The sequence below is a fragment of the Crinia signifera genome, chromosome 1, assembly GCF_055691185.1.
Source record: "Crinia signifera chromosome 1, ASM5569118v1, whole genome shotgun sequence".
Classification (NCBI taxonomy): Eukaryota; Metazoa; Chordata; class Amphibia; order Anura; family Myobatrachidae; genus Crinia; species Crinia signifera.
In genome coordinates, this window is record NC_139217.1 from 12,619,188 (window position 1) to 12,691,276 (window position 72,089).

General features: G+C 54.5%; 1 protein-coding gene across 2 annotated transcripts; it reads right to left on the reverse strand.

Annotated features, from left to right (window-relative positions):
• Positions 1–4,486: 4,486 nt before the first annotated feature.
• LOC146064167 (programmed cell death protein 4-like) lies at positions 4,487–49,516 on the reverse strand. 2 transcript variants are annotated; one of them, XM_083177401.1, is made up of 11 exons: positions 49,400–49,516; positions 44,849–45,146; positions 41,051–41,148; positions 31,411–31,524; positions 18,932–19,153; positions 13,163–13,260; positions 12,787–12,901; positions 12,597–12,704; positions 7,102–7,212; positions 6,888–7,027; positions 4,487–4,629 (listed from the first exon to the last, which is right to left on the reverse strand). In XM_083177401.1, exons 2-11 carry the CDS (start codon positions 45,108–45,110, stop codon positions 4,578–4,580), a joined length of 1,320 nt encoding a protein of 439 aa, XP_083033527.1. In that variant the 5' UTR covers positions 45,111–45,146; positions 49,400–49,516; the 3' UTR covers positions 4,487–4,577. The 2 variants fall into 2 exon arrangements, with proteins under 2 accessions (XP_083033527.1, XP_083033609.1); XM_083177483.1 differs by having other exon boundaries at positions 49,379–49,505.
• Between the last annotated feature and the right edge of the window lie 22,573 nt (positions 49,517–72,089).

Below are 72,089 nucleotides of genomic sequence, written 5' to 3' on the forward strand. Positions count from 1 at the left end.
CTGCCCCCTGATACTTATGTCAGTGCCCTCTGCTGATGCAGCTATGGTTATGTGCCCTGTACTTGTCCTCTATTGTATATAGCTGTCAGTCACTGTCTCCTGGGTTATATAATCTGTAATAGGGTGCTGCGGATCCCTTGTTCTCTGCCCCCTGATACTTATGTCAGTGCCCTCTGCTGATGCAGCTATGGTTATGTGCCCTGTACTTGTCCTCTATTGTATACAGCTGTAAATCACTGTCTCCTGAGTTATATACTCTGTAATAGGGCGCTGCAGATCCCATGTTTTCTGCCCCCTGATACTTATGTCAGTGCCACCTGCTGATACAGCTATGGTTATGTGCCCTGTACTTGTCCTCTATGGGTATACACCTGTCAGTCACTGTCTCCTGGGTTATATACTGTGTAATAGGGTGCTGCGGATCCCTTGTTCTCTGCCCCCTGATACTTATGTCAGTGCCCTCTGCTGATGCAGCTATGGTTATGTGCCCTTTACTTGTCCTCTATTGTATACAGCTGTAAGTCACTGTCACTTGGGTTATATACTCTGTAATAGGGTGCTGCGGATCCCTTGTTCTCTGCCCCCTGATACTTATGTCAGTGTCCTCTGCTGATGCAGCTATGGTTATGTGCCCTGTACTTGTCCTCTATTGTATTCAGCTGTCAGTCACTGTCTCCTGGGTTATAGACTCTGTAATAGGGCGCTGTGGATTCATTGTTCTCTGCCCCCTGATACTTACGTCAGTGTCCTCTGCTGATGCAGCTATGGTTATGTGCCCTGTACTTGTCCTCTATTGTATTCAGCTGTCAGTCACTGTCTCCTGGGTTATATACTCTGTAATAGGGTGCTGTGGATCCCTTGTTCTCTGCCCCGATACTTATGTCAGTGTCCCCTGCTGATGCAGCTATGGTTATGTGCCCTATACTTGTCCTGTATTGTATACAGCTGTAAGTCACTGTCTCCTGGGTTATGTACTGTGTAATAAGGTGCTGCAGGTCCCTTGTTCTCTGCCCCCTGATACTTATGTCAGTGTCCTCTGCTGATGCAGCTATGGTTATGTGCCCTGTACTTGTCCTCTATTGTATACACCTGTCAGTCACTGTCTCCTGGGTTATATACTGTGTAATAGGGTGCTGCGGATCCCTTGTTCTCTGCCCCTGATACTTATGTCAGTGTCCTCTGCTGATGCAGCTATGGTTATGTGCCCTGTACTTGTCCTCTATTGCATACACCTGTCAGTCACTGTCTCCTGGGTTATATACTGAGTAATAGGGTGCTGCGGATCCCTTGTTGTCTGCCCCCTGATACTTATGTCAGTGCCGCCTGCTGATACAGCTATGGTTATGTGCCCTGTACTTGTCCTCTATTGTATACAGCTGTAAGTCACTGTCTCCTGGGTTATATACTCTGTAATAGGGCGCTGCGGATCCCTTGTTCTCTGCCCCCTGATACTTATGTCAGTGTCCTCTGCTGATGCAGCTATGGTTATGTGCCCTGTACTTGTCCTCTATTGTATTCAGCTGTCAGTCACTGTCTCCTGGGTTATATAATCTGTAATAGGGCGCTGCGGATCCCTTATTCTCTGCCCCCTGATACTTATGTCAGTGTCGCCTGCTGATGCAGCTGTGGTTATGTGCCCTGTACTTGTCCTCTATTGTATTCAGCTGTAAGTCTCTGTCTCCTGGGGTATATACTGTGTAGTAGGGCGCTGTGGATCCCTTGTTCTCTGCCCCCTGATACTTATGTCAGTGTCCTTTGCTGATGCAGCTATGGTTATGTGCCCTGTACTTGTCCTCTATTGTATTCATCTGTAAGTCACTGTCTCCTGGGTTATATAATCTGTAATAGGGTGCTGCGGATCCCTTGTTCTCTGCCCCCTGATACTTATGTCAGTGTCCTTTGCTGATGCATCTATGGTTATGTACCCTGTACTTGTCCTATATTGTATTTAGCTGTAAGTCACTGTCTCCTGGGTTATATACTCTGTAATAGGGCGCTGTGGATTCCTTGTTCTCTGCCCCCTGATACTTATGTCAGTGCCCTCTGCTGATGCAGCTATGGTTATGTGCCCTGTACTTGTCCTCTATTGTATATAGCTGTCAGTCACTGTCTCCTGGGTTATATAATCTGTAATAGGGTGCTGCGGATCCCTTGTTCTCTGCCCCCTGATACTTATGTCAGTGTCCTCTGCTGATGCAGCTATGGTTATGTGCCCTGTACGTGTCCTCTATTGTATTCAGCTGTAAGTCATTGTCTCCTGGGTTATATACTCTGTAATAGGGCGCTGCGGATCCCTTGTTCTCTGCCCCCTGATACTTATGTCAGTTCTGCCTGCTGATGCAGCTATGGTTATGTGCCCTGTACTTGTCCTCTGTTGTATTCAGCTGTAAGTCACTGTCTCCTGGGTTATATACTGTGTAATAGGGCGCTGCGGATCCCTTGTTCTCTGCCCCCTGATACTTATGTCAGTGTCCTCTGCTGATGCAGCTATGGTTATGTGCCCTGTACTTGTCCTCTATTGTATTCAGCTGTAAGTCACTGTCTCCTGGGTTATATACTCTGTAATAGGATGCTGCGGATCCCTTGTTCTCTGCCCCCTGATACTTATGTCAGTGTCCTCTGCTGATGCAGCTATGGTTATGTGCCATGTACTTGTCCTCTATTGTATTCAGCTGTCAGTCACTGTCTCCTGGGTTATATACTGTGTAATAGGGTGCTGCAGATCCCTTGTTCTCTGTCCCGTGATACGTATGTCGGTGTCCCCTGCTGATGCAGCTATGGTTATGTGCCCTGTATTTGTCCTCTATTGTATACAGCCTGACGTCACTGTCTCCTGGGTTATATACTGTGTAATAGGGCGCTGCGGATCCCTTGTTCTCTGCCCCTGATACTTATGTCAGTGTCCCCTGCTGATGCAGCTGTGGTTATGTGCCCTGTACTTGTCCTCTATTGTATACAGCAGTAAGTCACTGTCTGCAGGGAAGGAGGGATACGTGGCACAGTGCTCTGCAGGGATGGAGGGATACGTGGCACAGTGCTCTGCAGCCAAGGACGGATACGTGGCACAGTGCTCTGCAGGCAAGGACGGATACGTGGCACAGTGCTCTGCAGGCAAGGACGGATACGTGGCACAGTGCTCTGCAGGCAAGGACGGATACGTGGCACAGTGCTCTGCAGGCGAGGACGGATACGTGGCACAGTGCTCTGCAGGCAAGGATGGATACGTGGCATAGTGCTCTGCAGGGAAGGACGGATACGTGGCACAGTACTCTGCAGGGAAGGATGGGTGCATGGCACAGTCCTCTGCAGGGAAGGATGGATACGTGGCACAGTGCTCTGGTAAGCATGGCTACTTGGCACAGTGCTCTGCAGGGAAGGACGGATATGTGGCACAGTGCTCTGCAGGGAAGGACAGATATGTGGCACAGTGCTCTGCAGGGCAGGATGGCTACGTGGCACAGTGCTCTGCAGGGAAGGATGGCTACGTGGCACAGTGCTCTGCAGGGCAGGATGGATATGTGGCACAGTGCTCTGCAGGTAAGGACGGCTACGTGGCACAGTGCTCTGCAGGGAAGGACGGATACGGGGCACAGTGCTCTGCAGGGAAGGACGGATACGTGGCACAGTGCTCTGCAGGGAAGGACGGATACGTGGCACAGTGCTCTGCAGGCAAGGACGGATACGTGGCATAGTGCTCTGCAGAGAAGGACGGATACGTGGCACAGTACTCTGCAGGGAAGGATGGGTACATGGCACAGTCCTCTGCAGGGAAGGATGGATACGTGGCACAGTGCTCTGCAGGGAAGGACGGATACGTGGCACAGTGCTCTGCAGGCAAGGACGGATACGTGGCATAGTGCTCTGCAGAGAAGGACGGATACGTGGCACAGTACTCTGCAGGGAAGGATGGGTACATGGCACAGTCCTCTGCAGGGAAGGATGGATACGTGGCACAGTGCTCTGGTAAGCATGGCTACGTGGCACAGTGCTCTGCAGGGAAGGACGGATATGTGGCATAGTGCTCTGCAGAGAAGGACGGATACGTGGCACAGTACTCTGCAGGGCAGGATGGCTACGTGGCACAGTGCTCTGCAGGGAAGGACGGATACGTGGCACAGTGCTCTGCAGGGAAGGACGGATACGTGGCACAGTGCTCTGCAGGGAAGGACGGCTACGTGGCACAGTGCTCTGCAGGGAAGGACGGCTACGTGGCACAGTGCTCTGCAGGGAAGGACGGATATGTTGCAAAGTGCTCTGCAGGGCAGGATGGATACGTGGCACAGTGCTCTGCAGGGAAGGACAGCTACGTGGCACAGTGCTCTGCAGGGAAGGACGGCTACGTGGCACAGTGCTCTGCAGGGAAGGACGGCTACGTGGCACAGTGCTCTGCAGGGAAGGACGGCTACGTGGCACAGTGCTCTGCAGGGAAGGACGGCTACGTGGCACAGTGCTCTGCAGAACTCATTAATACACCAATCAGTTCCAATAGGTTTTATCCCTTTATTTTGGTGTAATAGAGCATGTTCCTGTGAGACTGCCGCCAATCTCTGGCATGTGTCACTGGTTACAGAGTCTTGTCACTGTTTAATAAGTCCCCCGTCTCCCTCACTTACAAAGCGCTTGCGGCCTCTGCAAGAGAAAAGGAATATACAGCATAGGTTATATAACCAGACAGAGGACACAGACTCCTCCCCTCCCCCTGAGCTCCTCCCTCACACACTGAGCTCCTCCCCCTCACATACATCTGTGATACAGGAAGGAGGCCTGTCCTAAGCTCCTCCCCCTCATATCTGTGATACAGGAATGGGGCCTGTCCTAAGCTCCTCCCCCTCATATCTGTAATACAGGAAGGAGGCCTGTCCTAAGCTCCTCCCCCTCATATCTGTGATACAGAAATGGGGCCTGTCCTAAGCTCCTCCCCCTCATATCTGTGATACAGGAATGGGGCCTGTCCTAAGCTCCTCCCCCTCATATCTGTGATACAGGAAGGGGGCCTGTCCTAAGCTCCTCCCCCTCATATCTGTGATACAAGAATGGGGCCTGTCCTAAGCTCCTCCCCCTCATATCTGTGATACAGGAATGGGGCCTGTCCTAAGCTCCTCCCCCTCATATCTGTGATACAGGAAGGGGGCCTGTCCTAAGCTCCTCCCCCTCATATCTGTGATACAGGAATGGGGCCTGTCCTAAGCTCCTCCCCCTCATATCTGTGATACAGGAAGGAGGCCTGTCCTAAGCTCCTCCCCCTCATATGTGATACAGGAAGGAGGCCTGTCCTAAGCTCCTCCCCCTCATATGTGATACAGGAAGGAGGCCTGTCCTAAGCTCCTCCCCCTCATATCTGTGATACAGGAATGGGGCCTGTCCTATGCTCCTCCCCTCACATACATGTGATACAGGAATGGGGTCTGTCCTAAGCTCCTCCCCTCACATACTTGTGATACAGGAATGGGGTCTGTCCTAAGCTCCTCCCCTCACATACTTGTGATACAGGAATGGGGCCTGTCCTAAGTTCCTCCCCTCACATACATGTGATACAGGAATGGGGCCTGTCCTAAGCTCCTCCCCTCACATACATGTGATACAGGAAGGAGGCCTGTCCTAAGCTCCTCCCCTCACATACATGTGATACAGGAAGGAGGCCTGACCTAAGCTCCTCCCCTCACATACATGTGATACAGGAAGGAGGCCTGTCCTATGCTCCTCCCCTCACATACATGTGATACAGGAAGGAGGCCTGTCCTATGCTCCTCCCCTCACATACATGTGATACAGGAATGGGGCCTGTCCTAAGCTCCTCCCCTCACATACTTGTGATACAGGAATGGGGCCTGTCCTAAGCTCCTCCCCTCACATACTTGTGATACAGGAATGGGGCCTGTCCTAAGCTCCTCCCCTCACATACATGTGATACAGGAATGGGGCCTGTCCTAAGGTCCTCCGCTCACATACATGTGATACAGGTCCTAAGCTCCTCCCCTCACATACTTGTGATACAGGAATGGGGCCTGTCCCAAGCTCCTCCCCTCACATACAGGTGATACAGTAATGGGGCCTGTCCTAAGCTCCTCCCCTCACATACATGTGATACAGGAAGGAGGCCTGTCCTAAGCTCCTCCCCCCACATACATGTGATACAGGAATGGGGTCTGTCCTAAGCCCCTCCCCTCACATACATGTGATACAGGAATGGGGCCTGACCTAAGCCCCTCCCCTCACTTACATGTGATACAGGAATGGGGCCTGTCCTAAGCTCCTCCCCTCACATAGATGTGATACAGGAATGGGGCCTGTCCTAAGCTCCTCCCCTCACTTACATGTGATACAGGAATGGGGCCTGTCCTAAGCTCCTCCCCTCACATACATGTGATACAGGAAGGAGGCCTGCCCTAAGCCCCTCCCCTCACATACATGTGATACAGGAATGGGGCCTGCCCTAAGCTCCTCCCCTCACATACATGTGATACAGGAATGGGGTCTGTCCTAAGCCCCCCCCCCCCCCCCCCCCACATACATGTGATACAGGAATGGGGTCTGTCCTAAGCCCCTCCCCTCACATACATGTGATACAGGAATGGGGCCTGACCTAAGCCCCTCCCCTCACTTACATGTGATACAGGAATGGGGCCTGTCCTAAGCTCCTCCCCTCACATAGATGTGATACAGGAATGGGGCCTGTCCTAAGCTCCTCCCCTCACTTACATGTGATACAGGAATGGGGCCTGTCCTAAGCTCCTCCCCTCACATACATGTGATACAGGAATGGGGCCTGTCCTAAGCTCCTCCCCTCACATACATGTGATACAGGAATGGGGCCTGACCTAAACCCCTCCCTCTGACACACATAACACATACAAGCTCCAGGGCTGTGACATGCCCCCGTCACCCACCTGGATGGGCACTGGTCTCGCAGCTGCTGGGTAATGACCCCTTCCTGGTAACACAGATCCACCAGCTTCTCCATCACGCTATGTGCCAGCGGGACATCTAGGGTGAGATCCGGGAGCTCGGAGTAGACGCGCTGGAAGCCCTGTGTGACACAGACAGTAAGTACCAGGCGTGGCGGGCACACGCAGTGTAACAGGACAGGACACGCCACCTCACCCGATTCATCTGGTCCAGCGTTATTAATCCACTTTCCCATAATGCCTTCAGTAACTTCACCGCCATCAGGACCCGTCCCTCAGCCGAGCCTTCCAACACCAGCACCACGGCCTGGGAACAGAGACACTGATACAGGGGGTCTCCCTGACAGGGACACATAGACAGGGAATACACCGCAGCCCATAGGGACAGGGGCCCATAGACAGGGAATACACCGCAGCCCATAGGGACTGTGTAATAGTGACAGGGGCCCATAGACAGGGAATACACCGCGGCCCATAGGGACTGTGTAATAGGGACAGGGGCCCATAGACAGGGAATACACCGCAGCCCATAGGGACTGTGTAATGGTGACAGGGAATACACCGCAGCACATAGGGACTGTGTAATAGAGACAGGGGCCCATAGACAGGGAATACACCGCAGCCCATGGGGACTGTGTAATAGTGACAGGGGCCCATAGACAGGGAATTCACCGCAGCCCATAGGGACTGTGTAATAGTGACAGGGGCCCATAGACAGGGAATACACCGCAGCCCATAGGGACTGTGTAATAGTGACAGGGGCCCATAGACAGGGAATACACCGCAGCCCATGGGGACTGTGTAATGGTGACAGGGAATACACCGCAGCACATAGGGACTGTGTAATGGTGACAGGGGCCCATAGACAGGGAATACACCGCAGCCCATAGGGACTGTGTAATAGGGACAGGGGCCCATAGACAGGGAATACACCGCAGCCCATAGGGACTGTGTAATAGGGACAGGGGCCCATAGACAGGGAATACACCGCAGCCCATAGGGACTGTGTAATAGGGACAGGGGTCCATAGACAGGGAATACACCGCAGCCCATAGGGACTGTGTAATAGTGACAGGGGCCCATAGACAGGGAATACACCGCAGCCCATGGGGACTGTGTAATGGTGACAGGGAATACACCGCAGCCCATAGGGACTGTGTAATAGGGACAGGGGCCCATAGACAGGGAATACACCGCAGCCCATAGGGACTGTGTAATAGGGACAGGGGCCCATAGACAGGGAATACACTGCAGCCCATAGACAGGGAATACACTGCAGCCCATAGGGACTGTGTAATAGGGACAGGGGCCCATAGACAGGGAATACACTGCAGCCCATAGACAGGGAATACACCGCAGCCCATAGGGACTGTGTAATAGTGACAGGGGCCCATAGACAGGGAATACACCGCAGCCCATAGGGACTGTGTAATAGGGACAGGGGCCCATAGACAGGGAATACACTGCAGCCCATAGGGACTGTGTAATGGTGACAGGGAATACACCGCAGCCCATAGGGACTGTGTAATAGGGACAGGGGCCCATAGACAGGGAATACACCGCAGCCCATAGGGACTGTGTAATAGTGACAGGGGCCCATAGACAGGGAATACACCGCAGCCCATAGGGACTGTGTAATAGGGACAGGGGCCCATAGACAGGGAATACACCGCAGCCCATAGGGACTGTGTAATGGTGACAGGGAATACACCGCAGCCCATAGGGACTGTGTAATAGGGACAGGGGCCCATAGACAGGGAATACACCGCAGCCCATAGGGACTGTGTAATAGTGACAGGGGCCCATAGACAGGGAATACACCGCAGCCCATAGGGACTGTGTAATAGGGACAGGGGCCCATAGACAGGGAATACACCGCAGCCCATAGGGACTGTGTAATAGGGACAGGGGCCCATAGACAGGGAATACACCGCAGCCCATAGGGACTGTGTAATAGGGACAGGGGCCCATAGACAGGGAATACACCGCAGCCCATAGGGACTGTGTAATAGGGACAGGGGCCCATAGACAGGGAATACACTGCAGGCCATAGGGACTGTGTAATAGGGACAGGGGCCCATAGACAGGGAATACACCGCAGTCCATAGGGACTGTGTAATGGTGACAGGGAATACACCGCAGCCCATAGGGACTGTGTAATAGGGACAGGGGCCCATAGACAGGGAATACGCCGCAGCCCATAGGGACTGTGTAATAGTGACAGGGGCCCATAGACAAGGAATACACCGCAGCCCATAGGGACTGTGTAATAGGGACAGGGGCCCATAGACAGGGAATACACCGCAGCCCATAGGGACTGTGTAATAGGGACAGGGGCCCATAGAAAGGGAATACACCGCAGCCCATAGAGACTGTGTAATAGGGACAGGGGCCCATAGACAGGGAATACACCGCAGCCCATAGGGACTGTGTAATAGGGACAGGGGCCCATAGACAGGGAATACACCGCAGCCCATAGGGACTGTGTAATAGCGACAGGGAATACACCGCAGCCCATAGGGACTGTGTAATAGGGACAGGGCCCCATAGAGAGGGAATACGCCGCAGCCCATAGGGACTGTGTAATAGGGACAGGGGCCCATAGACAGGGAATACACCGCAGCACATAGGGACTGTGTAATGGTGACAGGGGCCCATAGACAGGGAATACACCGCAGCCCATAGGGACTGTGTAATAGGGACAGGGGCCCATAGACAGGGAATACACCGCAGCCCATAGGGACTGTGTAATAGGGACAGGGACCCATAGACAGGGAATACACCGCAGCCCATAGGGACTGTGTAATAGGGACAGGGGCCCATAGACAGGGAATACACCGCAGCCCATAGGGACTGTGTAATAGGGACAGGGGCCCATAGACAGGGAATACACCGCAGCCCATAGGGACTGTGTAATAGGGACAGGGGTCCATAGACAGGGAATACACCGCAGCCCATAGGGACTGTGTAATAGTGACAGGGGCCCATAGACAGGGAATACACCGCAGCCCATGGGGACTGTGTAATGGTGACAGGGAATACACCGCAGCCCATAGGGACTGTGTAATAGGGACAGGGGCCCATAGACAGGGAATACACCGCAGCCCATAGGGACTGTGTAATAGGGACAGGGGCCCATAGACAGGGAATACACTGCAGCCCATAGACAGGGAATACACCGCAGCCCATAGGGACTGTGTAATAGTGACAGGGGCCCATAGACAGGGAATACACCGCAGCCCATAGGGACTGTGTAATAGGGACAGGGGCCCATAGACAGGGAATACACTGCAGCCCATAGGGACTGTGTAATGGTGACAGGGAATACACCGCAGCACATAGGGACTGTGTAATAGTGACAGGGGCCCATAGACAGGGAATACACCGCAGCCCATAGGGACTGTGTAATAGGGACAGGGGCCCATAGACAGGGAATACACCGCAGCCCATAGGGACTGTGTAATAGTGACAGGGGCCCATAGACAGGGAATACACCGCAGCCCATAGGGACTGTGTAATAGGGACAGGGGCCCATAGACAGGGAATACACCGCAGCCCATAGGGACTGTGTAATGGTGACAGGGAATACACCGCAGCCCATAGGGACTGTGTAATAGGGACAGGGGCCCATAGACAGGGAATACACCGCAGCCCATAGGGACTGTGTAATAGTGACAGGGGCCCATAGACAGGGAATACACCGCAGCCCATAGGGACTGTGTAATAGGGACAGGGGCCCATAGACAGGGAATACACCGCAGCCCATAGGGACTGTGTAATAGGGACAGGGGCCCATAGACAGGGAATACACCGCAGCCCATAGGGACTGTGTAATAGGGACAGGGGCCCATAGACAGGGAATACACCGCAGCCCATAGGGACTGTGTAATAGGGACAGGGGCCCATAGACAGGGAATACACTGCAGGCCATAGGGACTGTGTAATAGGGACAGGGGCCCATAGACAGGGAATACACCGCAGTCCATAGGGACTGTGTAATGGTGACAGGGAATACACCGCAGCCCATAGGGACTGTGTAATAGGGACAGGGGCCCATAGACAGGGAATACGCCGCAGCCCATAGGGACTGTGTAATAGTGACAGGGGCCCATAGACAAGGAATACACCGCAGCCCATAGGGACTGTGTAATAGGGACAGGGGCCCATAGACAGGGAATACACCGCAGCCCATAGGGACTGTGTAATAGGGACAGGGGCCCATAGACAGGGAATACACCGCAGCCAATAGGGACTGTGTAATAGTGACAGGGAATACACCGCAGCCCATAGGGACTGTGTAATAGGGACAGGGGCCAATAGACAGGGAATACACCGCAGCCCATAGGGACTGTGTAATAGGGACAGGGGCCCATAGAAAGGGAATACACCGCAGCCCATAGAGACTGTGTAATAGGGACAGGGGCCCATAGACAGGGAATACACCGCAGCCCATAGGGACTGTGTAATAGGGACAGGGGCCCATAGACAGGGAATACACCGCAGCCCATAGGGACTGTGTAATAGCGACAGGGAATACACCGCAGCCCATAGGGACTGTGTAATAGGGACAGGGCCCCATAGAGAGGGAATACGCCGCAGCCCATAGGGACTGTGTAATAGGGACAGGGGCCCATAGACAGGGAATACACCGCAGCCCATAGGGACTGTGTAATGGTGACAGGGAATACACCGCAGCCCATAGGGACTGTGTAATAGGGACAGGGGCCCATAGACAGGGAATACAACGCAGCCCATAGGGACTGTGTAATAGCGACAGGGAATACACCGCAGCCCATAGGGACTGTGTAATAGGGACAGGGGCCCATAGACAAGGAATACACCGCAGCTCATAGGGTCTGTGTAATGGTGACAGGGAATACACCGCAGCTCATAGGGACTGTGTAATGGTGAGTGGGGCCCATAGACAGGGAATACACCACAGCCCATAGGGACTGTGTAATGGTGACAGGGAATACACCGCAGCCCATAGGGACTGTGTAATAGGGACAGGGGCCCATAGACAGGGAATACACCGCAGCCCATAGGGACTGTGTAATGGTGACAGGGAATACACCGCAGCCCATAGGGACTGTGTAATAGGGACAGGGGCCCATAGACAGGGAATACACTGCAGCACATAGGGACTGTGTAATGGTGACAGGGGCCCATAGACAGGGAATACACTGCAGCCCATAGGGACTGTGTAATAGAGACAGGGGCCCATAGACATGGAATACACCGCAGCCCATAGGGACTGTGTAATAGGGACAGGGGCCCATAGACAGGGAATACACCGCAGCCCATAGGGACTGTGTAATAGGGACAGGGAATACACTGCAGCTCATAGGGACTGTGTAATGGTGACAAGGGCCCATAGACAGTGAATACACCGCAGCCCATAGGGACTGTGTAATGGTGACAGGGGCCCATAGACAGCGAATACACTGCAGCCCATAGGGACTGTGTAATAGGGACAGGGGCCCATAGACAGGGAACACACCGCAGCCCATAGGACTGTGTAATGGTGACAGGGAATACACCGCAGCTCATAGGGACTGTGTAATGGTGACAGGGGCCCATAGACAGCGAATACACCGCAGCCCTGCGACAGGACTGGACAGGATTATATTCTCTGTACAGCGCTGTGTATATTGGTGGCACCACAGGAACAGACGATACTGATGTGATTACCTCATACACCAGCTCATGATGGAAGTGAGGAACCTCGAGGTCCCGCAGGCAGCGCTCAGCCTCGGACACCTGACCGGAGAGCAGGAATTCCTGGAGGAGCAGATTCATCTGCAGGACAGACACAGAGCACATTACTGACATGGTCGCTACCTGCACCTATACCAAAGGCTAAACCGCACAAACAGGTCACCTCCTTAACGAGATGTTTGACAGGTCTCTGTCCTCCGCCGACTCCCCACACGTTATCCAGCCGGACAATCTCCCGCTTTATTCTTAGTAACACTGCAGCGCGATCCAGGGCAGCCCTGAGGCGGGAGACAAGGCAGCCTCAGATTAGGGGTTCTGGGAAGTATGGGGGGGGGTGAGGAGACTTGCACGAGGATTCCCCAGTCACCTGCACTACTCACACTGAGCGCCCCGGGCACCACTTTACCGATAAAGACAGATGGTTAAACCAAAATGACTGGCGTACTAATTAGGTCATGTGTTCTCAAACATGGATAGCCTTAAAACCTAGCCAGCTGGTGAAACATTGCCATAAGGTGAATACGCCCCACTGCTCTCACCGTGCATGCTCACAGTCCACGCGACCCTTGTATCGGTCCAGGAAATCCTGCGGCAAAGCATGATCCGCAACCGCGCGGGCGATGAACTGGCCCAGCATCTGCAAGACACATCATAAGCATATAAGGTGTCAGCATCTGGCAGGGCTCCCGTCACACCCACCTGTAGGAGCTGTCACACGGGAGACAGGAGTGCCCGGCGCCTCCACCCTCCGGTGTACCCACCTGTAGGAGCTGTGACGCGGGAGACACGAGTGCCCGGCCCCTCCACCCTCCGGTGTATCCACTGTAGGAGCTGTCACACCGGAGACACGAGTGCCCGGCCCCTCCACCCTCCGGTGTATCCACTGTAGGAGCTGTGACGCGGGAGACATGAGTGCCCGGCCCGTCCGCCCTCCGGTGTATCACCTGTAGGAGCTGTCACACCGGAGACACGAGTGCCCGGCCCCTCCACCCTCCGGTGTATCCCCCTGTAGGAGCTGTCACACGAGTGCCCGGCCCCTCCGCCCTCCTGTGTATCCCCCTGTAGGAGCTGTCACACGGGAGACATGAGTGCCCGGTCCCTCCACCCTCCGGTGTGTCCCCCTGTAGGAGCTGTGACGCGGGAGACACGAGTGCCCGGCCCCTCCACCCTCCGGTGTATCCCCCTGTAGGAGCTGTCACATGGGGGACACGAGTGCCCGGCCCGTCCGCCCTCCGGTGTATCACCTGTAGGAGCTGTCACACCGGAGACACGAGTGCCCGGCCCCTCCACCCTCCGGTGTATCCACTGTAGGAGCTGTCACACGGGAGACATGAGTGCCCGGCCCGTCCGCCCTCCGGTGTATCTCCCTGTAGGAGCTGTCACACCGGAGACACGAGTGCCCGGCCCCTCCACCCTCCGGTGTATCCCCTGTAGGAGCTGCCACACCGGAGACACGAGTGCCCGGCCCCTCCACCCTCCGGTGTGTCCCCTGTAGGAGCTGTCACACGGGAGACACGAGTGCCCGGCCCCTCCACCCTCCGGTGTGTCCCCTGTAGGAGCTGTCACACGGGAGACACGAGTGCCCGGCCCCTCCACCGTCCGGTGTATCCCCTGTAGGGGCTGTCACACGGGAGACACGAATGCCCGGCCCCTCCACCCTCCGGTGTATCCCCTGTAGGAGCTGTCACACGGGAGACACGAGTGCCCGGCCCCCCCACGCTCCGGTGTATCCCCCTGTAGGAGCTGTCACACGGGAGACACGAATGCCCGGCCCCTCCACCCTCCGGTGTATCCCCCTGTAGGAGCTGTCACACGGGAGACACGAATGTCCCGGCCCCTCCACCCTCCGGTGTATCCCCCTGTAGGAGCTGTCACACGAGTGCCTGGCCCCTCCGGTGTATCCCCCTGTAGGAGCTGTCACACGGGGGACACGAGTGCCCGGCCCATCCACCCTCCGGTGTATCCACTGTAGGAGCTGTCACACGGGAGACATGAGTGCCCGGCCCGTCCGCCCTCCGGTGTATCTCCCTGTAGGAGCTGTCACACCGGAGACACGAGTGCCCGGCCCCTCCACCCTCCGGTGTATCCCCTGTAGGAGCTGCCACACCGGAGACACGAGTGCCCGGCCCGTCCGCCCTCCGGTGTATCACCTGTAGGAGCTGTCACACCGGAGACACGAGTGCCCGGCCCCTCCACCCTCCGGTGTATCCACTGTAGGAGCTGTCACACGGGAGACATGAGTGCCCGGCCCGTCCGCCCTCCGGTGTATCTCCCTGTAGGAGCTGTCACACCGGAGACACGAGTGCCCGGCCCCTCCACCCTCCGGTGTATCCCCTGTAGGAGCTGCCACACCGGAGACACGAGTGCCCGGCCCCTCCACCCTCCGGTGTGTCCCCTGTAGGAGCTGTCACACGGGAGACACGAGTGCCCGGCCCCTCCACCCTCCGGTGTGTCCCCTGTAGGAGCTGTCACACGGGAGACACGAGTGCCCGGCCCCTCCACCGTCCGGTGTATCCCCTGTAGGGGCTGTCACACGGGAGACACGAATGCCCGGCCCCTCCACCCTCCGGTGTATCCCCTGTAGGAGCTGTCACACGGGAGACACGAGTGCCCGGCCCCCCCACCCTCCGGTGTATCCCCCTGTAGGAGCTGTCACACGGGAGACACGAATGCCCGGCCCCTCCACCCTCCGGTGTATCCCCCTGTAGGAGCTGTCACACGGGAGACACGAATGTCCCGGCCCCTCCACCCTCCGGTGTATCCCCCTGTAGGAGCTGTCACACGAGTGCCTGGCCCCTCCGGTGTATCCCCCTGTAGGAGCTGTCACACGGGGGACACGAGTGCCCGGCCCATCCACCCTCCGGTGTATCCCCCTGTAGGAGCTGTCACACGGGGGACACGAGTGCCCGGCCCCTCCACCCTCCGGTGTATCCCCCTGTAGGAGCTGTCACACGGGAGACACGAGTGCCCGGCCCCTCCACCCTCCGGTGTATCCCCCTGTAGGAGCTGTCACGCGGGAGACACGAGTACCCGGCCCCTTCACCCTCCAGTGTATCCCCCTGTAGGAGCTGTCACACGGGAGACACGAGTGCCCGGCCCCTCCACCCTCCGGTGTATACCCCTGTAGGAGCTGTCACACGGGGGACACGAGTGCCCGGCCCCTCCACCCTCCGGTGTATCCCCCTGTAGGAGCTGTCACACGGGAGACACGAGTGCCCGGCCCCTCCACCATCCAGTGTATCCCCTGTAGGAACTGTCACGCGGGAGACATGAGTACCCGGCCCCTCCACCCTCCGGTGTATCCCCCTGTAGGAGCTGTCACACGGGAGACACGAGTGCCCGGCCCCTCCACCCTCCGGTGTATCCTCCTGTAGGAGCTGTCACACGGGAGACACGAGTGCCTGGCCCCTCCACCCTCCGGTGTATCCCCCTGTAGGAGCTGTCACACGGGAGACATGAGTGCCCGGCCCCTCCACCATCCGGTGTATCCCCTGTAGGAGCTGTGACGCGGGAGACACGAGTGCCCGGCCCCTCCACCCTCCGGTGTATCCCCTGTAGGAGCTGTCACATGGGGGACACGAGTGCCCGGCCCCTCCACCCTCCGGTGTATCCCCCTGTAGGAGCTGTGACATGAGTGCCCGGCCCCTCCACCCTCCGGTGTATCCCCCTGTAGGAGCTGTCACACGGGAGACACAAGTGCCCGGCCCCTCCACCCTCCGGTGTATCCCCCTGTAGGAGCTGTGACAAGGGAGACACGAGTGCCCGGCCCCTCCACCCTCCGGTGTATCCCCTGTAGGAGCTGTCACGCGGGAGACACGAGTGCCCGGCCCCTCCACCCTCCGGTGTATCCCCTGTAGGAGCTGTCACACGGGAGACATGAGTGCCCGGCCCCTCCACCCTCCGGTGTATCCCCCTGTAGGAGCTGTCACACGGGAGACACGAGTGCCCGGCCCCTCCACCCTCCTGTGTATCCCCCTGTAGGAGCTGTCACACGGGAGACACGAGTGCCTGGCCCCTCCACCCTCCGGTGTATCCCCCTGTAGGAGCTGTCACACGGGAGACATGAGTGCCCGGCCCCTCCACCATCCGGTGTATCCCCTGTAGGAGCTGTGACGCGGGAGACACGAGTGCCCGGCCCCTTCACCCTCCGGTGTATCCCCTGTAGGAGCTGTCACATGGGGGACACGAGTGCCCGGCCCCTCCACCCTCCGGTGTATCCCCCTGTAGGAGCTGTGACATGAGTGCCCGGCCCCTCCACCCTCCGGTGTATCCCCCTGTAGGAGCTGTCACACGGGAGACACAAGTGCCCGGCCCCTCCACCCTCCGGTGTATCCCCCTGTAGGAGCTGTGACAAGGGAGACACGAGTGCCCGGCCCCTCCACCCTCCGGTGTATCCCCTGTAGGAGCTGTCACGCGGGAGACACGAGTGCCCGGCCCCTCCACCCTCCGGTGTATCCCCTGTAGGAGCTGTCACACGGGAGACACGAGTGCCCGGCCCCTCCACCCTCCGGTGTATCCCCTGTAGGAGCTGTCACACGGGAGACACGAGTGCCCGGCCCCTCCACCCTCCGGTGTATCCCCTGTAGGAGCTGTCACACGGGAGACACGAATGCCCGGCCCCTCCACCCTCCAGTGTATCCCCTGTAGGAGCTGTCACACGGGAGACGCGAGTGCCCGCCCCCTCCACCCTCTGGTGTATCCCCCTGTAGGAGCTGTCACACGGGGGACACGAGTGCCCGGCCCCTCCACCCTCCAGTGTATCCCCCTGTAGGAGCTGTGACATGAGTGCCCGGCCCCTCCACCCTCCGGTGTATCCCCCTGTAGGAGCTGTCACACGGGAGACACGAGTGCCCGGCCCCTCCACCCTCCGGTGTATCCCCCTGTAGGAGCTGTGACAAGGGAGACACAAGTGCCCGGCCCGTCCACCCTCCGGTGTATCCCCCTGTAGGAGCTGTCACACGGGAGACATGAGTGCCCGCCCCTCCACCATCCGGTGTATCCCCTGTAGGAGCTGTCACACGGGAGACACGAGTGCCCGGCCCCTCCACCCTCCGGTGTATCCCCCTGTAGGAGCTGTGACAAGGGAGACACGAGTGCCCGGCCCGTCCACCCTCCGGTGTATCCCCTGTAGGAGCTGTCACACGGGAGACACGAGTGCCTGGCCCGTCCACCCTCCGGTGTATCCCCCTGTAGGAACTGTGACAAGGGAGACACGAGTGCCCGGCCCCTCCACCCTCCGGTGTATCCCCTGTAGGAGCTGTGACGCGGGAGACACGAGTGCCCGGCCCCTCCACCCTCCGGTGTATCCCCCTGTAGGAGCTGTGACAAGGGAGACACGAGTGCCCGGCCCCTCCACCCTCCGGTGTATCCCCCTGTAGGAGCTGTCACACGAGTGCCCGGCCCCTCCACCCTCCGGTGTATCCCCCTGTAGGAGCTGTCACACGGGGGACACGAGTGCCCGGCCCATCTACCCTCCGGTGTATCCCCCTGTAGGAGCTGTCACACGGGGGACACGAGTGCCCGGCCCATCCACCCTCCGGTGTATCCCCCTGTAGGAGCTGTCACACGGGAGACACGAGTGCCCGGCCCCTCCACCCTCCGGTGTATCCCCCTGTAGGAGCTGTCACACGGGAGACACGAGTGCCCGGCCCCTCCACCCTCCGGTGTATCCCCCTGTAGGAGCTGTCACGCGGGAGACACGAGTACCCGGCCCCTCCACCCTCCGGTGTATCCCCCTGCAGGAGCTGTCACACGGGAGACACGAGTGCCCGGCCCCTCCACCCTCTGGTGTATCCCCCTGTAGGAGCGGTCACACGGGAGACACGAGTGCCCGGCCCCTCCACCATCCGGTGTATCCCCTGTAGGAACTGTCACGCGGGAGACACGAGTACCCGGCCCCTCCACCCTCCGGTGTATCCCCCTGTAGGAGCTGTCACACGGGAGACACGAGTGCCCGGCCCCTCCACCCTCCGGTGTATCCCCCTGTAGGAGCTGTGACGGGAGTACCCGGCCCCTCCACCCTCCGGTGTATCCCCTGTAGGAGCTGTCACATGGGAGACACGAGTGCCCGGCCCCTCCACCCTCCGGTGTATCCCCCTGTAGGAGCTGTGACGTGAGTGCCCGGCCCCTCCACCCTCCGGTGTATCCCCTGTGGGAGCTGTGATGCAGGAGGTGCAAAATCACCCGCCAGTGGGGGGGGCAGGCAGGCGGTCACCCGCCAGTGGGAGGGGCAGGCAGGCGGTCACCCGCCAGTGGGAGGGGCAGACAGGTGGTCACCCGCCAGTGGGAGGGGCAGGTCCTTCCAGTACCTGTGGGGCCTCTGGAGTGTCCAGGATTAGGTCAGGTAAGTCAGTCAGTAATCGGTTGAAGGCCAGCGCATTGTCCTCCTCGGACAGGACTTTATCCAGCAGGTCACACAGGAGGCGAGAGGTCAGCTCTCGGTGACTGGCCTTTCCTTCCAGAGACAGGGATACAGCCAGACGGGGGACCCCTGGCTTCTGACTCCCCAAATTCAGCTCGTTCAGAAGTGCCTGAAATACACAACAAATACAGGGAGCACTGGGGAATAGAGTGCACTGCACTGCTCTGCCATACACTCCCATACATATATACTGCACTGCTCTACCATATACTCACACACATATATACTGCACTGCTCTACCATATACTCACACACATATATACTGCACTGCCCTACCATATACTCACACACATATATACTGCACTGCTCTGCCATACACTCCCATACATATATACTGCACTGCTCTACCATATACTCACACACATATATACTGCACTGCTCTGCCATACACTCCCATACATATATACTGCACTGCCCTACCATATACTTACACACATATATACTGCACTGCTCTACCATATACTCACACACATATATACACCGCACTTGTGTACCATATACTTACACACATATATACTGCACTGCTCTACCATATACTCACACACATATATACACCGCACTTGTGTACCATATACTCACACACATATATATACCGCACTTGTGTACCATATACTTACACACATATATACTGCACTGCTCTACCATATACTCACACACATATATACACCGCACTTGTGTACCATATACACTGCACATTATATACTCAAACGGGTTTTTTCAAAGCGTGTATTTGGCAAAAAATAGGACCAACGTTTCGGGGTCTTAATCACCCCTTTGTCAAGATGCAAGTGGAGCAGTATAGGAATCATACAGTGGCACTCCACAGACAAATTTCAAAGGTGCTTCTTTATGGGGACACCTATAAAGCACCTTTGAAATTTGTCTGTGGAGTGCCACTGTATGATTCCTATACTGCTCTCTATCTATCTATCTATCTATCTATATATATATATATATATATATATATATATATATATATATTTAATTATATTCTCCCGATGATTGCAGCCTCGCTATGCTGTTCTCATATGTCACAGTACGATACCGCTCTGTGAGCGCTGCACCGCGTTAATACACCAGCAGCATTGGGACAACAGGTTTACATTATAACTGTGTTACATTAGGACCTCATCCGATTCTCTGCTTTTAACTTGTCTAGTGTTTGTATGTGTTTGTTGCTATATGTTATTGTTGTAACTATGGTGATGGTGCTGTCACACAATGTGCGCTTGGCGTGATGACGTCACTCCCCTGGGACCCGGATGTTCGGACCACGGGGGTAGACGATTTGGTGTGCACTGCGGTGGGTGTATAAAGGTATGTGATATGTTTTATTCATTGAGCCTGATGACAATGCGATTAAAGCATTGAAACGTTGCTGTCACTACAGTCTGCAAGTCTTTATTTCTGACTGAGAGTGCCGCACCTCCCCCCGTCCGTGTATATATATATATATATATATATATATATATATATATTATTCATTGAGCCTGATGACAATGCGATTAAAGCATTGAAACGTTGCTGTCACTACAGTCTGCAAGTCTTTATTTCTGACTGAGAGTGCCGCACCTCCCCCCGTCCGCATATATATATATATATATATATATATATATATATTTGAATACATACAGTGCGCAATAAGTGATAGTAGTAATAGTTAGGGATTAAATATTCCCAGAGTCTCTGATAAAAGAGTCCAGCTCCTGTGCCTCTTTTAATGCACTCAGATCCTTAATCCGGCAGCTCTGTTCTCCTGTGTCCAATACAGGTAAATAGATCTATAATCAGAATAAGAACAGGCGCTCCATAGTGCAGGTAAAAGATGTATTTTATTGGAGACAAGGTAACATGTATAGGGATAGGGTCACGTACCGAGACAGGCGGTATAGGGTACCGCAGACAAAAACAGCATGCATAAGGTGCCCAGCACCGTTCAATCCTTGGCGCAGCTTCCACCACGGACTTCACAGATCTTACTGACGTCGCTAGGCCACGCCCCAACGCGTTTCGTCATCGACTGTCGGAATATGTAGATCACTTCCTTCAAAAATATGTCCCAAAGCTGGACTCGTATATTAAGGACTCCACTGCGGTCTTACAGACTTTGGAGACCATAAGATGGGAGGATGATTATAATTGGGCAACTATCGATGTCAATGCACTGTACACTTCAATCCCTCACGAAAAGGGGTTGGAGTGTATAAGTAAGGTACTATCGAGAGATCCAGCATTGTGTAAAGAAATGGTGTCTTTTTTGGTTAAATGTCTGCAATTTGTGTTAAAATTTAACTATTTTTCATTTCTGGGACAGTACTTCATCCAGCTATGTGGGACTGCGATGGGGACGATATGTGCCCCGGGGTTCGCGAATCTCTATTTGGGGGAGTGGGAACAAGAACATCTGTATACCAATAATCCCTTTGCAACAAATGTTATCAAATATAAGCGTTATATAGACGATCTCATAGTAATATGGAAGGGCCCTGAAAGTATGTTTTTACAGTTTATCGAATATATACATGTAAACCAATATAATTTAAGTTTCACGTACAAATTTGATTCTATGACTATAGATTTTTTGGATTTAACCCTCAGGACTGTGGGCACACATGAGAACAAGAGCATTGAGACAAGCACTTTCTTCAAAGCTGTGGATAGCAACAGCTATCTGAAATATGACAGCTGTCACGCAAAAAAATGGAAGTCGAATCTTCCATATTCACAGCTGTTACGCTTGAGAAGAAACTGCAGTAATTTAGAACTGTTTGAACAACAAGCATCAATATATGTGCAACGGTTTAAAGAAAAGGGGTACCCAGAGGCGCTAATTGAAAATGCTCTGTGTAAATGTAGGGGAATAGAGCGCACAAGTTTGCTGCGGTATAAGGATAAAAAATCTTCAGAAAAAAACCTATTCTGTCCCTTCGTCACACAGTTTAGCGCGCAGACTAATGATGTGAGACGTATCTTGAATAAACATTGGTCCATTATAAAGATGGACCCCATCTTGAAAGATATAGTCCCGATGAACCCTGAAATTATTTTTAAGAGAGCGGACACCCTAAGAAATAAACTATCACCAAGTTTGTTACCCATGGTGACGGGACCCTCGGTTTCACATTTCGGTCTAGCCCCATTTGCAGGCTTTTCGAGCTGTGGGAGATGCAAAATGTGTCCCCATAGTTTGAAAGGCTGTAAAAAGGTGACAGGCCGGGGAGGAAAAGAATTCAAAGTGAAGGGACCTATTAATTGTAACACCACCCACGTTATATACCTCCTGAGTTGCCCCTGTGGGAAAAGATACGTCGGACAGACAAAGAGGACACTAAAAATTCGTATTTTAGAACATTAAAGAAATATAAAGAATAAAGTAAAAAATCATAGTGTACCTAGACATTTTCTAACATGTCAAAATGGGGAACCAGGAGGTATGAGATTTGTTGGTTTAGAGGTGGTGAATTTGGATATCAGAGGAGGTGACCGGGAAAAACAGTTACTAAAAAGGGAGTCATGGTGGATGTATCACCTGGCAACCGTGTCACCAAGTGGCCTAAACGAGGGATTGGAGATCACTCCGTTCCTAGGTTGACCTACTCTGCTAATATTGTCTTAGAAATTATTGTCCTTTTCTCTGGCTCAGTTATATTGTTTTCAATTATATTGTCTTTATCTGGTTTGGTTTTATTATTATGTTCTAGTACGCTAACAGGTTGCATATTCCGGTTAAAAAGACGGGAGTATGCGAAATAAACAGCGATATAATGTATATATCCCAGATATCTGTTAAAAAAGGCTTCTGTGTAGATTGCGAAAAAATCTCATTACGAAAAAATCTTTCTGCAAAGTCAAAATTGGATGGTGTGTACGGACGCTTTTAAGAGTGAAAGAAATTTGGGTTCTTTCACTTTAAGAATACTAATTCGATTTAAGAATATGTGTGTTAAAGTGTGCTTAATTTTTATTAACACTGTTTTATATGTATGCTTTTTTTATATGTATACCTTTCATACCATAAAAAATTTTTATGTATATTTTTCCCTTAATATGTGTATAAAACGCATGTGGACCAAACGGTTCTTATTATATCCATGTCTTAATGAATGCAATTTTTTAATGATTGTAAATTCCTTTATGAATATGTATGTAATTTTAAATGGATTATTGTTATTATATGTACGATATGTTTTGTATGTACAAAGATATGGCTTGTAAAAGGCTATGGGGCAAAGCTCTTTTGAATGCTGCTAATTTAATTACCGACACCTGTGTATACTGGTGGAGGATAAAAGAGGCAACTGACCGTCGCTAGGCCAGCCCTCTGACGAAGTCGATGACGAAACGCGTTGGGGCGTGGCCTAGCGACGTCAGTAAGATCTGTGAAGTCCGTGGTGGAAGCTGCGCCAAGGATTGAACGGTGCTGGGCACCTTATGCATGCTGTTTTTGTCTGCGGTACCCTATACCGCCTGTCTCGGTACGTGACCCTATCCCTATACATGTTACCTTGTCTCCAATAAAATACATCTTTTACCTGCACTATGGAGCGCCTGTTCTTATTCTGATTATAGATATATATATATATATATATATATATATATTATTCATTGAGCCTGATGACAATGCGATTAAAGCATTGAAACGTTGCTGTCACTACAGTCTGCAAGTCTTTATTTCTGACTGAGAGTGCCGCACCTCCCCCCGTCCGCATATATATATATATATATATATATATATATATATATATATATATATATATATATATATATATATATATATATATATATATATATATTATATATATATATATATATATATATATATATATATATATATTATATTATTTATGAGCAGAGCACACCTCTCCAGGGACAATTGTGCTGGGTTCCAATTAAGCCACTTATGGTCTACTGGACTCAGACAGATCACCAAAGTAGTTTTGGAGTTTTTCTGTATCCAATAAGAGGACTTCAATTGAGATAATCATCTGTTTGTGTGGGATCATAAACTCTCCCTTATAAATGGAAGAGAACAGCGGCGTTTTGCCTGAATATACATGGGCACATCTTGTCTGCAGGTAGGACATATAAGGGATACGTCCCTTGTAGGAGGATCACATTCCACCCAAAGTGGAGACAGAATAAATATTTCAGGAATTGTGGAGAATTCAACATTTGAAGCTTCAGGTCTGACCTACAAATCTCCCTGCTTCACAGGACGGCCTCATATCGGAACAAAAATGCAGTGTGTACGCACGTTCCATCGATATGCTGCCGTCCTTGCGACTATACTGCCAAAGCTGGAACGCCCATGTGGGTGTTCCATAGCTGCATCATCTCTCCTACAGATATAGTTACACTATAATAAGTACATTGCATTCAGAACGCACACATGAATAAATCATGTGTGGAGGTGACAGGGTTAATGTAGTTCACGGAGCCGCGACTCCGCTGCTCATGATATATCAGGCTGTCACAACATAAAGGAATTTGAGAGGCACAAGCAGACAGACAATAGCCCTTAAAATGAAGGATAATACAAGGCACAGTTGCTAATATTTCAATATGCATTACATAATGTGACACACACGGAGCACCAAACTGCTATAAAGCCGGGTATGCGACTAGTCAGTTTGCGGTAGTCACCCTGCCAAACTGCTATAAAGCCGGGTATGCGACTAGTCAGTTTGCGGTAGTCACCCTGCCAAACTGCTATAAAGCCGGGTATGCGAGTATAGTCAGTTTGCGGTAGTCACCCTGTAGTCGCATACCCGGCTTTATAGCAGTTTGGCAGGGTGACTACCGCAAACTGACTAGTCGCATACCCGGCTTTATAGCAGTTTGGCAGGGTGACTACCGCAAACTGACTAGTCGCATACCCGGCTTTATAGCAGTTTGGCAGGGTGACTACCGCAAACTGACTAGTCGCATACCCGGCTTTATAGAAATAATGAACTACAATGATATCAGAAATAAAAAGGGGAGATTTATGAGGTGAATAGTTACGGATTATACTTACGATAATTCCTTTTCTTCGGAGTACTTCATGGCAGCCATACAATGGGTTCATCCCTCTCTCCCCTTACAATTAGACAGGTAGTTTTTCCCTAGGACACGCCCCCTTCTTCCACCAGTACATAGCCAGCACCTTCCCCCATGACTCCAGTCTTTTGACTCGTCTCCGCCACCGATCCTAGGGAAAAACACAAACACGGGGGGGGGATAATAATACAGGCTGCCATGAAGTACTCCGAAGAAAAGGAATTATCGTAAGTATAATCCGTAACTTTCTTCTTCTTACTTCATGGCAGCCATACAATGGGATATACCAAAGCAGTAGGGTGGGCTACAATACCTTAAATCAAGGCCTGATGTAGAACTCTGCTCCCAAAAGATTCTTCAGCTACATCCAATGCATAATGTTTTGCAAAGGTATGTATGGACGACCATGTAGCAGCTTGGCATATGTCTTTGACCGAGACGTTAGCCTCTCTTGCCCAGGAAGTTGCCATTGCCCTAGCCGAGTGTGCCTTTATACCTTCTGGAACTTGTCGGCCAACTTTCTTGTAGGTGAAACAAATAACTTCTTTGAGCCACCTTGAGATAGTTTGTTTTGAAGGCGCAAATCCTTTCTTTGCTCCTTGTGGAATCACAAACAACGATCTCGTTTTCCTGAAGCTTGCTGTACGATCCAAATAAATTTTGATTATTCTCACCATATCCAGCGTATGAAGATCTTTTTCTCTTCTAGTGGTTGGATTTGGAAAAAAACAAGGCAAAACAATATCTTGACTCATATGAAAAGATGAGACTACCTTCGGAAAAAATGAAGGTTTGGTTCTTAGGACTACTTTGTCCGGAAATAACTTAAGGTAGGGTTCACAACATAGTAACGCATGTAACTCCCCTACACGTCTTGCCGACGTAATAGCGACCATAAACGCTACCTTCCATGTAAGAAATTTTAGCCCAGCTCTCTCACATGGTTCAAATGGGTTTGCCATGAGACCGTTTAGTACCAGATTGAGGTCCCACTGAGGAATCACTGGTCTAACTCTTGGACGGATTCTTTTGGCTGCTTGAAAAAATCTTTTTATCAGTCCTTGGTCTGCTAACTTCTTATCCAGTAGAACACTAAGGGCTGAAACTTGTACCTTCAGAGTTGCTATGGATAGGCCCTTATTAAACCCTTCACAGAGGAACTGTAGAACATGCGCCAGTCTAGCCTTGGGAAAAGGAAATCTATGTTCAGACCATCCCGCGAAGATCCTCCAGATTCTATAATATATATCAGAGGAAACTTTCTTCCTTGCTTGAAGCAGCATGTCTACTACGACTGCTGACAGGCCTTTATCTGTCAGTTTCTTCCTTTCAAATTCCATGCCGCTAAATGAAGTTTCTGTGGGTCCTGGCACATTACTGGGCCCTGCATCAGAAGATCCTGTGACACTGGAAGAAACCATGGCTCTGCCACCGCCATGCCCTCTGCCATCGGGAACCAGGCCCTCCTGGGCCAATATGGGAGAATAACTATCGCCCGAACTCTCTCCGACCTGATCTTCCACAGTACTTTGTGTATGAGTGGGAAGGGTGGGAAGATGTATACCAGGGAGAACTGCCATCTCTGGGACAGGGCGTCCACGCCTTCCGATCCTCGTGCCGGGTTTCTGGAGAAGAATCGTTGAACCTTCGTATTCTCTGGCGTCCCCATCAGATCTATTTGTGGCTGGCCGAATCTGCGAACGATTTGTCTGAAGACTGAGTCCTTCAGCTCCCATTCTCCTGGCAGAATTTGAGTCCTGCTTAGGAAGTCTGCCAGCTGATTTTCTTCCCCTGGCACGTGTAATGCCGAGATGGATCGGAGATGTTTCTCTGCCCAGCCCATGATCAACCGGATCTCTTCTAGCAGTGGGCGACTCCTTGTCCCCCCTTGCTTGTTGATATAAGCGACTGTCGCTACGTTGTCTGAGAATACTCTTAGGTGGGATTTTCCTATTTCGCCTGAGAAGAACTTCATGGCCATGAAAACTGCTCGAAGCTCCCTGAGGTTGGATGATAGATCCGATTCTTGGACGGACCAGATACCTTGGGTAGTTTTGCCTGAGCAATGTGCTCCCCACCCTGTGACGCTTGCGTCTGTTGTCAGCACTACATACTGTGGGCTTTAAAGAGACATTCTTCTGACCGCCATGTACCTGCTTTGCCACCACTGAAGTGACGACACCACTGATTGAGGGAGTGTGATGTAGCGTTCCAGAGAAACTTGGCTTCTGGTATAGGGTAGGAGATGCCACTGTAGTGTCCTCATATGCCACCTGGCCCATGGTACCACCTCCACTGTTGAAGACATCATCCCTAAGAGACTTATTGCTAGTCTCAGCGGAACCTTCCGATTCCTTTGGATTACCTCTACCAGCTCTTGAATCTTCTCGCATCTCTGGCCGGACAGGGTGACCTCGAACCGTACTGTGTCCACGATGACGCCTAGGTATTGGATGGTCTGTGTAGGACACAGATGGCTCTTGTTCCAATTGATCAGCCATCCGTGATCTTGTAGGAACTGGACTACTATTTCTGTATCTCGGACGGCTACTGCTTTTGACTTTGCTGAGATAAGTAGATCGTCCAAATAAGCCCATATTGCTATGTTCTTTCTCCTTAAGCACTCTATCATGACTACGAGTACTTTTGTAAATACCCTCGGTGAGGATGTGAGACCAAAGGGAAGGCAGGTAAACTGAAGATGTTTTCCTTTGACGCAGAACCTGAGAAATTTTCTGTCTGGTATATAGATAGGGACATGGAAAATAAGCGTCTCTTAGGTCTATAGAGACCATGTAGTCTTCCCTTCTCAGACCCATAAGGATAGTCTTGGCTGTTTCCATGTGGAACTTGCGTTTCCAGATTCTGGCGTTTAGATCTCTTAGATCCAAGATTGTTCTGAAACCTCCAGAACTTTTTGTTACCACGAACAAACGAGAGTAGAACCCTAGGCCCTGCTCTGCCTCTGGGACCGGCTCCACGGCCCCCGAATCCGCCAGATCTCTTATGCTCAGGGCCAATGCTTCCTGCTCCGCCCTTAAAATTGGAATCCTTGAAACTAAAAATTTTTCCCTTCTGGGTTTTGAAATGAACTCTAGGCGATATCCCGTGGACACCACTTCTAGAACCCAGGTGTCTTGTACCGTTTGTTCCCACATGTGGGCAAACTGCAGCAATCTTCCGGCCACCTGTAAATTGTCCACGGGACACAACTTGTCACTGTTTCTTATCCCCTCTTTTGACAGTCTGCCGAAAGAAGGCTCTGGAAATACCTGAGGTATATCTCTCCCGAAAAGGCCTCCCGGGCCTATAGGCCCTGGCTTGTCTGAAGCTTTGCCTGGGGAAATAATTGAAACCTCTTCCCCTTTTATCTTGGGGGAGTCTCACTGACTTCCCACCCGACATCCTCTGTATCATCTGGTCGAGTTTGCTGCCGAAAAGGAATTCCCCCTCGAAAGGCAGGGTTGCCAGTTTATTTTTAGAGTGGGTGTCTGCTGCCCAAGACTTGAGCCACAGGGCTCTCCTTGCCACCACTCCAGAGGTCAACGCCTTCGCTGAGTAATCCAGCACGTCTAGGGATGCCTCACATATATAATCAACGGTAAGTTGGATTTGTGCCAGACTGCTGATCATTTGCTCTCTAGCCACCCGTTCTTGTAGGTCCTCTTGTAAAGAGGCGCACCATATCCTAAGGGCTCTAGCCAAGGAGGCAATAGCCACTCCTGATTTGATAGATGTGTCGCTAGAGATGTGCAGCCTTTTTAAAGTGCTCTCCATACGCTTCTCCATAGCATCCTTAAGAGATGCCCCGTCCTCAAGAGGAATCGTAGTTTTGGTGGTGACTTCGGACACTGCCGCATCAATTTTGGGAATACTACACCACTTTAGAAATTCTGCATCCTCTATGGGGTACATCTTCTCTGTCCTTTTCACAGGCCCAATCCGTTTGTCCGCATTGGACCACTCCTTAATTAGGATCTCCTTAACCACCTTGTGCACGGGAAAACACCTCCCCTTTCTTGACCTGTCCTCAAACAGAGCGTCATACTCGGTTCTCACTGGTTGTTTATAGTTCAGTGTTTTATACAGTTCTTTAAGAACCACCTCCACCAGCTCTAAATTAAAGGACCGTTCCTCTTCCACTAGTTCACCGGCTTCTGTGCCGTCATCCCCATCATCATCATCATCAATATCCGCAGCCGCAGGCAAATCACATTCTACATCCAGACTGGTCTGTGACCTGGACCTTTTCCCCTGATATTCTTTCTTGGAGACAAAGTTATCTTTCATCCAGGCCATAAGCTCACTAATCTGGGAAACAGTCCCAATACTGGTATCAGCTCCCTTGTCACAGCTGCGGCACAAGGAATTCTCTCCAGTGAAAATCTTATCACAACCAATACATGTCTTGCTAACATGTTTCTTCTTGGCCAATTTCTTCTTAGTCCCCACAGGCACACTAGAAGATTAAATAACAATAATCACTAACTACTCTGCGTAATTTTCCATATATAAAAAAACTCAGTCCTCTGAGAGGACCTACCTGGGCAGCAACGTAGAAAGTTTTTGAGAGGCTTCCTCCTCCATGTCTCTGGTACCACGGGGCTTGCAAACAGCACAGCTAGCACGAGGAAGCGCCTGTAACACCGACCAGGCGCATTAAGAAGGCTACTTCCGCCTTAGCAGCGTCAGGCAGCGTGCGCGTCATCCCGACGCTTGGAACGCACGCCCGCCTGACTTCCTGCCCTGTGGACCGCAAGGTTGCGTCACAGTACTGCGCGGGGACAGCGTGTTTGGGTCAGAGCAGCGCGCCTGAACGCCTGATGACCCGCACACCGGGAGCCCAGCACGCGCCACACAGACGCTTCTGTCTGCCGGCGGGGATTTAACTAGGAGAAAACCTCCGGCTCCCTCCGCTTACCAGTACACGCAAGCGAGGTACATGCCGCCGGCCAGACCTCCTAATGGGAAAGGCACCGCCACCCCAACGCTGCCCAGGACTGGCAGCGTAACGCCTACCAGTAGGTAAGAAATAAAATAAATAAAACCTGTACTACACTGTCTATCTGTATAGGAGACAGGAAAAAGACTGGAGTCATGGGGGAAGGTGCTGGCTATGTACTGGTGGAAGAAGGGGGCGTGTCCTAGGGAAAAACTACCTGTCTAATTGTAAGGGGAGAGAGGGATGAACCCATTGTATGGCTGCCATGAAGTAAGAAGAAGAAATACTGAACACAGTTTATTTAATCAGTAATAGTGCAATGTTACAATGTTGTCAAAACAAGTCTAGATGGTAACTGCGGTTAAATTACCACTACTGTCCATCCCCTCTACGAACAGCCGGCCAACAGACCCCTGGCCAGGGGCTCCACACCACATCTGGCTGCTCTTCACCATTTTCAGACATTATATGTGCACATACCCTTTTATCTAACATTGTTACATGTGTTGCTTCCAATTGTTACCATCTAGACTTGTTTTGACAACATTGTAACATTGCACTATTACTGATTAAATAAACTGTGTTCAGTATATTCACCTCATAAATCTCCCCTTCTTTTTATTTCTGATATCATTTGCTGCTACACATTTACATCTAATATGCATGTTCGTCCAGCCATTACAACTTCATGAATGGAATCTATGTACTTATTATAGTGTAACTATTGTAGTTCATTAATTCTATAAAGCCGGGTATGCGACTAGTCAGTTTGCGGTAGTCACCCTGCCAAACTGCTATAAAGCCGGGTATGCGACTACAGGGTGACTACCGCAAACTGACTATACTCGCATACCCGGCTTTATAGCAGTTTGGCAGGGTGACTACCGCAAACTGACTAGTCGCATACCCGGCTTTATAGAAGTTTGGTGCTCCGTGTGTGTCACATTATGTAATGCATATTGAAATATTAGCAACTGTGCCTTGTATTATCCTTAGCCATTTTAAGGGCTATTGTCTGTCTGCTTGTGCCTCTCAAATTTAACTGCGGGACCAGACCGGCATTTCTATACAGAAGTTTAGTAGACGCATACCCCGTCACTTTTGTTTAGGTTCTGTACTCACGCCTCTTTGTTTTGGTATGCCCTTAACCCAGCCCATTATGATAATTTTGTTCATATATATCGTGTCAAAAGCCCAAATCGAGAGAGTGTGTACGCTACAGTTTCAGCTGAAAACCCCCTGAAGTCATTCTGCCGAAACGCGTCGGGTCAATTCTACTGTGAATACATTTTCTGTATGCGCACACACACACACACACACACACACACACACACACACACACTGGTATACCTACATATGGCAGCGTGCAGTGAGCATGTACTTACTATGACCTCCCCCGTGTCTCCATGCTCAAAGTATTCTCGGACCATTGGCTGGACGGTCTTCTGTAGCCCGGCCTCATCCAGCTCCAGGACCACCTTCTGGTACACGGTGTCCCCCTGGTGGAAAGGATGCACAGTTACCCCTGGGAGGAGCGGACACAGTCCCAGGGAAAGTCCTATATTCACCCACATGGCCATCTGGTCTTATTACATCACAGTAAGATGGTTATAATGCTGTGTCTGTGTATACATTCTGCACCGCATTATGGCAGGGTTCATATACTACGGAACACGCAGCTTCTGGGCCCCCTCCTCTGTATAGGTAACTAATAGGCCCCCTCCTCTGCGTAGGTAAGTAATGGGCCCCCTCCTCTGCATAGGTAACTAATGGGCCCCCTCCTCTGCATAGGTAACTAATGGGCCCCCTCCTCTGCATAGGTAACTAATGGGCCCCCTCCTCTGCATAGGTAACTAATGGGCCCCCTCCTCTGCATAGGTAACTAATGGGCCCCCTCCTCTGCATAGGTAACTAATGGGCCCCCTCCTCTGTATAGGTAACTAATGGGCCCCCTCCTCTGCATAGGTAACTAATGGGCCCCCTCCTCTGCATAGGTAACTAATGGGCCCCCTCCTCTGCATAGGTAACTAATGGGCCCCCTCCTCTATATAGGTAACTAACGGCCCCCTCCTCTGCATAGGTAACTAATGGGCCCCCTCCTCTGTATAGATAACTAATGGGCCCCCTCCTCTGCATAGGTAACTAATGGGCCCCCTCCTCTGCATAGGTAACTAATGGGCCCCCTCCTCTGCATAGGTAACTAATGGGCCCCCTCCTCTGCATAGGTAACTAATGGGCCCCCTCCTCTGCATAGGTAACTAATGGGCCCCCTCCTCTGCATAGGTAACTAATGGGCCCCCTCCTCTGCATAGGTAACTAATGGGCCCCCTCCTCTGTATAGGTAACTAATGGGCCCCCTCCTCTGTATAGGTAACTAATGGGCCCCCTCCTCTGCATAGGTAAGTAATGGGCCCCCTCCTCTGCATAGGTAACTAATGGGCCCCCTCCTCTGCGTAGGTAACTAATGGGCTCCCTCCTCTGTGTAGGTAAGTAATGGGCCCCCTCCTCTGCGTAGGTAACTAATGGGCCCCCTCCTCTGCGTAGGTAACTAATGGGCTCCCTCCTCTGTGTAGGTAAGTAATGGGCCCCCTCCTCTGCGTAGGTAAGTAATGGGCCCCCTCCTCTGTATAGGTAACTAATGGGCCCCCTCCACTGCATAGGTAACTAATGGGCCCCCTCCACTGCATAGGTAACTAATGGGCCCCCTCCACTGCATAGGTAACTAATGGGCCCCCTCCTCTGTATAGGTAACTAATGGGCCCCCTCCTCTGCATAGGTAACTAATGGGCCCCCTCCTCTGCATAGGTAACTAATGGGCCCCCTCCTCTGCATAGGTAACTAATGGGCCCCCTCCTCTGCATAGGTAACTAATGGGCCCCATCCTCTGCATAGGTAACTAATGGGCCCCCTCCTCTGCATAGGTAACTAATGGGCCCCATCCTCTGCATAGGTAACTAATGGGCCCCCTCCTCTGCATAGGTAACTAATGGGCCCCCTCCTCTGCATAGGTAACTAATGGGCCCCCTCCTCTGCATAGGTAACTAATGGGCCCCATCCTCTGCATAGGTAACTAATGGGCCCCCTCCTCTGCATAGGTAACTAATGGGCCCCATCCTCTGCATAGGTAACTAATGGGCCCCCTCCTCTGCATAGGTAACTAATGGGCCCCCTCCTCTGCATAGGTAACTAATGGGCCCCCTCCTCTGCATAGGTAACTAATGGGCCCCATCCTCTGCATAGGTAACTAATGGGCCCCCTCCTCTGTATAGGTAACTAATGGGCCCCCTCCTCTGCATAGGTAAGTAATGGGCCCCCTCCTCTGCAGAGGTAAGTAATGGGCCCCCTCCTCTGTATAGGTAACTAATGGCCCCCTCCTCTGCATAGGTAACTAATGGGCCCCGTCCTCTGTATAGGTAACTAATGGCCCCCTCCTCTGCATAGGTAACTAATGGGCCCCGTCCTCTGTATAGGTAACTAATGGCCCCCTCCTCTGTATAGGTAAGACAGCGACTGGTGGCGCTCAGTAATTTTAGAGAGGGTCTATTACCATAAGTACCAGAGGGGGGATGTTACAGCGCACAGACACAGATCACACTTGCCGCCAGACACAGGCTCTCAGCATATCCTGTGATGGGGGAGGGACAGGGGGGGGGGGATGTTACAGCGCACAGACACAGATCACACCGGCCGCCAGACACAGGCTCTCAGCATATCCTGTGATGGGGGAGGGACGGGGGGGGGATGTTACAGCGCACAGACACTTATCACACCGGCCGCCAGACACAGGCTCTCAGCATATCCTGTGATGGGGGAGGGACAGTGGGGAGGATGTTACAGTGCACAGACACGTATCACACCGGCCGCCAGACACAGGCTCTCAGCATAGCCTGTGATGGGGAAGGGACAGAGGGGGAGATGTTACAGCGCACAGACACTTATCACACCGGCCGCCAGACACAGGCTCTCAGCATATCCTGTGATGGGGGAGGGGACAGTGGGGGGGGGGGGGGATGTTACAGCGCACAGACACGTATCACACCGGCCGCCAGACACAGGCTCTCAGCATAGCCTGTGATGGGGGAGGGACAGTGGGGAGGATGTTACAGTGCACAGACACAGATCACACCGGCCACCAGACACAGGCTCTCAGCATATCCTGTGATGGGGGAGGGACGGGGGGGGGGGGGATGTTACAGCGCACAGACACAGATCACACTGGCCGCCAGAAACAGGCTCTCAGCATAGCCTGTGATGGGGAAGGGACAGAGGGGGGGATGTTACAGCGCACAGACACAGATCATACCGGCCGCCAGACACAGGCTCTCAGCATATCCTGTGATGGGGGAGGGACAGGGGGGGGGGGGGATGTTACAGCGCACAGACACAGATCACACCGGCCGCCAGACACAGGCTCTCAGCATATCCTGTGATGGGGATGGGACGGGGGGGGGAGGGGGGGGGAATGTTACAGCGCACAGACACGTATCACACCGGCCGCCAGACACAGGCTCTCAGCATATCCTGTGTGGGGAAGGGACAGAGGGGGGGGGATGTTACAGCGCACAGACACAGATCACACTGGCCGCCAGACACAGGCTCTCAGCATATCCTGTGATGGGGGAGGGACAGTGGGGGGGGGGGGGATGTTACAGCGCACAGACACAGATCACACCGGCCGCCAGACACAGGCTCTCAGCATATCCTGTGATGGGGAAGGGACGGGGGGGGATGTTACAGCGCACAGACACAGATCACACCGGCCGCCAGACACAGGCTCTCAGCATATCCTGTGATGGGTAAGGGACAGAGGGGGGGCGGGGGGATGTTACAGCACACAGACACAGATCACACCGGCCGCCAGACACAGGCTCTCAGCATATCCTGTGATGGGGGAGGGACAGTGGGGGGGGGGATGTTACAGCGCACAGACACAGATCACACCGGCCGCCAGACACAGGCTCTCAGCATATCCTGTGATGAGGAAGGGACAGAGGGGGGGGGGGGAATGTTACAGCGAACTTACACAGATCACACCGGCCGCCAGACACAGGCTCTCAGCATATCCTGTGATGGGGGAGGGACAGTGGGGGGGGGGATGTTACAGCGCACAGACACAGATCACACCGGCCGCCAGACACAGGCTCTCAGCATATCCTGTGATGAGGAAGGGACAGAGGGGGGGGGGGGGGGGGGAATGTTACAGCGAACTTACACAGATCACACCGGCCGCCAGACACAGGCTCTCAGCATATCCTGTGATGGGGAAGGGACAGAGGGGGGGGGGGGGGATGTTACAGCGCACAGACCACACCGGCCGCCAGACACAGGCTCTCAGCATATCCTGTGATGGGGGAGGGACAGAGGGGGGGGATGTTACAGCGCACAGATCACACTGGCCACCAGACACAGGCTCTCAGCATATCCTGTGATGGGGGAGGGACAGAGGGGGGGGGGGAAGGATGTTACAGCGCACAGACACAGATCACACCGGCCGCCAGACACAGGCTCTCAGCATATCCTGTGATGGGGAAGGGACAGAGGGGGGGGGGGGGGGATGTTACAGCACACAGACACAGATCACACCGGCCGCCAGACACAGGCTCTCAGCATATCCTGTGATGGGGGAGGGACAGAGGGGGATGTTACAGCGCACAGACACAGATCACACCGGCCGCCAGACACAGGCTCTCAGCATATCCTGTGATGGGGAAGGGACAGAGGGGGTGGGGGGGGGATGTTACAGCACACAGACACAGATCACACCGGCCGCCAGACAAAGGCTCTCAGCATATCCTGTGATGGGGGAGGGACAGAGGGGGATGTTACAGCGCACAGACACAGATCACACCGGCCGCCAGACACAGGCTCTCAGCATATCCTGTGATGGGGAAGGGACAGAGGGGGTGGGGGGGGGGATGTTACAGCACACAGACACAGATCACACCAGCCGCCGGACACAGGCACTCAGCATATCCTGTGATGGGGGAGGGACAGAGGGGGGGATGTTACAGCGCACAGACACAGATCACACCGGCCGCCAGACACAGGCTCTCAGCATATCCTGTGATGGGGGAGGGACAGGGGGGGGGGGGGATGTTACAGCGCACAGACACAGATCACACTGGCCGCCAGACACAGGCTCTCAGCATATCCTGTGATGGGGGAGGGACAGTGGGGGGGATGTTACAGCGCACAGACACAGATCACACCGGCCGCTAGACACAGGCTCTCAGCATATCCTGTGATGGGGGAGGGACAGAGGGGGGGGGGAGGATGTTACAGCGCACAGACACAGATCACACCGGCCGCCAGACACAGGCTCTCAGCATAGCCTGTGATGAGGAAGGGACAGAGGGGGGGGGGGGGGGGAATGTTACAGCGCACAGACACAGATCACACCGGCCGCTAGACACAGGCTCTCAGCATATCCTGTGATGGGGGAGGGACAGAGGGGGGGGGGGAATGTTACAGCGCACAGACACAGATCACACCGGCTGCCAGACACAGGCTCTCAGCATATCCTGTGATGAGGAAGGGACAGAGGGGGGGGGGGGGGGAAATGTTACAGCGAACTTACACAGATCACACCGGCCGCCAGACACAGGCTCTCAGCATATCCTGTGATGAGGAAGGGACAGAGGGGGGGGGGGGGGGGGGAATGTTACAGCGCACAGACACAGATCACACCGGCCGCCAGACACAGGCTCTCAGCATATCCTGTGATGGGGAAGGGACAGAGGGGGGGGGGGGGGAATATGTTACAGCGCACAGATCACACTGGCCGCCAGACACAGGCTCTCAGCATATCCTGTGATGGGGAAGGGACAGAGGGGGGGGGGATGTTACAGCGCACAGACCACACCGGCCGCCAGACACAGGCTCTCAGCATATCCAGAGATGGGGAAGGGACAGGGGGGGGGGATGTTACAGCGCACAGACCACACCGGCCGCCAGACACAGGCTCTCAGCATATCCTTTGATGGGGGAGGGACAGTGGGGGGGATGTTACAGCGCACAGACCACACCGGCCGCCAGACACAGGCTCTCAGCATATCCTGTGATGGGGGAGGGACAGAGGGGGGGGGATGTTACAGCGCACAGATCACACTGGCCGCCAGACACAGGCTCTCAGCATATCCTGTGATGGGGGATACTGGGAGATATCCCCCTGGTGCATTAGGTGGGTTCTCAAACCCCCCCCCCCCCGCCTCAAATAAAAAGCAGGTATTTACGTCTAAGGTTCTCTCCATTGGAATCATATCTGTCCAAACAGTTTTTTCACTGCACAAAACATTTCCTCAGCTCATCGTCGCTGGGATATTTTAGTACTTTTGCCATTTTTTTGTTTCACCTCTTCACAAGTTGATCAATAGTCCGTTGATGATCTTCCTGAATGGAACGAAGTTGATCATCAATTGACATTTCATCTCTTGGGAAACGGGACAACCATTCCCTAAACGTTTTACTCATGGCAACTTATTGCGGGAATGCGCACTCAGAAGGGTTCGGTAATCACTCGCCTAGCGGTGGAAGGCCGTACTACAAGCCTCCCACTCTCTACAACACGATTTCTGTTACTTTTGGGTACCTCCTCATAGTATGTGTGTGTGTGGGCGGGGGTGTGGGCGGGGTTACTAAAGTAACAGTGATTGTGCTGCAGCCAAGCCACCTCTCTTCACCTAGCATGGGGCTTATTTATTTACAGTGTCTTATACAGCGCAGCAGATTCCGTTACAGTGTCTTATACAGCGCAGCAGATTCCGTTACAGTGTCTTATACAGCGCAGCAGATTCCGTTACAGTGTCTTATACAGCGCAGCAGATTCCGTTACAGTGTCTTATACAGCGCAGCAGATTCCGTCACAGTGTCTTATACAGCGCAGCAGATTCCGTCACAGTGTCTTATATAGCGCAGCAGATTCCGTTACAGTGTCTTATACAGCGCAGCAGATTCCGTTACAGTGTCTTATATAGCAGCAGATTCCGTTACAGCGTCTTATATAGCAGCAGATTCCGTTAAAGTGTCTTATATAGCGCAGCAGATTCCGTTACAGCGTCTTATATAGCAGCAGATTCCGTTACAGTGTCTTATATAGCGCAGCAGATTCCGTTACAGTGTCTTATACAGCGCAGCAGATTCCGTTACAGTGTCTTATATAGCAGCAGATTCCGTTACAGTGTCTTATATAGCGCAGCAGATTCCGTTACAGTGTCTTATATAGCGCAGCAGATTCCGTTACAGTGTCTTATATAGCACAGCAGATTCCGTTACAGTGTCTTATATAGCGCAGCAGATTCCGTTACAGTTTCTTATATAGCGCAGCAGATTCCGTCACAGGTTCTTATATAGCGCAGCAGATTCCGTCACAGTGTCTTATATAGCGCAGCAGATTCCGTCACAGTGTCTTATATAGCGCAGCAGATTCCGTTACAGTTTCTTATATAGCGCAGCAGATTCCGTTACAGGTTCTTATATAGCGCAGCAGATTCCGTCACAGTGTCTTATATAGCGCAGCAGATTCCGTTACAGCGTCTTATATAGCAGCAGATTCCGTTACAGTGTCTTATATAGCGCAGCAGATTCCGTTACAGTGTCTTATATAGCACAGCAGATTCCGTTACAGTGTCTTATATAGCGCAGCAGATTCCGTTACAGTTTCTTATATAGCGCAGCAGATTCCGTTACAGGTTCTTATATAGCGCAGCAGATTCCGTCACAGTGTCTTATATAGCGCAGCAGATTCCGTTGCGCTTTACAATTATCTATAGGGATAATAGGAGGAATACATAAGGATAGGATTCCATAGCATGGCAGTCCCACCAGATTACAGGACAGTCCTGATGGGATGCAATTAGATATGAATGCTAATGGAAATTGTGTGGGGTTCCGGAATATGCTGCCTGAAGAGGTGAGTTTTCAGTGAACGCAGGAAAGTTTGGAGGCTAGAGGAGAGTCTTAGTGTACGTGTAAGGACATTCCATAGGTGGGTGCTGCCTGACAATAATCCTGCAAGTGTAAGTGGGAGCAAGTAATGAGTGTGGACGAGAGAGGCAGATCTTGTGCAGAGCGGAGAGGTCGGGTGACGAGAGAGGCAGATCTTGTGCAGAGCGGAGAGGTCGGGTGACGAGAGAGGCAGATCTTGTGCAGAGCGGAGAGGTCGGGTGACGAGAGAGGCAGATCTTGTGCAGAGCGGAGAGGTCGGGTGACGAGAGAGGCAGATCTTGTGCAGAGCGGAGAGGTCGGGTGACGAGAGAGGCAGATCTTGTGCAGAGCGGAGAGGTCGGGTGACGAGAGAGGCAGATCTTGTGCAGAGCGGAGAGGTCGGGTGACGAGAGAGGCAGATCTTGTGCAGAGCGGAGAGGTCGGGTGACGAGAGAGGCAGATCTTGTGCAGAGCGGAGAGGTCGGGTGACGAGAGAGGCAGATCTTGTGCAGAGCAGAGAGGTCGGGTGACGAGAGAGGCAGATCTTGTGCAGAGCGGAGAGGTCGGGTGACGAGAGAGGCAGATCTTGTGCAGAGCGGAGAGGTCGGGTGACGAGAGAGGCAGATCTTGTGCAGAGCGGAGAGGTCGGGTGACGAGAGAGGCAGATCTTGTGCAGAGCGGAGAGGTCGGGTGACGAGAGAGGCAGATCTTGTGCAGAGCGGAGAGGTCGGGTGACGAGAGAGGCAGATCTTGTGCAGAGCGGAGAGGTCGGGTGACGAGAGAGGCAGATCTTGTGCAGAGCGGAGAGGTCGGGTGACGAGAGAGGCAGATCTTGTGCAGAGCGGAGAGGTCGGGTGACGAGAGAGGCAGATCTTGTGCAGAGCGGAGAGGTCGGGTGACGAGAGAGGCAGATCTTGTGCAGAGCGGAGAGGTCGGGTGACGAGAGAGGCAGATCTTGTGCAGAGCGAAGAGGTCGGGTGACGAGAGACGCAGATCTTGTGCAGAGCGGAGAGGTCGAGTGATGCAGATCTTGTGCAGAGCAGAGAGGTCGGGTGATGAGAGACGCAGATCTTGTGCAGAGCGGAGAGGTCGGATCATGAGAGACGCAGATCTTGTGCAGAGCGGAGAGGTCGTGTGATGAGAGATGCAGATCTTGTGCAGAGCGGAGAGGTCGGGTGACGATAGATGCAGATCTTGTGCAGAGCGGAGAGGTCGGATCATGAGACACAGATCTTGTGCAGAGCGGAGAGGTGGGGTGATGAGAGGCGCAGATCTTGTGCAGAGCGGTGAGGTCGGATCATGAGACACAGATCTTGTGCAGAGCGGAGAGGTGGGGTGATGAGAGGCGCAGATCTTGTGCAGAGCGGAGAGGTCGGGTGATGAGAGGTGCAGATCTTGTGCAGAGCGGAGAGGTCGGGTGACGAGAGAGGCAGATCTTGTGCAGAGCGGAGAGGGGCGCAGATCTTGTGCAGAGTGGAGAGGTCGGGTGGGGATAGGCGCAGATCTTGTGCAGAGCGGAGAGGTCGGGTGACGAGAGGCACAGATCTTGTGCAGAGCGGAGAGGTCGGGTAACGAGAGGCGCAGATCGGAGAGGTGGGGTGATGAGAGGCGCAGATCTTGTGCAGAGCGGAGAGGTCGGGTGATGAGAGAAGCAAATCTTGTGCAGAGCGGAGAGGTCGGGTGACGAGAGGAGCAGATCTTGTGCAGAGCGGAGAGGTCGGGTGATGAGAGACGCAGATCTTGTGCAGAGCGGAGAGGTCGGGTGACAAGAGAGGCAGATCTTGTGCAGAGCGGAGAGGTTGGGTGGGGATATAGTGTGAGATAAGTGAAGAGATATAAGTCGGTGTAGTCAGAGTGATGGCTTTGTATGTAAGTAGAAGTATTTTATATTGAATGCGGTAATATACAGGGAACCAATGCTTATCTAGAATGTGGGGCAGCGGGTAGATGAGACGCGGAAGTGCAGACGGACTATTAGGGCAATACAGTGCATGAGCCTCAATCACCATTTCTACTACAGAGATAATCAGATGTCAGAGGGAAGACCGGGGGCGCCCTGATACACCTAACGCATCCCGCTTATAATAGGAACACAGTTCTTACCTGGGCGGATTCATCATAATTGGGGTCTCGAGCGTCAGGCTCCTGATAACTGTAGACCTGTCCTGGAGCCCCCCAAACACCTTTCCCACCAGCGCCTCCTGCAGAAGAGAGCAGAGTTGTGACCCAAACGTATCTGCTGACTATCCGTACCTATAGTATGAAGGCTCTCTACCTGCCCAGACCAAGCCCTTGTCCAATCAATCTGCCCCTCGCCCATGACTGATGCCTTCTTACCCAACCAACAACATCCGACTCCCTGCATCCCATCCGTCCAATCCACCATCAACTTCAACTCCACGCGTCCCATCCCCCAACCAACAACGTCCGACTCCCCGTGTCCCATCCATCCAATCCACCATCTACAGACTCCACACATCCCATCCCCACTCCCAACGTCCCATCCCTCCAATCCACCATCTACAGACTCCACGCGTCCCATCCCCACTCCCAACGTCCCATCCCTCCAATCCACCATCTACAGACTCCACGCTTCCCATCCCCACTTCCAACGTCCCATCCGTCCAATCCACCATCAACTTCAACTCCACGCGTCCCATCCCCCAACCAACAACGTCCGACTCCCCGTGTCCCATCCCTCCAATCCACCATCTACAGACTCCACGCGTCTCATCCCCCCACCAACAACATCCGACTCCCATCCTTCCAATCCACCATCTACAGACTCCATGCATCCCATCCCCACTCCCAACGTCCCATCCCTCCAATCCACCATCTACAGACTCTACGCGTCTCATCCCCCAACCAACATCCCACTCCCCGCGTCCCATCCCTCCAATCCACTATCTACAGACTCCACGCGTCCCATCCCCCAACCAACAACATCCCACTCCCATCCTTCCAATCCACCATCTACAGACTCCATGCGTCCCATCCCCTAACCAACAACGTCCGACTCCCCGCATCTCATCCCTCCAATCTACCATCTACAGACTCCACACGTCCCATCCCCTAACCAACAACATCCGAGTCCCCGCATCCCATCCCTCCAATCCACCATCTACAGACTCCCAGCGTCCCATCCCCCAACATCCGACTCCCTGCGCCCCATCCCTCCAATCCACCATCTACACACTCCACGCGTCCCATCCCTCCAATCCACCATCTACACACTCCACGCGTCCCATCCCTCCAATCCACCATCTACAGACTCCACGCGTCCCATCCCTCCAATCCACCATCTACAGACTCCACGCGTCCCATCCCCACTCCTCGCATCCCATCCCCCAACCAACAACGTCCGACTCCCCGCATCCCATCCCTCCAATCCACAATCTACAGACTCCACACGTCCCATCCCCACTCCTCACGTCCCATCCACCATCTACAGACTCTCAGCGTCCCATCCCCCAACCAACAACGTCCGACTACCCGCATCCCATCCCTCCAATCCACCAACTACAGCACTCCCAGCGTCCCATCCCCCAACTGACAACATCCGACTTCCCGCGTCCCATCCCTCCAATCCACCATCTACAGACTCCACACGTCCCATCCCCCAACCAACAACATCCGACTCCCCGCATCCCGTCCCTCCAATCCACCATCTACAGACTCCACACGTCCCATCCCCCATCTACAGACTTCCAGCGTCCCATCCCCCAAAAAACAACATCCGAGTCCCCGCATCTCATCCCTCCAATCCACCATCTACAGACTCCCAGCGTCCCATCCCCCAACCGACAACATCCGACTCCCTGCGTCCCATCCCTCCAATCCACCATCTACAGACTCCACGCGTCCCATCCCTCCAATCCACCATCTACAGACTCCACACGTCCCATCCCCACTCCTCGCATCCCATCCCCCAACCAACAACGTCCGACTCCCCGCATCCCATCCCTCCAATCCACCATCTACAGACTCCACACGCTCCATCCCCACTCCTCACGTCCCATCCACAATCTACAGACTCCCAGCGTCCCATCCCCCAACCAACAACGTCCGACTCCCCGCATCCCATCCCTCCAATCCACCATCTACAGACTCCCAGCATCCCATCCCCCAACCAACAACGTCCGACTCCCCGCATCCCATCCCTCCAATCCACCATCTACAGACTCCCAGCGTCCCATCCCCCAACCGACAACATCCGACTCCACGCGTCCCATCCCTCCAATCCACCATCTACAGACTCCACACGTCCCATCCCTCCAATCCACCATCTACAGACTCCACGCGTCCCATCCCTCCAATCCACCATCTACAGACTCCACGCGTCCCATCCCTCCAATCCACCATTTACAGACTCCACACGTCCCATCCCCACTCCTCACGTCCCATCCCCCAACCAACAACGTCCAACTCCCCGTATCCCATCCCTCCAATCCACCATCTACAGACTCCACACGTCCCATCCCCACTCCTCACGTCCCATCCACCATCTACAGACTCCCAGCGTCCCATCCCCCAACCAACAACGTCCGACTACCCGCATCCCCTCCCTCCAATCCACCATCTACAGACTCCCAGCGTCCCATCCCCCAACCCACAACATCCGACTCCCCGCGTCCCATCTCTCCAATCCTCCATCTACAGAATCCCAGCGACCCATCACCCAACCCACAACATCCGACTCGCCGCGTCCCATCCCTCCAATCCACCATCTACAGACTCCCAGCGTCCCATCCCCCAACCCACAACGTCCGACTCCCCGCATCCCATCCCTCCAATCCACCATCTACAGACTCCCAGAGTCCCATCCCCCAACCCACAACATCCGACTCCCCGCGTCCCATCTCTCCAATCCTCCATCTACAGAATCCCAGCGACCCATCCCCCAACCCACAACATCCGACTCCCCGCGTCCCATCCCTCCAATCCACCATCTACAGAATCCCAGCGACCCATCCCCCTACTAGCGTCAACCAACTCCCTGTGTCCCTTCCCCAAACCACTATCACCAGACTCCCTGTGTTCCATCCCCCAACCAAGTCACCCGACTGCCCACATCCCCTCCCCCAACCAATGTCACCAGACTCCCCGCGTCTCTTCCCCCAACCAGTGTCACCATACCCTCTAGGACTATAGCCACCCCACCCGACCCCAACTAATCCTATATTATAAAATGCTACTGCTGCACTTCACCTCTATGGGCAGATTCAGGTGCTTTGCATGCTGGTGTACACTAGATGGAGCCCAATGTAGTAATTCACATGTTGCTTCGTTCGGCCGCACCCAGCCACCGGCGCTGACATTACCATTATCCTGATGGGCTATTGGTATAACCATATTCTCCATGACTACTTGTCCATCCTACATCCTCACACCCTGTGACCACTACCCCTCTTGTAGCCACCATCCTCTCACTCGAAGGGCCCGATTCAGACATGCTATGCTGCGAATTCGCATGCGCGAGCCATTCCTATGAAGACAGCTAGTGAAGGCTATCCTTTGCAGGGTGAATGAACAGCCAACGGCCATTTGGGGGGTGGTATCCTTGCATTTTCTGGTAGTGCCCCAGAATACACTGGCGTTCCCTGACCGTAAGGAGGGAGGTCCACTGACGTCAACAGTGGCCTCCTTCTCCCTACGGACTTTTGTCGCTTGCGAGCAGGGGGCTAATCATTCTGTGGTGAGTGACTCTCCCCCAGCCGTACACAGGGGCAGATGGGAAGGAGGGGAACTCGCTGGGCTCCGAATCATGCCCTTGCTGACAGCATTTCAGAGCTCTATGTTCCCAAATGATGTAGTGTGTAATGAAGACAGCACATCTGCCATCTCCACCTCACACAAGGAAGGTCACCTCCACCAGTCCTCCCAGAAACCGCTCCCCTTTACCTTTCTTTGGGAGTCCGCGGCCTTTGCCCATGCGTGACTTTCTGTCATTGCCCCGGCCTCGCGGGCTAAGGGGCTCTGCCAAGCAGTCTGTGCTCTCAGACTCCCGGGCAGAGTCACGCGATGATGTGCGCCGAAGCCTGCGCTTGGCCTTTGCCTTCATCTTTGCCTCATGTAGAGCCTTCTCCTGTGGGGTCCAGTCAGGTGACACCTCCTCGTCGCTCAGTTCCTCCCCGACTACGGCATTCTCCTCACCTGGACCCATCCCAGCAGAAGATGATGGAGCAAGTGGAAATGTGCCCTAGAAGCAACAGAGAGGGGTCACAGAGGGCATTAGAGGACAGGACCATGGACCAACAAGGAGATCACACTTCATGCCAAGACCAGGATAAAAATTCCACATGGGACACAAAACTGAACTCTCTATGGATCACCAGGTGCTAACGTATGCTCAAGATAGAACCCTCACAGATGTTCCACAGGATGGGAACCCAACCACGCCTTGACAGGGCCTAGCCCGGGATGAGCATAGGGAGCGCACAGCAACCAGACGTGGCCAAGGATGAGCCTAGGGAGCGATCAGCAACCAGACGTGGCCAAGGATGAGCATAGGGAGCGCTCAGGAACCAGATGTGACCAAGGATGAAAGTAGGGAGCGCTCAGAGAGCGGATGTAGCCGGGGATGAGCGTAGGGAGCGCTCAGTGAGCGGATGTAGCCAGGGATGAGCGTAGGGAGCGCTCAGAGAGCGGATGTAGCCGGGGATGAGCGTAGGGAGCGCTCAGAGAGCGGATGTAGCCGGGGATGAGCGTAGGGAGCGCTCAGCGAGCCGGATGTAGCCGGGGATGAGCGTAGGGAGCGCTCAGAGAGCCGGATGTAGCGGGGGATGAGCGTAGGGAGCGCTCAGAGAGCGGATGTAGCCGAGGATGAGCGTAGGGAGCGCTCAGAGAGCGGATGTAGCCGGGGATGAGCGTAGGGAGCGCTCAGAGAGCGGATGTAGCCGGGGATGAGCGTAGGGAGCGCTCAGAGAGCGGATGTAGCCGGGGATGAGCGTAGGGAGCGCTCAGAGAGCGGATGTAGCGGGGGATGAGCGTAGGGAGCGCTCAGAGAGCGGATGTAGCGGGGGATGAGCGTAGGGAGCGCTCAGAGAGCGGATGTAGCAGGGGATGAGCGTAGGGAGCGCTCAGAGAGCGGATGTAGCCCCGGGATGAGCGTAGGGAGCGCTCAGAGAGCGGATGTAGCCGGGGATGAGCGTAGGGAGCGCTCAGAGAGCGGATGTAGCAGGGGATGAGCGTAGGGAGCGCTCAGAGAGCGGATGTAGCCGGGGATGAGCGTAGGGAGCGCTCAGAGAGCGGATGTAGCGGGGGATGAGCGTAGGGAGCGCTCAGAGAGCGGATGTAGCCGGGGATGAGCGTAGGGAGCGCTCAGAGAGCGGATGTAGCCGGGGATGAGCGTAGGGAGCGCTCAGAGAGCCGGTTGTAGCCGGGGATGAGCGTAGGGAGCGCTCAGAGAGTGGATGTAGCCGGGGATGAGCGTAGGGAGCGCTCAGCGAGCGGATGTAGCCGGGGATGAGCGTAGGGAGCGCTCAGAGAGCGGATGTAGCCGGGGATGAGCGTAGGGAGCGCTCAGAGAGCGGATGTAGCCGGGGATGAGCGTAGAGAGCGGATGTAGCCGGGGATGAGCGTAGGGAGCGCTCAGAGAGCCGGATGTAGCCGGGGATGAGCGTAGGGAGCGCTCAGAGAGCGGATGTAGCCGGGGATGAGCGTAGGGAGCGCTCAGAGAGCGGATGTAGCCGGGGATGAGCGTAGGGAGCGCTCAGAGAGCGGATGTAGCCGGGACGAGCGTAGGGAGCGCTCAGAGAGCGGATGTAGCCGGGGACGAGCGTAGGGAGCGCTCAGAGAGCGGATGTAGCCGGGGACGAGCGTAGGGAGCGCTCAGAGAGCGGATGTAGCCGGGGACGAGCGTAGGGAGCGCTCAGAGAGCCGGATGTAGCCGGGGACGAGCGTAGGGAGCGCTCAGAGAGCGGATGTAGCCGGGGATGAGCGTAGGGAGCGCTCAGAGAGCGGATGTAGTCGGGGATGAGCGTAGGGAGCGCTCAGAGAGCGGATGTAGCCGGGGATGAGCGTAGGGAGCGCTCAGTGAGCGGATGTAGCCGGGGATGAGCGTAGGGAGCGCTCAGAGAGCCGGATGTAGCCCGGGATGAGCGTAGGGAGCGCTCAGAGAGCGGATGTAGCCCGGGATGAGCGTAGGGAGCGCTCAGAGAGCCGGATGTAGCCCGGGATGAGCGTAGGGAGCGCTCAGAGAGCCGGATGTAGCCCGGGATGAGCGTAGGGAGCGCTCAGAGAGCCGGATGTAGCCGGGGACGAGCGTAGGGAGCGCTCAGGAGAGCCGGATGTAGCCGGGGATGAGCGTAGGGAGCGCTCAGAGAGCCGGATGTAGCCGGGGATGAACGTAGGGAGCGCTCAGAGAGCCGGATGTAGCCGGGGATGAGCGTAGGGAGCGCTCAGCGAGCGGATGTAGCGGGGGATGAGCGTAGGGAGCGCTCAGAGAGCGGATGTAGCGGGGGATGAGCGTAGGGAGCGCTCAGAGAGCGGATGTAGCCGGGGATGAGCGTAGGGAGCGCTCAGAGAGCCGGATGTAGCCGGGGACGAGCGTAGGGAGCGCTCAAGAGAGCCGGATGTAGCCGGGGATGAGCGTAGGGAGCGGATGTAGCCGGGGACGAGCGTAGGGAGCGCTCAGAGAGCGGATGTAGTCGGGGATGAGCGTAGGGAGCGCTCAGCAACATGTGTATAGATCAGCGCAGCCAGCACAGAAGCTGTTACATTATAGAGGACGCATCATCATAGGAAAAGAGGCCTCATGGAAATTGCTGAAAGGAAGAAGAGACGGCAGGGAAGGGGTTACAGGAAGGGGACTATGGGACAGATGGCAGGGAAGGGGTTACAGGAAGGGGGTTATGGGACAGACGGCAGGGAAGGGGTTACAGGAAGGGGGTTATGGGACAGACGGCAGGGAAGGGGTTACAGGAAGGGGACTATGGGACAGATGGCAGGGAATGGGTTACAGGAAGGGGGTTATGGGACAGATGGCAGGGAAGGGGTTACAGGAAGGGGGTTATGGGACAGAGACGGCAGGGAAGGGGTTACAGGAAGGGGACTATGGGACAGATGGCAGGGAAGGGGTTACAGAAAGGGGACTATGGGACAGATGGCAGGGAAGGGGTTACAGGAAGGTGGTTATGGGACAGACGGCAGGGAAGGGGTTACAGGAAGGGGGTTATGGGACAGACGGCAGGGAAGGGGTTACAGGAAGGGGGTTATGGGACAAGGACGGCAGGGAAGGGGTTACAGGAAGGGGGTTATGGGACAGAGACGGCAGGGAAGGGGTTACAGGAAGGGGACTATGGGACAGACGGCAGGGAAGGGGTTACAGGAAGGGGGTTATGGGACAGATGGCAGGGAAGGAGTTACAGGAAGGGGGCTATGGGACAGAGACGGCAGGGAAGGGGTTACAGGAAGGGGGCTGTGGGACAGACGGCAGGGAAGGGGTTACAGGAAGGGGGTTGTGGGACAAGGACGGCAGGGAAGGGGTTACAGGAAGGGGGTTATGGGACAGACGGCAGGGAAGGGGTTACAGGAAGGGGGCTGTGGGACAGATGGCAGGGAAGGGGTTACAGGAAGGGGGTTATGGGACAGACGGCAGGGAAGGGGTTACAGGAAGGGGGTTATGGGACAGACGGCAGGGAAGGGGTTACAGGAAGGGGGCTGTGGGACAGATGGCAGGGAAGGGGTTACAGGAAGGGGGTTATGGGACAGATGGCAGGGAAGGGGTTACAGGAAGGGGGTTATGGGACAGACGGCAGGGAAGGGGTTACAGGAAGGGGGTTATGGGACAGAGACGGCAGGGAAGGGGTTACAGGAAGGGGGTTATGGACAGATGGCAGGGAAGGGGTTACAGGAAGGGGGTTATGGGACAGAGACGGCAGGGAAGGGGTTACAGAGAGGGCAGGGAAGGGGGTTATGGGACAGAGACGGCAGGGAAGGGGTTACTGGAAGGGGGTTATGAGAAAGACGGAAAAGAGGAGGTTACATGAAGGAGATACAGGTCAGCTGGCAGGGAAGGGGTTAAAGTGTGGATAGGATTGGGGGGGTGGGAGGGGCTATAAGGCTGGTGGGGCTGCAGGAGAGGGGTCTTGGTGTAACATATGGAGCTGTTTACAACACGTGCAGCAGCACAGCCAGCGGCCCCTCCCCCCAACACACACACTACATACTGTACACATACACACGGCTATATATAGACGTGTGACGCTGCAAGCACACAGCCACATGCATGTAGGTATATATGTATGTATATATATATATATATATGTATGTATGTATGTATGTATGTATGTAGGCAGGCAGACATGTGCTGTATGTAGGATTGTGCATAGGCATGCATGTGGGAATGTGCTGCACACAGAGACCCCCCCAGGCCCCCTCCCCCTATGCACACACACTGACACACACACACATATATATATATATACACACAGGATATATAGGACTCCTGACCTCCCGGTGCCAGGTCCTGGGCGATCCCTACACTGTGTCTGATCCCTCCAGCTCTCTCCCTGCAGAATCTCTCTCTCCCTTACAGGAAGTGATGTTACATAGCACAGAACACACCCCCAGCCAGATCTTTGCAGAGCATCTCACCCCAGCCAGATCCCTGCAGAGCATCTCACCCCCAGCCAGATCCCTGCAGAGCATCACACCCCCAGCCAGATCCCTGCAGAGCATCTCGCCCCCAGCCAGATCCCTGCAGAGCATCACATCCCCAGCCAGATCCCTGCAGAGCATCACACCCCCAGCCAGAAATCTGCAGAGCATCACACCCCCATCCAGATCCCTGCAGAGCATCTCACCCACAGCCAGATCCCTGCAGAGCATCTCACCCACAGCCAGATCTCTGCAGAGCATCACACCCCCAGCCAGATTCCTGCAGAGCATCACACCCCCAGCCAGATCCCTGCAGAGCATCACACCCAAGCCAGGTCCCTGCAGAGCATCTCACCCACAGCCAGGTCCCTGCAGCGCATCACACCCCCAGCCAGGTCCCTGCAGGGCATCTTACGCCCAGCCAGATCCCTGCAGAGCATCACACCCCCAGCCAGATCCCTGCAGAGCATCACACCCCCAGCCAGATCTCTGCAGAGCATCACACCCCCCAGCCAGATCCCTGCAGAGCATCACACCCCCAGCCAGAAATCTGCAGAGCATCACACCCCCATCCAGATCCCTGCAGAGCATCTCACCCACAGCCAGATCCCTGCAGAGCATCTCACCCACAGCCAGATCCCTGCAGAGCATCACACCCCCAGCCAGATCCCTGCAGACCATCACCCCCCCAGTCAGATCTCTGCAGAGCATCACACCCACAGCCAGATCCCTGCAGAGCATCACACCCACAGCCAGATTCCTGCAGAGCATCTCACCCACAGCCAGATCCCTGCAGCGCATCACACCCCCAGTCATATCTCTGCAGAGCATCACACCCCCAGCCAGATCTCTGCAGAGCATCACACCCCAGCCAGGTCCCTGCAGCGCATCACAGCCCCAGCTAGATCCCTGCAGAGCATCACAGCCCCAGCCAGAACCCTGCAGAGCATCACACCCCCAGCCAGATCCCTGCAGAGCATCACACCCAGCCAGATCCCTGCAGCGCATCACACCCACAGCCAGATCCCTGCAGCGCATCACACCCCCAGTCAGATCTCTGCAGCGCATCACACCCAAGCCAGATCTCTGCAGAGCATAGCACCCCAGCCAGATCCCTGCAGAGCATCACAGCCCCAGCCAGATCCCAGCCAAGCATCACACCCCAGCCAGATCCATGCAGAGCATCACACCCCAGCCAGATTCCTGCAGAGCATCACCCCCCAGCCAGATCCCTGAAGGGCATCACACCCCCAGCCAGATCACAGTGCAGAGCATCAAACCCACAGCCAGATCCCAACCAAGGCAGATCACCCCCCCCCCCCCAGCCACATGCCTGCAAATAGTCACACCCCCAACCAGATCCCAGCAGAACTTCCCTTCCTCAGCCAGATCCCCGCAGAGCATCTCTCCACAGCCAGATCCTGCAGGGTATCTCATCCTTAGCCAGATCCCTGCAGAGTATCACTCTCCGAGCAGATACCTGTAGTGCATCACTTCCCAGACAGATCTCTACTGAGCATTCCTCTCCATCCATACAGATAATGGTAGATGCTCAAATTAGTTCAGTAAAACTTTTCAGGTGCATGCAATTTCCAGCCCCAGATCTCCGCTGAGCATTCCTCTCCATCCCCAGATCTCCGCTGAGCATTCCTCTCCATCCCCAGATCTCCGCTGAGCATTCCTCTCCGACACCAGATCTCCGCTGAGCATTCCTCTCCGACACCAGATCTCCGCTGAGCATTCCTCTCCGACCCCAGATCTCCGCTGAGCATTCCTCTCTGACACCAGATCTCTGCTGAGCATTCCTCTCCGACACCTGATCTCTGCTGAGCATTCCTCTCCTACACCAGATCTCTGCTGAGCATTCCTCTCCATCCCCAGATCTCTGCTGGGCATTCCTCTCCGACACCAGATCTCCGCTGAGCATTCCTCTCCGACACCAGATCTCCGCTGAGCATTCCTCTCCGACACCTGATCTCCGCTGAGCATTCCTCTCCATCCCCAGATCTCTGCTGAGCATTCCTCTCCGACACCAGATCTCTGCTGAGCATTCCTCTCCGACACCAGATCTCTGCTGAGCATTCCTCTCCGACACCAGATCTCTGCTGAGCATTCCTCTCCATCCCCAGATCTCTGCTGAGCATTCCTCTCCGACCCCAGATCTCTGCTGAGCATTCCTCTCCGACCCCAGATCTCTGCTGAGCATTCCTCTCCGACCCCAGATCTCCGCTGATCATTCCTCTCCGACACCAGATCTCCGCTGAGCATTCCTCTCCGACACCAGATCTCCGCTGAGCATTCCTCTCCGACACCAGATCTCCGCTGAGCATTCCTCTCCGACACCATATCTCTGCTGAGCATTCCTCTCCGACACCAGATCTCCGCTGAGCATTCCTCTCCGACACCAGATCTCTGCTGTGCATTCCTCTCCATCCCCAGATCTCTGCTGAGCATTCCTCTCCATCCCCAGATCTCTGCTGAGCATTCCTCTCCGACCCCAGATCTCTGCTGAGCATTCCTCTCCGACCCCAGATCTCCGCTGAGCATTCCTCTCCATCCCCAGATCTCCGCTGAGCATTCCTCTCCATCCCCAGATCTCTGCTGAGCATTCCTCTCCGACACCTGATCTCCGCTGAGCATTCCTCTCCATCCCCAGATCTCTGCTGAGCATTCCTCTCCGACACCAGATCTCTGCTGAGCATTCCTCTCCGACACCAGATCTCTGCTGAGCATTCCTCTCCGACACCAGATCTCTGCTGAGCATTCCTCTCCATCCCCAGATCTCCGCTGAGCATTCCTCTCCGACCCCAGATCTCCGCTGAGCATTCCTCTCCGACCCCAGATCTCTGCTGAGCATTCCTCTCCGACCCCAGATCTCCGCTGATCATTCCTCTCCGACACCAGATCTCCGCTGAGCATTCCTCTCCGACACCAGATCTCTGCTGAGCATTCCTCTCCGACACCAGATCTCCGCTGAGCATTCCTCTCCGACACCAGATCTCCGCTGAGCATTCCTCTCCGACCCCAGATCTCTGCTGAGCATTCCTCTCCGACCCCAGATCTCTGCTGAGCATTCCTCTCCGACACCAGATCTCTGCTGAGCATTCCTCTCCATCCCCAGATCTCTGCTGAGCATTCCTCTCCATCCCCAGATCTCTGCTGAGCATTCCTCTCCGACCCCAGATCTCTGCTGAGCATTCCTCTCCATCCCCAGATCTCTGCTGAGCATTCCTCTCCGACACCTGATCTCCGCTGAGCATTCCTCTCCGACCCCAGATCTCTGCTGAGCATTCCTCTCCGACACCAGATCTCTGCTGAGCATTCCTCTCCGACACCAGATCTCCGCTGAGCATTCCTCTCCGACACCAGATCTCCGCTGAGCATTCCTCTCCGACACCAGATCTCCGCTGAGCATTCCTCTCCGACACCAGATCTCCGCTGAGCATTCCTCTCCGACCCCAGATCTCCGCTGAGCATTCCTCTCCGACCCCAGATCTCCGCTGAGCATTCCTCTCCGACACCTGATCTCTGCTGAGCATTCCTCTTCGACACCAGATCTCCGCTGAGCATTCCTCTCCGACACCAGATCTCCGCTGAGCATTCCTCTCCGACACCAGATCTCCGCTGAGCATTCCTCTCCGACCCTAGATCTCTGCTGAGCATTCCTCTCCATCCCCAGATCTCTGCTGCTGAGCATTCCTCTACGACACCAGATCTCTGCTGAGCATTCCTCTCCATCCCCAGATCTCCGCTGAGCATTCCTCTCCATCCCCAGATCTCTGCTGAGCATTCCTCTCCGACACCTGATCTCTGCTGAGCATTCCTCTCCAACACCAGATCTCCGCTGAGCATTCCTCTCCGACACCAGATCTCCGCTGAGCATTCCTCTCCGACACCAGATCTCCGCTGAGCATTCCTCTCCGACCCCAGATCTCTGCTGAGCATTCCTCTCCGACCCCAGATCTCTGCTGAGCATTCCTCTCCATCCCCAGATCTCTGCTGAGCATTCCTCTCCGACATCAGATCTCTGCTGAGCATTCCTCTCCATCCCCAGATCTCCGCTGAGCATTCCTCTTCTACACCAGATCTCCGCTGAGCATTCCTCTCCGACACCAGATCTCTTCTGAGCATTCCTCTCCGACCCCAGATCTCTGCTGAGCATTCCTCTCCATCCCCAGATCTCTGCTGAGCATTCCTCTCCGACACCTGATCTCTGCTGAGCATTCCTCTCCGACACCAGATCTCTGCTGAGCATTCCTCTCCGACCCCAGATCTCCGCTGAGCATTCCTCTCCGACACCAGATCTCCGCTGAGCATTCCTCTCCGACACCAGATCTCCGCTGAGCATTCCTCTCCGACCCCAGATCTCCGCTGAGCATTCCTCTCCGACCCCAGATCTCTGCTGAGCATTCCTCTCCGACACCTGATCTCTGCTGAGCATTCCTCTCCGACACCAGATCTCTGCTGAGCATTCCTCTCCGACACCAGATCTCTGCTGAGCATTCCTCTTCATCCCCAGATCTCTGCTGAGCATTCCTCTCCGACACCAGATCTCTGCTGAGCATTCCTCTCCGACCCCAGATCTCCGCTGAGCATTCCTCTCCGACCCCAGATCTCTGCTGAGCATTCCTCTCCGACCCCAGATCTCTGCTGAGCATTCCTCTCCATCCCCAGATCTCTGCTGAGCATTCCTCTCCGACCCCAGATCTCTGCTGAGCATTCCTCTCCGACCCCAGATCTCCGCTGAGCATTCCTCTCCATCCCCAGATCTCTGCTGAGCATTCCTCTCCATCCCCAGATCTCCGCTGAGCATTCCTCTCCATCCCCAGATCTCTGCTGAGCATTCCTCTCCGACACCTGATCTCTGCTGAGCATTCCTCTCCGACCCCAGATCTCTGCTGAGCATTCCTCTCCGACCCCAGATCTCTGCTGAGCATTCCTCTCCGACACCAGATCTCCGCTGAGCATTCCTCTCCGACACCAGATCTCTGCTGAGCATTCCTCTCCGACACCAGATCTCTGCTGAGCATTCCTCTCCGACACCTGATCTCTGCTGAGCATTCCTCTCCATCCCCAGATCTCTGCTGAGCATTCCTCTCCATCCCCAGATCTCTGCTGAGCATTCCTCTCCGACCCCAGATCTCCGCTGAGCATTCCTCTCCATCCCCAGATCTCTGCTGAGCATTCCTCTCCGACACCAGATCTCTGCTGAGCATTCCTCTCCGACCCCAGATCTCCGCTGAGCATTCCTCTCCGACCCCAGATCTCCGCTGAGCATTCCTCTCCATCCCCAGATCTCTGCTGAGCATTCCTCTCCGACACCAGATCTCTGCTGAGCATTCCTCTCCATCCCCAGATCTCTGCTGAGCATTCCTCTCCATCCCCAGATCTCCGCTGAGCATTCCTCTCCGACACCTGATCTCTGCTGAGCATTCCTCTCCATCCCCAGATCTCTGCTGAGCATTCCTCTCCGACACCAGATCTCTCCTGAGCATTCCTCTCCGACCCCAGATCTCCATTGAGCATTCATCCCTTACAGAAAGAGATGTTGCATAGCACAGAACACCCCCTCAGCCATATAACTGCAGAGCATCACACCCCCAGCTAGATCCCTGCAGGGCATCACACCCCCAGCCAAATTCATGCAGAGCAATACACCCCTATCCAGATTCCTACAGAGCATCACGCTCCCAACCAGATAGCAGTGCAGAGCATCAAACCCTAGCCAGATACCTTCCCAGGTAGATCCCTGCAGGTCATCATACCACCTCCCCACCACCAGCCACCACACTACGCACCTCAGTGTGTGACCACGTGTCCCCAGCCCCGCCATCTTACACCTGATGCCGGGGCAGTATGGCTGATATGAGGCAGATACCTGACCACACTACGCACCTCAGTGTGTGACCACGTGTCCCCAGCCCGCCATCTTACACCTGATGCCGGGACAGTATGGCTGATATGAGGCAGATACCTGACCAAACTACGCACCTCAGTGTGTGACCACGTGTCCCCAGCCCGCCATCTTACACCTGATGCTGGGACAGTATGGCTGATATGAGGCAGATACCTGACCACACTACGCACCTCAGTGTGTGACCACGTGTCCCCAGCCCGCCATCTTACACCTGATGCCGGGACAGTATGGCTGATATGAGGCAGATACCTGACCAAACTACGCACCTCAGTGTGTGACCACGTGTCCCCAGCCCGCCATCTTACACCTGATGCTGGGACAGTATGGCTGATATGAGGCAGATACCTGACCACACTACGCACCTAAGTGTGTAACCACGTGTCCCCAGCCCTGCCATCTTACACCTGATGCTGGGGCAGTATGGCTGATATGAGGCAGATACCTGACCACACTATGCACCTCAGTGTGTGACCACGTGTCCCCAGCCCCGCCATCTTACACCTGATGCTGGGACAGTATGGCTGATATGAGGCAGATACCTGACCACACTACGCACCTCAGTGTGTAACCACATGTCCCCAGCCCGCCATCTTACACCTGATGCTGGGACAGTATGGCTGATATGAGGCAGATACCTGACCGCACTACGCACCTCAGTGTGTGACCACATGTCCCCAGCCCGCCATCTTACACCTGATGCCGGGACAGTATGGCTGATATGAGGCAGATACCTGACCACACTACGCACCTCAGTGTGTGACCATGTGTCCCCAGCCCCGCCATCTTACACCTGATGCTGGGACAGTATGGCTGATATGAGGCAGATACCTGACCAAACTACGCACCTCAGTGTGTGACCACGTGTCCCCAGCCCGCCATCTTACACCTGATGCTGGGACAGTATGGCTGATATGAGGCAGATACCTGACCGCACTACGCACCTCAGTGTGTGACCACGTGTCCCCAGCCCCGCCATCTTACACCTGATGCCGGGACAGTATGGCTGATATGAGGCAGATACCTGACCGCACTACACACCTCAGTGTGTGACCACGTTTCCCCAGCCCGCCATCTTACACCTGATGCCGGGACAGTATGGCTGATATGAGGCAGATACCTGACCAAACTACGCACCTCAGTGTGTGACCACGTGTCCCCAGCCCCGCCATCTTACACCTGATGCCGGGACAGTATGGCTGATATGGGGCAGATACCTGACCACACTACGCACCTCAGTGTGTGACCACGTGTCCCCAGCCCCGCCATCTTACACCTGATGCCGGGACAGTATGGCTGATATGAGGCAGATACCTGACCAAACTACGCACCTCAGTGTGTGACCACGTGTCCCCAGCCCCGCCATCTTACACCTGATGCTGGGACAGTATGACTGATATGAGGCAGATACCTGACCGCACTACACACCTCAGTGTGTGACCACGTGTCCCCAGCCCGCCATCTTACACCTGATGCTGGGACAGTATGGCTGATAGGAGGCAGATACCTGACCGCACTACGCACCTCAGTGTGTGACCACGTGTCCCCAGCCCCGCCATCTTACACCTGATGCCGGGACAGTATGGCTGATATGAGGCAGATACCTGACCGCACTACACACCTCAGTGTGTGACCACGTTTCCCCAGCCCGCCATCTTACACCTGATGCCGGGACAGTATGGCTGATATGAGGCAGATACCTGACCACACTACACACCTCAGTGTGTGACCACGTGTCCCCAGCCCCGCCATCTTACACCTGATGCCGGGGCAGTATGGCTGATATGAGGCAGATACCTGACCGCACTACGCACCTCAGTGTGTGACCACGTGTCCCCAGCCCCGCCATCTTACACCTGATGCCGGGACAGTATGGCTGATATGAGGCAGATACCTGACCGCACTACACACCTCAGTGTGTGACCACGTTTCCCCAGCCCGCCATCTTACACCTGATGCCGGGACAGTATGGCTGATATGAGGCAGATACCTGACCACACTACGCACCTCAGTGTGTGACCACGTGTCCCCAGCCCGCCATCTTACACCTGATGCCGGGACAGTATGGCTGATATGAGGCAGATACCTGACCGCACTACACACCTCAGTGTGTGACCACGTGTCCCCAGCCCGCCATCTTACACCTGATGCTGGGACAGTATGGCTGATATGAGGCAGATACCTGACCACACTACGCACCTCAGTGTGTGACCACGTGTCCCCAGCCCGCCATCTTACACCTGATGCCGGGACAGTATGGCTGATATGAGGCAGATACCTGACCACACTACGCACCTCAGTGTGTGACCATGTGTCACCAGCCCGCCATCTTACACCTGATGCTGGGACAGTATGACTGATATGAGGCAGATACCTGACCAAACTACGCACCTCATTGTGTGACCACGTGTCCCCAGCCCCGCCATCTTACACCTGATGCTAGGACAGTATGGCTGATACGGGGCAGATACCTGACCACACTACGCATCTCAGTGTGTGACCACGTGTCCCCAGCCCGCCATCTTACACCTGATGCTGGGACAGTATGGCTGATATGAGGCAGATACCTGACCACACTACGCACCTCAGTGTGTAACCACGTGTCCCCAGCCCCGCCATCTTACACCTGATGCTGGGACAGTATGGCTGATATGATGCAGATACCTGACCACACTACACACCTCAGTGTGTGACCACGTGTCCCCAGCCCCGCCATCTTACACCTGATGCCGGGGCAGTATGGCTGATATGAGGCAGATACCTGACCGCACTACGCACCTCAGTGTGTGACCACGTGTCCCCAGCCCCGCCATCTTACACCTGATGCCGGGACAGTATGGCTGATATGAGGCAGATACCTGACCGCACTACACACCTCAGTGTGTGACCACGTTTCCCCAGCCCGCCATCTTACACCTGATGCCGGGACAGTATGGCTGATATGAGGCAGATACCTGACCACACTACGCACCTCAGTGTGTGACCACGTGTCCCCAGCCCGCCATCTTACACCTGATGCCGGGACAGTATGGCTGATATGAGGCAGATACCTGACCACACTACGCACCTCAGTGTGTGACCATGTGTCACCAGCCCGCCATCTTACACCTGATGCTGGGACAGTATGGCTGATATGAGGCAGATACCTGACCAAACTACGCACCTCAGTGTGTGACCACGTGTCCCCAGCCCCGCCATCTTACACCTGATGCTAGGACAGTATGGCTGATACGGGGCAGATACCTGACCACACTACGCATCTCAGTGTGTGACCACGTGTCCCCAGCCCGCCATCTTACACCTGATGCTGGGACAGTATGGCTGATATGAGGCAGATACCTGACCAAACTACGCACCTCAGTGTGTGACCACATGTCCCCAGCCCCGCCATCTTACACCTGATGCCGGGACAGTATGGCTGATATGGGGCAGATACCTGACCGCACTACACACCTCAGTGTGTGACCACGTGTCCCCAGCCTGCCATCTTACACCTGATGCCGGGACAGTATGGCTAATATGAGGCAGATACCTGACCACACTACGCACCTCAGTGTGTGACCACGTGTCCCCAGCCTGCCATCTTACACCTGATGCTGGGACAGTATGGCTGATATGAGGCAGATACCTGACCACACTACGCACCTCAGTGTGTAACCACGTGTCCCCAGCCCCGCCATCTTACACCTGATGCTGGGACAGTATGACTGATATGAGGCAGATACCTGACCACACTACGCACCTCAGTGTGTGACCACGTGTCCCCAGCCCCGCCATCTTACACGTGATGCTGGGACAGTATGGCTGATATGAGGCAGATACCTGACCACACTACGCACCTCAGTGTGTGACCACGTGTCCCCAGCCCCGCCATCTTACACCTAATGCCGGGACAGTATGGCTGATATGGGGCAGATACGTGACCACACTACGCACCTCAGTGTGTGACCACGTGTCCACAGCCCGCCATCTTACACCTGATGCCGGGACAGTATGGCTGATACGGGGCAGATACCTGACCGCACTACGCACCTCAGTGTGTGACCACGTGTCCCCAGCCCGCCATCTTACACCTGATGCCGGGACAGTATGGCTGATACGAGGCAGATACCTGACCGCACTACGCACCTCAGTGTGTGACCACATGTCCCCAGCCCGCCATCTTACACCTGATGCCGGGACAGTATGGCTGATATGAGGCAGATACCTGACCGCACTACGCACCTCAGTGTGTGACCACATGTCCCCAGCCCGCCATCTTACACCTGATGCTGGGACAGTATGGCTGATATGAGGCAGATACCTGACCGCACTACGCACCTCAGTGTGTGACCACGTGTCCCCAGCCCGCCATCTTACACCTGATGCCGGGACAGTATGGCTGATACGAGGCAGATACCTGACCGCACTACGCACCTCAGTGTGTGACCACATGTCCCCAGCCCGCCATCTTACACCTGATGCCGGGACAGTATGGCTGATATGAGGCAGATACCTGACCGCACTACGCACCTCAGTGTGTGACCACGTGTCCCCAGCCCGCCATCTTACACCTGATGCTGGGACAGTATGGCTGATATGAGGCAGATACCTGACCACACTACGCACCTCAGTGTGTGACCACATGTCCCCAGCCCGCCATCTTGCACCTGATGCTGGGACAGTATGGCTGATATGAGGCAGATACCTGACCACACTACGCACCTCAGTGTGTGACCACGTGTCCCCAGCCCGCCATCTTACACCTGATGCTGGGACAGTATGGCTGATATGAGGCAGATACCTGACCGCACTACGCACCTCAGTGTGTGACCACGTGTCCCCAGCCCCGCCATCTTACACCTGATGCCAGGACAGTATGGCTGATATGAGGCAGATACCTGACCGCACTACACACCTCAGTGTGTGACCACATGTCCCCAGCCCCGCCATCTTACACCTGATGCTGGGACAGTATGGCTGATATGAGGCAGATACCTGACCGCACTACGCTCTCAGTGTGTGACCACGTGTCCCCAGCCCCGCCATCTTACACCTGATACTGGGACAGTATGGCTGATATGGGGCAGATACCTGACCACACTACGCACCTCAGCGTGTGACCACGTGTCCCCAGCCCCGCCATCTTACACCTGATGCCGGGACAGTATGGCTGATATAAGGCAGATACCTGACCGCATTACGCACCTCAGTGTGTGACCACGTGTCCCCAGCCCGCCATCTTACACCTGATGCTGGGACAGTATGGCTGATATGAGGCAGATACCTGACCACACTACGCACCTCAGTGTGTGACCACGTGTCCCCAGCCCGCCATCTTACACCTGATGCCGGGACAGTATGGCTGATATGAGGCAGATACCTGACCACACTACGCACCTCAGTGTGTGACCACGTGTCCCCAGCCCGCCATCTTACACCTGATGCCGGGGCAGTATGGCTGATATGAGGCAGATACCTGACCGCACTACGCACCTCAGCGTGTGACCACGTGTCCCCAGCCCCGCCATCTTACACCTGATGCCGGGACAGTATGGCTGATATAAGGCAGATACCTGACCGCATTACGCACCTCAGTGTGTGACCACGTGTCCCCAGCCCGCCATCTTACACCTGATGCTGGGACAGTATGGCTGATATGAGGCAGATACCTGACCGCACTACGCACCTCAGTGTGTGACCACGTGTCCCCAGCCCCGCCATCTTACACCTGATGCTGGGACAGTATGGCTGATATGAGGCAGATACCTGACCAAACTACGCACCTCAGTGTGTGACCACGTGTCCCCAGCCTGCCATCTTACACCTGATGCCGGGACAGTATGGCTGATATGAGGCAGATACCTGACCGCACCACGCACCTCAGTGTGTGACCACATGTCCCCAGCCCCGCCATCTTACACCTGATGCTGGGACAGTATGGCTGATATGAGGCAGATACCTGACCGCACTACGCACCTCAGTGTGTGACCACGTGTCCCTAGCCCGCCATCTTACACCTGATGCTGGGACAGTATGGCTGATATGAGGCAGATACCTGACCACACTACACACCTCAGTGTGTGACCACGTGTCACCAGCCCCGCCATTTTACACCTGATGCTGGGACAGTATGACTGATATGAGGCAGATACCTGACCGCACTACGCACCTCAGTGTGTGACCACGTGTCCCCAGCCCCGCCATCTTACACCTGATGCTGGGACAGTATGGCTGATATGAGGCAGATACCTGACCACACTACGCACCTCAGTGTGTGACCACGTTTCCCCAGCCCCGCCATCTTACACCTGATGCCGGGACAGTATGGCTGATATGAGGCAGATACCTGATCACACTACGCACCTCAGTGTGTAACCACGTGTCCCCAGCCCCGCCATCTTACACCTGATGCTGGGACAGTATGGCTGATATGAGGCAGATACCTGACCACACTGCGCACCTCAGTGTGTGACCACGTGTCCCCAGCCCCGCCATCTTACACCTGATGCTGGGACAGTATGGCTGATATGAGGCAGATACCTGACCACACTGCGCACCTCAGTGTGTGACCACGTGTCCCCAGCCCCGCCATCTTACACCTGATGCTGGGACAGTATGGCTGATATGGGGCAGATACCTGACCGCACTACACACCTCAGTGTGTGACCACGTGTCCCCAGCCCGCCATCTTACACCTGATGCTGGGACAGTATGGCTGATATGGGGCAGATACCTGACCAGACTACGCACCTCAGTGTGTGACCACGTGTCCCCAGCCCGCCATCTTACACCTGATGGTGGCACAGTATGGCTGATATGAGGCAGATACCTGACCAGACTACGCACCTCAGTGTGTGACCACGTTTCCCCAGCCCGCCATCTTACACCTGATGCTGGGACAGTATGGCTGATATGGGGCAGATACCTGACCACACTGCGCACCTCAGTGTGTGACCACATGTCCCCAGCCCGCCATCTTACACCTGATGCCGGGGCAGTATGACTGATATGAGGCAGATACCTGACCGCACTACGCACCTCAGTGTGTGACCACATGTCCCCAGCCCCGCCATCTTACACCTGATGCTGGGACAGTATGGCTGATATGAGGCAGATACCTGACCGCACTACGCACCTCAGTGTGTGACCACATGTCCCCAGCCCCGCCATCTTACACCTGATGCTGGGACAGTATGGCTGATATGATGCAGATACCTGACCACACTACGCACCTCAGTGTGTGACCACGTGTCCCCAGCCCGCCATCTTACACCTGATGCCGGGACAGTATGGCTGATATGAGGCAGATACCTGACCACACTACACACCTCAGTGTGTGACCACGTGTCCCCAGCCCGCCATCTTACACCTGATGCCGGGACAGTATGGCTGATATGAGGCAGATACCTGACCACACTACGCACCTCAGTGTGTGACCACGTGTCCCCAGCCCGCCATCTTACACCTGATGCTGGGACAGTATGGCTGATATGAGGCAGATACCTGACCGCACTACGCACCTCAGTGTGTGACCACGTGTCCCCAGCCCGCCATCTTACACCTGATGCTGGGACAGTATGACTGATATGAGGCAGATACCTGACCACACTACGCACCTGAGTGTGTGACCACGTGTCCCCAGCCCCGCCATCTTACACCTGATGCTGGGACAGTATGACTGATATGAGGCAGATACCTGACCACACTACGCACCTCAGTGTGTGACCACGTGTCCCCAGCCCCGCCATCTTACACCTGATGCTGGGACAGTATGGCTGATATGAGGCAGATACCTGACCGCACTACGCACCTCAGTGTGTGACCACGTGTCCCCAGCCCCGCCATCTTACACCTGATGCCGGGACAGTATGGCTAATATGAGGCAGATACCTGACCGCACTACGCACCTCAGTGTGTGACCACGTGTCCCCAGCCCGCCATCTTACACCTGATGCCGGGACAGTATGACTGATATGAGGCAGATACCTGACCACACTACGCACCTCAGTGTGTGACCACGTGTCCCCAGCCCCGCCATCTTACACCTGATGCCGGGACAGTATGGCTAATATGAGGCAGATACCTGACCGCACTACGCACCTCAGTGTGTGACCACGTGTCCCCAGCCCGCCATCTTACACCTGATGCCGGGACAGTATGACTGATATGAGGCAGATACCTGACCACACTACGCACCTCAGTGTGTGACCACGTGTCCCCAGCCCCGCCATCTTACACCTGATGCTGGGACAGTATGGCTGATATGAGGCAGATACCTGACCGCACTACGCACCTCAGTGTGTGACCACGTGTCCCCAGCCCGCCATCTTACACCTGATGCCGGGACAGTATGGCTGATATGAGGCAGATACCTGACCACACTACGCACCTCAGTTTGTAACCACGTGTCCCCAGCCTGCCATCTTACACCTGATGCTGGGACAGTATGGCTGATATGAGGCAGATACCTGACCACACTGCGCACCTCAGTGTGTGACCACGTGTCCCCAGCCCCGCCATCTTACACCTGATGCTGGGACAGTATGGCTGATATGAGGCAGATACCTGACCACACTGCGCACCTCAGTGTGTGACCACGTGTCCCCAGCCCCGCCATCTTACACCTGATGCTGGGACAGTATGGCTGATATGAGGCAGATACCTGACCACACTACGCACCTCAGTTTGTAACCACGTGTCCCCAGCCTGCCATCTTACACCTGATGCTGGGACAGTATGGCTGATATGAGGCAGATACCTGACCACACTGCGCACCTCAGTGTGTGACCACGTGTCCCCAGCCCGCCATCTTACACCTGATGCCGGGACAGTATGGCTGATATGAGGCAGATACCTGACCACACTACGCACCTCAGTTTGTAACCACGTGTCCCCAGCCTGCCATCTTACACCTGATGCTGGGACAGTATGGCTGATATGAGGCAGATACCTGACCACACTGCGCACCTCAGTGTGTGACCACGTGTCCCCAGCCCCGCCATCTTACACCTGATGCTGGGACAGTATGGCTGATATGGGGCAGATACCTGACCGCACTACACACCTCAGTGTGTGACCACGTGTCCCCAGCCCGCCATCTTACACCTGATGCTGGGACAGTATGGCTGATATGGGGCAGATACCTGACCAGACTACGCACCTCAGTGTGTGACCACGTGTCCCCAGCCCGCCATCTTACACCTGATGGTGGCACAGTATGGCTGATATGAGGCAGATACCTGACCAGACTACGCACCTCAGTGTGTGACCACGTTTCCCCAGCCCGCCATCTTACACCTGATGCTGGGACAGTATGGCTGATATGGGGCAGATACCTGACCACACTGCGCACCTCAGTGTGTGACCACATGTCCCCAGCCCGCCATCTTACACCTGATGCCGGGGCAGTATGACTGATATGAGGCAGATACCTGACCGCACTACGCACCTCAGTGTGTGACCACATGTCCCCAGCCCCGCCATCTTACACCTGATGCTGGGACAGTATGGCTGATATGAGGCAGATACCTGACCGCACTACGCACCTCAGTGTGTGACCACATGTCCCCAGCCCCGCCATCTTACACCTGATGCTGGGACAGTATGGCTGATATGATGCAGATACCTGACCACACTACGCACCTCAGTGTGTGACCACGTGTCCCCAGCCCGCCATCTTACACCTGATGCCGGGACAGTATGGCTGATATGAGGCAGATACCTGACCACACTACACACCTCAGTGTGTGACCACGTGTCCCCAGCCCGCCATCTTACACCTGATGCCGGGACAGTATGGCTGATATGAGGCAGATACCTGACCACACTACGCACCTCAGTGTGTGACCACGTGTCCCCAGCCCCGCCATCTTACACCTGATGCCGGGACAGTATGGCTAATATGAGGCAGATACCTGACCGCACTACGCACCTCAGTGTGTAACCACGTGTCCCCAGCCCGCCATCTTACACCTGATGCCGGGACAGTATGGCTGATATGAGGCAGATACCTGACCGCACTACGCACCTCAGTGTGTGACCACGTGTCCCCAGCCCGCCATCTTACACCTGATGCCGGGACAGTATGGCTGATATGAGGCAGATACCTGATCACACTACGCACCTCAGTGTGTGACCACGTGTCCCCAGCCCGCCATCTTACACCTGATGCTGGGACAGTATGACTGATATGAGGCAGATACCTGACCACACTACGCACCTCAGTGTGTGACCACGTGTCCCCAGCCCCGCCATCTTACACCTGATGCCGGGACAGTATGGCTAATATGAGGCAGATACCTGACCGCACTACGCACCTCAGTGTGTAACCACGTGTCCCCAGCCCGCCATCTTACACCTGATGCCGGGACAGTATGGCTGATATGAGGCAGATACCTGACCGCACTACGCACCTCAGTGTGTGACCACGTGTCCCCAGCCCGCCATCTTACACCTGATGCCGGGACAGTATGGCTGATATGAGGCAGATACCTGATCACACTACGCACCTCAGTGTGTGACCACGTGTCCCCAGCCCGCCATCTTACACCTGATGCTGGGACAGTATGACTGATATGAGGCAGATACCTGACCACACTACGCACCTGAGTGTGTGACCACGTGTCCCCAGCCCCGCCATCTTACACCTGATGCTGGGACAGTATGACTGATATGAGGCAGATACCTGACCACACTACGCACCTCAGTGTGTGACCACGTGTCCCCAGCCCCGCCATCTTACACCTGATGCTGGGACAGTATGGCTGATATGAGGCAGATACCTGACCACACTACGCACCTCAGTGTGTGACCACGTGTCCCCAGCCCCGCCATCTTACACCTGATGCCGGGACAGTATGACTGATATGAGGCAGATACCTGACCACACTACGCACCTCAGTGTGTGACCACGTGTCCCCAGCCCCGCCATCTTACACCTGATGCCGGGACAGTATGGCTAATATGAGGCAGATACCTGACCGCACTACGCACCTCAGTGTGTGACCACGTGTCCCCAGCCCGCCATCTTACACCTGATGCCGGGACAGTATGACTGATATGAGGCAGATACCTGACCGCACTACACACCTCAGTGTGTGACCACGTGTCCCCAGCCCCGCCATCTTACACCTGATGCCGGGACAGTATGGCTGATATGAGGCAGATACCTGACCGCACTACGCACCTCAGTGTGTGACCACGTGTCCCCAGCCCGCCATCTTACACCTGATGCCGGGACAGTATGGCTGATATGAGGCAGATACCTGACCACACTACGCACCTCAGTTTGTAACCACGTGTCCCCAGCCCCGCCATCTTACACCTGATGCTGGGACAGTATGGCTGATATGAGGCAGATACCTGACCACACTACACACCTCAGTGTGTGACCACGTGTCCCCAGCCCGCCATCTTACACCTGATGCTGGGACAGTATGGCTGATATGAGGCAGATACCTGACCGCACTACGCACCTCAGTGTGTGACCACGTGTCCCCAGCCCCGCCATCTTACACCTGATGCCGGGACAGTATGGCTGATATGAGGCAGATACCTGACCACACTACACACCTCAGTGTGTGACCACGTGTCCCCAGCCCCGCCATCTTACACCTGATGCTGGGACAGTATGGCTGATATGAGGCAGATACCTGACCGCACCACGCACCTCAGTGTGTGACCACGTGTCCCCAGCCCGCCATCTTACACCTGATGCCGGGACAGTATGGCTGATATGAGGCAGATACCTGACCACACTACGCACCTCAGTGTGTGACCACGTGTCCCCAGCCCCGCCATCTTACACTTGATGCTGGGACAGTATGGCTGATATGAGGCAGATACCTGACCACACTACACACCTCAGTGTGTGACCACGTGTCCCCAGCCCGCCATCTTACACCTGATGCTGGGACAGTATGGCTGATATGAGGCAGATACCTGACCGCACCACGCACCTCAGTGTGTGACCACGTGTCCCCAGCCCGCCATCTTACACCTGATGCCGGGACAGTATGGCTGATATGAGGCAGATACCTGACCACACTACGCACCTCAGTGTGTGACCACGTGTCCCCAGCCCCGCCATCTTACACCTGATGCTGGGACAGTATGGCTGATATGAGGCAGATACCTGACCGCACTACACACCTCAGTGTGTAACCACGTGTCCCCAGCCTGCCATCTTACACCTGATGCCGGGACAGTATGGCTGATATGAGGCAGATACCTGACCACACTACGCACCTCAGTGTGTGACCACGTGTCCCCAGCCCCGCCATCTTACACCTGATGCCGGGACAGTATGGCTGATATGAGGCAGATACCTGACCACACTACGCACCTCAGTGTGTGACCACGTGTCCCCAGCCCCGCCATCTTACACCTGATCTGGCCCGCATCGCAGCTGCACAGTATTATGGCAACCTGGGCAAAACTTCAGCTTAATGCTACCATCACCCACACACTAATACCAACTCTCCAGAACCTCAGGAGTTAGTACGGAGGTGGTGGCTTAGAAGGGCATCACCTTCACCTGTCGCTTGCATTAAGTTCATCAAGATCGCCTCTCTCTGTGTCATCCAAAATTCCACCTGGGGGCACATACAAGTTTAAGGGGTGCATTTATCAAGATCGCATTTACAATGCGACATGGGTTGAATATTGGAATATGCGATCATATCGGGCGAATGTATCATTTTTAATGGCGAAGGGACAGGGCTCTGATAGGATCCCGTCCCTGCGAAGCCCTAACCCGGAAGCCGGGGGGTCTGCGCATGCGCGGTTATGCGCTGACCCCCGCCGACCCCTCTTACCGCAATGCCCTGCTCGGGCAGTGCCATCCCGCAGCCATAGGCTGCAATGGGCTATCGCCATCCCAGAATGGCGATAGCCCAGGGATGCGAAGTCGGGCTGCCCGATGTTGATACATCGGGCAGCTTCACATCCCCCATAGAAACCTATGGGGGATGCGGCCGGCGGCGCTGCAGGGGGGATCGCAGCAGGGATCGGAGATCCCTGCTGCGGTCCCCCTTTGATACATCTAGGAGATACTTAATATTTGCGGTTAAACCCTGAAAATGTGCGTTTTCGGGTATTTAGCCGCAAATATGGTTTGATAAATGGGCCCCTAAGTGACATCAGTGACACCGCATTTGCACTTTTCTTCAAAACTCTGAATGATATGTGACCGGACCATAATCCGATGTATTGGGGAGGTCAGTAGGATACAGAGACCATGTGACCAGGCGATACGCATACTACAATAGGGAATGTTGTTTCTCACCCGTCCTAGATTCCCATACCGTCACCAGGACATGCATCATACCTCCCAGCATGCCCCTCTCCAGGAGGGACAAAATTCTCAGTTTCTGGACTTAACCCTCTTAATTTATGACAACCATCACGTGTGTTGAAGCAGCTTTCTTATCAATTACCATGTTTGGCACAGGTGATGGTAATCATACATTAAGAGGAAAGTCCAGGAGCGGAGCAGTGTGTCCCTACTGGAGAGGGTCATGTTGGGAGGTATGATGCATTACACATGTTCTGGGGCTGTTTGACTGCAAGCTGCATGTCACCTGGTATTACTCAGCCACGGAACCTGTGTAACCTACACATAACATCTATGTGTCACAGAAACATCTGCTGTCACTGCCCGGTGTAACTATATCTCCTAGCATGGCCTGTATGCATACCTGCCTACCTGACCCTTTCCTTCAGGGACACAATGCTCTGCTCCTGGGCTTTCCTGGTAATGTATGATTGCCAGCACCTGTGGTGACACCTTTCTTATCACTTACCTAGCTCCCCACAGGTGCTGGCAATCCTACATTATCATACCTCCCAGCATGCCCCTCTCCAGGAGGACACAATGCTCTGCTCCTGGGCTTCCCTGGTAATGTATGATTGCCAGCACCTGTGGTGACACCTTTCTTATCAGTTACCTAGCTCCCCACAGGTGCTGGCAATCCTACATTATCCATACCTCCCAGCATGCCCCTCTCCTGGAGGACACAATGCTCTGTTCCTGGGCTTCCCTGGTAATGTATGATTGCCAGCACCTGTGGTGACACCTTTCTTATCAGTTACCTAGCTCCCCACAGGTGCTGGCAATCATACATTATCATACCTTCCAGCATGCCCCTCTCCAGGAGGACACAATGCTCCTGGGCTTCCCTGGTAATGTATGATTGCCAGCACCTGTGGTGACACCTTTCTTATCAGTTACCTAGCTCCCCACAGGTGCTGGCAATCCTACATTATCCATACCTCCCAGCATGCCCCTCTCCAGGAGGACACAATGCTCTGTTCCTGGACTTCCCTGGTAATGTATGATTGCCAGCACCTGTGGTGACAACTTTCTTATCAGTTACCTAGCTCCCCACAGGTGCTGGCAATCCTACATTATCTATACCTCCCAGCATGCCCCTCTCCAGGAGGACACAGTGCTCTGCTCCTGGGCTTCCCTGGTAATGTAGGATTACCAGCACCTGTGGTGACACCTTTCTTATCAGTTACCTATCTCCCCATAGGTGCTGGCAATCATACATTATCCATACCTCCCAGCATGCCCCTCTCCAGGAGGACACCGTGCTCTGCTCCTGGGCTTCCCTGGTAATGTATGATTACCAGCACCTGTGGTGACACCTTTCTTATCAGTTCCTTGCTCACCACAGGTGCTGGCAATCCTACATTATCCATACCTCCCAGCATGCCCCTCTCCAGGAGGACATAATGCTCTGTTCCTGGGCTCCCCTGGTAATGTAGGATTGCCATCACCTGTGGGGAGCTAGGTAATTGACAAGAAAGATATTTCACCACAGGTGATAGCAATCCTACATTATCCATACCTCCCAGCATGCCCCTCTCCAGGAGGACACAATGCTCTGCTCCTGGGCTTCCCTGGTAATGTAGGCTTACCAGCACCTGTGGTGACACCTTTCTTATCAGTTACCTAGCTCCCCACAGGTGCTGGCAATCATACATTATCCATACCTCCCAGCATGCCCCTCTCCAGGAGGATACAATGCTCTGTTCCTGGGCTTCCCTGGTAATGTATGATTGCCAGCACCTGTGGTGACACCTTTCTTATCAGTTACCTAGCTCCCCACAGGTGCTGGCAATCCTACATTATCCTTACCTCCCAGCATGCCCCTCTCCAGGAGGTCACAATACTCTGTTCCTGTGCTTCCCTGGTAATGTATGATTGCCAGCACCTGTGGTGACACCTTTCTTATCAGTTACCTAGCTCCCCACAGGTGCTGGCAATCATACATTATCCATACCTCCCAGCATGCCCCTCTCCAGGAGGACACAATGCTCTGTTCCTGGACTTCCCTGTTAATGTATGATTGCCAGCACCTGTGGTGACACCTTTCTTATCTATTACCTAGCTCCCCACAGGTGCTGGCAATCATACATTATCCATACCTCCCAGCATGCCCCACTCCAGGAGGACACAATGCTCTGTTCCTGGACTTCCCTGGTAATGTATGATTGCCAGCACCTGTGGTGACACCTTTCTTATCTATTACCTAGCTCCCCACAGGTGCTGGCAATCATTCATTATCCATACCTCCCAGCATGCCACTCTCCAGGAGGACACAATGCTCTGTTCCTGGACTTCCCTGTTAATGTATGATTGCCAGCACCTGTGGTGACACCTTTCTTATCAGTTACCTAGCTCCCCACAGGTGCTGGCAATCATACATTATCCATACCTCCCAGCATGCCCCACTCCAGGAGGACACAATGCTCTGTTCCTGGACTTCCCTGGTAATGTATGATTGCCAGCACCTGTGGTGACACCTTTCTTATCTATTACCTAGCTCCCCACAGGTGCTGGCAATCCTACATTATCCATACCTCCCAGCATGCCCCTCTCCAGGAGGACACAAGGTTCTGCTCCTGGGCTTCCCTGGTAATGTATGATTGCCAGCACCTGTGGTGACACCTTTCTTATCAGTTACCCAGCTCCCCACAGGTGCCGGCAATCCTACATTATCCATACCTCCCAGCATGCCCCTCTCCAGGAGGACACAATGCTCTGTTCCGGGGCTTCCCTGGTAATGTATGATTGCCAGCACCTGGGGTGACACCTTTCTTATCAGTTGCCCAGCTCCCCACAGGTGCTGGCAATCATACATTATCCATACCTCCCAGCATGCCCCTCTCCAGGAGGACACAATGCTCTGTTCCTGGGCTTCCCTGGTAATGTATGATTGCCAGCACCTGTGGTGACACCTTTTTTATCAGTTACCTAGCTCCCCACAGGTGCTGGCAATCCTACATTATCCATACCTCCCAGCTTCCCCCTCTCCAGGAGGACACAATGCTCTGCTCCTGGACTTCCCTGGTAATGTATGATTGCCAGCACCTGTGGTGACACCTTTATTATCAGTTACCCAGCTCCCCACAGGTGCTGGCAATCATACATTATCCATACCTCCCAGCTTCCCCCTCTCCAGGAGGACTCAATGCTCTGCTCCTGGACTTCCCTGGTAATGTATGATTGCCAGCACCTGTGGTGACACCTTTATTATCAGTTACCCAGCTCCCCACAGGTGCTGGCAATCATACATTATTCATACCTCCCAGCATGCTCCTCTCCAGGAGGACACAATGGTCTGCTCCTGGGCTTCCCTG

Coding starts and splice junctions, on each gene's coding strand:
- LOC146064167 (XM_083177401.1), bottom strand. CDS start 45,110: ATGGGTCCAGGTGAGGAGAATGCCGTAGTCGGGGAGGAACTGAGCGAC. Junction 31,525..41,050: donor ATTATGATGAATCCGCCCAG/GTAAGAACTGTG, acceptor CCTTTCCACCAG/GGGGACACCGTGTACCAGAA. Junction 7,028..7,101: donor CGCTGGACCAGATGAATCGG/GTGAGGTGGCGT, acceptor TGTGTCACACAG/GGCTTCCAGCGCGTCTACTC.